Genomic DNA, 71,853 nt, shown 5'->3' with positions numbered 1-71,853 from the left:
TTATTCCTAAGTTTTTGAAAAAAAAAACTAAAAGCTATTTTAAATTCGAAATTATGCTTGCGAGTTCAACATTGATGTTTTGGAAAAAATATAAACAATATTAAGAAGTTTGAAGTCCTATGCAAATCAAGATGCAAATACTATGTTTGAAGAAATAATGATAAATTGAAATTGTTTTATAATAAATTTATTTGTGAGCAGAGTATTTAAATGTTAAAATCTTTTGAAAGTTCGGGAACCTAGACATTGGACTTTTAAACAATCAGTTGATTTATGCCTTATTACCTCGACATTTCTTCACTGTATGAAGAGAATAAATACTAAAATTGACTTTTCATTCGAACTCGGTTAAGGCTTTATAATAAACAATAATTTAAGCCGACTGTCAATCAATTTAAGTAAACATATCGAAATTTATTAATTCAATTTATTCATTTGGAAGTTCGGGAGAGATTCTCATTTTCTCACTTTTGTTACTGGCTAGCAATAAAGTTTGGAGGTAGTATCATCACATCATGCACTCAAAAAAATGAGTTCGCGTAAACGTGAACAGAGTTCATGTCAACGGGAACCAGGAAGAAAACTGTTCACTTTCATGGTGCAATGCACTATAAAAGTTGAACAGTTTTCTTCCTGGTTCCCGTTGACATGAACTCTGTTCACGTTTACGCGAACTCATTTTTTTGAGTGTGAGTGAGATATTGATAGTTATTACTTTGAAATTATTTACCAATAATTATAAATAAAATCAATTAAAAATAATTTCAGACTATTTAACTAAAAGTATAAATATCAATCAAGATTCAATAAATAAATAAAAAACAGAACTAAGTGGCTAAGAGATACAGTAAGATATTTGTTATAGTATTAAGGATGCTCCTTTATAAAAATGTTAAAAGTGTTCGAATGATCAAATACAGTTACTCAAAAAGAATTCAAATTTTCATTGTTATCATCATCAGACTCGACCATAACCATTAATGACATACCTTTAAACAATAACTTTTTTCACGCCGGCTTTTACAATAATTAAAGGACGAGTATTATCTATCCCACAACATCAGCTCACATCGTTAGAAAGCGTCAAGCCATTTTGCACCGTCACACGTTGAGGTTGAATTTGGTGTCAAAATGCCACTTCAAGTGCACGAAATTCAAATGTTGCGTGCGTTTTGAGCATTTTACGGCGAAGACCACTCACTGGTTGATTGATGAGCTGATAGTATCATTTTATGTAAATTTTATTACTACACATTAGCGAGGTACTCTTTTAAGTTCAGTTCATTTCAGGAGTTATATTAAGATTTGGGTTGGGTTCATTTAAAGTTGCCTCACTTTTGAAAAACTTTCAAAGGAATCGATAATTTGTTAGTCGGCAAATCTCTCCTAATATGGGATAATTGACTCTCTTACCTAACCACACACTCCATCAGGAATCTGGACTCGGGCCAACAACCGACCCCGACAGTCCATCAGATTTAATTCGTAAATAATTAATCGAGTGATATGAATCCCAAATGAAGTGCAGAGGGCAGCAAAACCAACGCCGACTCCTTCATCATCCCGAAAGGAACGGGCTTCCCTCTTCACCCCTCTCTTCAAGTCTATTTATCTTTCCCGGGAAAACTGTACCAACTCCAGCCTCCCCCATCCCCTCCTCATCATAATCATAACTTTGGTCCAACTCTCGGGGTTGCGATGTTTGCCCTTCCACTTCAGAACCGCGAGCGCACTTTCATTAATCTCACACGGAGTTTTCGCCAAACATATAATGAAACCCCTCCAGCTTCCTACACTCTTCTAGACTACACTCACTCATGAGCGGAGGAAAGTGTAATGATAAATTATGAAATAAATTATATGGCACTGGTTAGTTGGAGAGTTTTCGGGCCGAAATTTGTACGCATATCACAGTTTTTGGGCAACGTGCGTATACGGAATGGAAGGTCGTGGGTGGAGGGAAAAGTTTTTCCGCGAAGGAAAAACTAACTTTCTTGCGGCTTGTGGTTAACAAGTTTGAGCGAAACGTGAAACTAAGACCAGTGGAATCGTTTGCTTGATCAAGTCGAGGAGTATGAAGTATGAAGATCTGTGTTTCGGTAATTTTCTGGACCTTTTCTTTTGAAATACAACTTTTTATATAATAAAAAAACAATATTTAAATCCAAATAAACCGAGGAACTTGTTAGCTATTGTAATAGAATTTAAATCCAGGAGTCAAATTTTCAATACTGATTAGTAAATATCGATAGAAATTCTGTAAGCAAATTCGGTAAATTTATGATGTCAAATTTGTTAACATGGATCTAATTTCAAAATTGTCAGCATTTGTCGATTTTGAAAACATTTACAACGAAATCGAATAAAAAATGTTGACGATTTTGGAAACATTTTATTGTTTACAAATTTGACAACATAGAATTACCGGATTGGTTTAAAGGATTTCTATCGGTGTAGTAACATGAAATACAATTAAAAGTAATTGGTTTAAAATTAGTCAACTTTTTTTTAAATGAATAAAAATCTCTGCACATTGGGAGAAAATATGATAAAAAAATACATTGGAACGAATTTCCAATCAAAAATTTTGACAATAAATGCAGGGAAAGGCATTTGTTTTCAGTTGATTGCACTTCAATTTCCACTTTATAATTCAAAGTATTTAGAAATAATATTGTTTTATCTGAAAAAATTGAAAAAAAAAATCAAAATATCAATAAAACCTTCAAAAAACCTGATGTGCTACGGGTATTTCTAATCTGTGGTTCCAAGACTTCTAATTTGAGAAAAGCTTAATAGTTCCAATTAAAATAGCATAAAAACACAAAAGCAATGTTTACAATTGTAATCATTCATTGAAAATATATATTTTTAGCGGACTTTTTTTTAACGGTTTTCAATTGAAAACTTCAAACTTATACTTAAAACGTTTGTGGATAAAATATGCTAAATTTGTTTAATTAGGCATTAATTTCCAAATTACCTTGAAAATCAAGGGGATTTCGCGGAAATTGTGGAATTTTACGCTATCCGTGAAATCATGAAAATTCACTAACCCTACAAATATCAGAAGAAAATTATTTGAAATTTGTTGAAGTTTTAATGCATTTACTTAGAATTGAAGTTATTATTTTTCAAAGAATATGAATAAAATTCAGGTTTTTAATGAAAAGTGTAAGTAAGGTTGGCATACAGAAAAATCATCTTATTTCCAAACTATTTTTTTTAATTTTAAGGGTAAAATTTCGCCAGAATGCTTTTTTTTACTTAAAGCAAATTCATCATTTGAAAATAAAATCTATTGCAATTTATTTATCGAAAATATATTTTTCCTACATTGTTAAAATGTTTGGTATATTTGAAATAATATTGAAATATTTTGTTAAACATTGAAGTTAAGATGAACTGCACCGCCAAAAAGAGTTTTCGGATAAAAGAATATTGAATCCAAACTAAGTTTTATTAAAACTTATGATTGCAAGACAACAGCAATTATGTTTTTTTTTTTAATTTTTTGGGTACGACAGACAAAAACATTACTAATTTAATTTTTTCAATGAAAAACATAAATTTAAATAAACAGTGATTCCGTTGACACTAAAACTATTAGAACAATAGAAGGTTTCCTCTACTTCCCTTTCCTAAAACCAAAATGTATGAATTTCAACAGTTATTTTTTGCCATTATTTCTAAAGCATTGTGAACTCAGGAATAATATTCAAACTTGAAATTACAAATAAATAAAAGAAAATCTACTTTTTGTACCATTTTTTAGTGGACAAAAAGTACAACCTTTGAAGAAATGTCTAGCAACTTTATAACATATTTACATCTGCTACTCTATTTTTTTGAAAAGATGATTTTTGAAGAACATCCAATTTTAAGAAAAATATTTAAAACGGGTTTATTACGAAAAAATATCCTCGTTTTGAAATATAAGTCTTGAATCGATAAGAAATTCCACATTCATGACACAGATTTACGAAAATTTTCAGATTATTTTGATTAACTGTCTGTTCGTACGAAGATTTAAGTTTAAAGGTCTTTTTTCGTCACAAGTTTAAGCCAAAACGATGAAATACAAAAAGGAATCTTTGTTAAAAAGTGTCCGCAAACTTCTTATTAGGTGTCTAAAAATATTTTAATTCAAAGACATTTTAATAATATTTCTATGCAAATTCTGCTTCTTTCAAATACCTATATTTGAACAGTTTGTCCGTTGTGAAGTCGCCCTTCTTCAACAAATGCTGATTTGCTACATGATTCCACAGTTGACTGATCGAAAATTGTGATTTCTTCTTTATGTGTTTTGCATTAAATAATAAAAGGAAAACAGAAATAGTCATTTGGCAAAAGACAAGTTTAGTTAAACCAAATTGTACACCTAAATAAATATTTAACTGTTCATATTCCTAATCTCCTTAAAGTCAAACCATATCCTTGATTTAGCCTCAGAATTTCATATATTCATAAACTGGTATGAAAAACTTCTATAATTAAGTTAGCTCGATATCTTGCTTGCTCTTGCGGTAGCAATCCCACTCTTCAAACATCTCCCTACTTGGCCAGATCGAGGTGAAACAACTAATTGAATAAGCTTGTTGCCCGGAGAGCACACGCAGAAAAAAGAGTTCCCAAAGTCGTGAACAAGCGTTCATGAAAATGGGAACCACGAACAAAGTGTTCAAATTTCATGGTACGTTTTTCAAAATCGTACCATGGGATTTGAACACTTTGTTCGAGGTTCCCATTTTCATGAACGCTTGTTCACGATTTTGGGAACTCTTTTTTCTCCGTGCACACATAAACTTCTCCCAACTCTCCTGGACCAACAAGATATTTGTGCAAAAGTGGCGCTACGGCTATTTAAGTTTTCGGTATGGTCTTCCTCACCCTTCCTCCTGTTTGCGGGGTCATAACGGATGGTCTAATCTTGCCGGTTTCCCGAATGTACACGTGTGTTTGTGGGGAGTATATGGTGATTATTAGGGAGAACATGATACCGGTTTCAATTTTCCATCTTGTTTGCAAGTTTTGGGCTAGTTTTCGGGTGGTGAACTTCAGGATATTTTTATTTTCAAATCCGACGGAACAATAAAAAATACTGAAAAAATATTTTTCTAAAAAGCCAATTAATAAACTGATATTTGGGAAAAAATGCTTTTGAACTGCTTTTAAGATTCTTATCATGAAATATCACAGTCAAAAAGAAGAAAGCTACAAAACCAGTCTGATAAGCTAATGAGTCCATTTACGAATCTAATGACCGCTGGAAAAAGTTTCAAAGTATACGCAACGATAAAAACTGAAAAACTTGCCATCTCCATTTGTTGCACAAGATAGCAACCCCCTTCGTTCAACCCTGGCGGAGGAAAAACATGTTCTCGTTGGACCAATAAACGGCCAATCTTACCCAACACACCACATATGGCCTCAGTTTGGAGTGGGCAACCCCTTAACATTAAATATATTTTAAAACAAAACAACATATTCCACTTCCCATCACACGTGGAAGAATTTTTCCAACCCCCTTCTTCCACCAACCCTGAAAATGGTCCACTGGTCGTCGTCGGTCCCTGCTCATATGGACACATAAAAGTAATAAGGATAATAAATAATTTTATATCCTTTTTTGGCCCACCACCACCAGCCGCCGCAGTCGCCAACGGGGTAAAAGGGGACACCCCATAAATCTTAATTTACTGAATCCGTTTATAGATCCACAAACTCACTCCTGGAGATGTAAATACACTCTGCCAGTCGTCGTAAGTGTCCAGGCCATTTTCGGCTCCGAAAAAACTCTTTTGGTCCGGCCCCGGGGGAACGACCCACCCGAAATAGGCCTTCGAGTTTTTTATTTTCGATTCGACACGGAAGGTCAACCATATCATTCCTCGGTTCTTACGGAACCTATTTGAGGCCGGCCGCCGCCAACGCCGTCGTCAGTCAGAGATGAAATTAACTTGTTTGTCTATTTGCAGATCCTGCCGGACCTATTCTCGGGCTGGCTGACCACTTCCCAGCATCCCAAACCTGGTCAGGGAATGTTTATTATAAATTATATTTTCGGAAACATTTCACTCACATTGCTACTCACTCACTGAGTTGGATGGAAGGATTGCATGTCCAAAGGTCATGCTAAATGGGTTTTCCGCCACCAAACCGAATGACAAGTCTATTCCTGGAGAGTCCAGTCCAGGGTTTGTTGAGAAAGCAATCCTGGGGGGATTTCCCTGGAATCGGTTTAAGGAACTGGCATAGTCCAGAGAGGCAATTCTCGACGTGGAAGTAAATTGCAATCAACTCAAACCGCAGTCGCAGTTTTTAGATTTCAAGCTAACTCAGTGCAAAATTAGGTTCATTTCGTAGGAAAGAGTGATGTTTGTCCAGGGATTGTTAGTTTTGCTAATGACAATTTTATTTAAATTGGATGAGAAATTTACTCAAAGTTCACTCTGGCATAGAAAACAATTTTAAATGGCATTTTAATTTTATCTGTCAAATTTGTATAAGTTTACTCTATAAAATATTTACAATAGATATTTAGAAAAAAATGTTTTAACAGAACTTCTCAGAATGAGTCTTTGTCTTCGGCAAAGTTGAGGACTAATCAGAAAAATCAGAAGTATGGACCAACATTTTTCCGACGATGATTTTTTAAACAGGGATCTCTGTAAAAAAAAATAAAATCTTGTACTTAACATTTTTTTACCTCATTTTTTTGTGAAATCGAATTTGCAATCGAAAAGCACTCCACATTTTCTTTTATTAACCGTTTTCAAAATATAGCCATACAAAGTTAAATTTTGTCCGAAAAAATCCTGTTCTATTACTTTTTAAAATAGTGTCCATAATTGTCCATTCCAGAAAATATTTAAAAATATTTTTTTCGAAAAGATCGAAATATTTCACGAATGTTTCATTTTTTAACATTGAAAATCGGACCATTAGTTTTCGACATTCGAAATTGGAAAGTTGTTTAGGTGAGACATTAAAAACTTCAATTTTCTTGTTTTTTTTAAGCCGCTGTATTTCAGCAACCAGAGGTCCAATATTCAATGTCTCTTAGACATTTTTAATAGCAAATTTTCTGAACTTTAAAAATATTTTCAAGAATGGACACAATTTTAAAAATATAAAAAACGGAATTTTTCGTACAAAATTTAACTTTGAATTTCTATATTTAAAAAACGGTGCACTTTTCTAAAAAATGGTAAAGTACTTTTCGATTGCAAATTCGATTTTACATAAAAAATGAGGTCAGAAAATGTTAAGTACAAGACTTCAATTTTTTACAAAGATCACTATTTAAAAAAAATCATCGTCGGAAAAATTTTGGTCCATACTTCTGAATGGATTATAAGATGCGGGGTTTTGTCCCCTAAAACATATAAAAAAATAAAAAATAAAAAATACGGATTTTGCAAGATAGATTTTTTGCAAAAAATAGTTATTAAAAAAATATTTCTTTTTTCATTTTTTTTTTCTTTGTACCTATTTTTTCTGAATAGTCCTCATCAATAACTTTGCCGAAGAAACCCAATCAATCAAAAAACCTTGAAAATTTACATTTTTGTATGAACAGCTGCCAGAATTGTATGGAGATTTGTATGGGTGAACCCATGGACACAAAATGGCTTTTTTGGTGGTAGGAAAGGTCCCCACCCAAGTAACATTTTAAGCTTTATCAAAGCTGTCGCAACCGCTATAAAACCTATCAGCCAAAACCAACATTAAAACCACCAAGTCGTAACAGCCTCCCCAGAACCCCGATAAACCTCACTTAAAACCCAAAAGGACCTCCGCAAAAGGTTGTTACGGCCTATTTATAAAACCCACATAGGAGTTCAAGGCTTTACAACGAAATCCTAACAACCTCCTTAAAGCCTTGATAAAGCCTTTGTTAAAACCTTGTTAGGAGTTAGGGAAAATGACATTTCATACGTCTTCATGCGTCTTATGACAAACAGATTTTATTCTGGCAAAAAATAAGTCTTGCTAAATGAAATTATGGAGATGGTTGTCAAAAATGGTGAAGATGGTATGATAGATATTGGAGGTAATTGAAATAATTTCAAACCTTATTTCTCGAAATTGGTGGCTCAAATTTAGCTGCGGTTAAAATTTTATTGATGATTGTAGGGGAGATAGAGCCAAAAAAATCAACTCGCTTCATCAAAAATCATTATTTTGTAATCATAGTTTTTAATGTTAAAAAATATTGTGTTGCAAATCTTTGCAAAAAATGTTCAAATTTTGTTTGAACTTCTGTGGCTATGCTAACGATGTCACAAATTCATCATAATTGTGTGTTTTCATCAAATTTATGATTTTTCATTTTTTTTCTGCCAAGATGGCGGTCAATCATATTCAATCAGAGCACGCGTTTAGCGCCATATTTATGCACTGCTTTTTGGCCGCGATAAATGCTCTATTAGGAGCTTATGGTTTTAAGTGAGCTTTTTGCATGCCTAATGGCACTTGACAGCTACAACACCCTTGGTTTTAACAAAGCATGCGATAAAACCGTTTGGCATGGCATTGCCAAACGGTTTTCAAGCCTCTATTAAAACTTTCATAAAACCTTATTGAAAGCCAGTCGGCTTTTATTTTCACCCGGTTTTATGTCCGAGGCATAAAACCTTGTTAGAACCTATTAATTAGCTCTTGCTTGTTGGTTGCGGTGAATGCCCAAATAAAACTATTAAGCAATCAAGATGCTACAATAAAACCTTAATAAAACTTGGTGGTGGCTAGTTGGTTTAAAAATGTTACTTGGGCACAAAGTTGGAGTCAAATAAAAAAATACAAAAAATAAAAAAGAGTTGAAATCGGCTGATTTAGAAGAGAATTGCTCTAAGCATTTGTACAATAAAAATGAATTAAAAAAAATACGGTGAAAAAAATTACGGTTCACCAGGATCTTGTTGATGTGCACCGTTAAACGAATGCAATTTTCAAGGGAAATAAAAAAAATATTATTCTTGATTTTTTTTTAAATACTGCTCGTTATGACGCGTAAAATGCAAAAAGACTCAGAAAAAATGCATAAATCTTGAAGATTTTCTTAAAGAACTGAAAATTCATAAAAATTGATAAAATTATTGATCTCAAAAACCATGACCATAAAAATTTAGATTCGGAATAAGCCGTTATAAGTTGTCCCGCCCGTGTGGATCAATCGGACCGCGCACTGGACTCACAATCCAGAGGTCGCCGGTTCGAATCCTGCGGCGGGCGCTTTAAAATTCTTTGTGTAAATATGGGTATTCGGCGCCGTCGCTCCGTGCCATACTTTCATACACTTAGGAGCCCAGGGCGGCGAAGTCCTTGTAGATAAAAAGGAAGACACTAGTGGTTGGTACTAGCAATGGTGGCCGACAGCTATAAAGTCAACTTCGTTTTTATAAGCCGTAAGAAATCCATCAGATTAGATAAGATCTTATTTTTTCTGATCAGATGATTGATTGAGGGTTTTGTAATAAAATACAAAAATATCTTTGTCAAGGAATATTATGGTGTCTTATCTTCTTCTATATATATAAAAAATTTCGACGGTTTTGTTCGAACGCGAATCAGTTCAATACGGAGCGTTGGATTGAGATGCTCTTTGTTGCGTTGGGTTCGTAAAAGTCCAAGGAAGGTTCTTACGCCAAAAAGTGACAACTTTGGCCACTCTGGAACCGATTCCGGAAAATGTGCAGATTGTATGGGAAAAGCTGCGTAAAATAAAATTTTGATCACAGGAGGCTGAATAAGCAAACAAGTTAAAAACGTCAAGAAACCAAAAAGGGCAGGACGAAGTTTGCCGGGAAAAGCTTGTTTTCTATAATTAAAGAGGAGGAAAACGGTTAGGAAACTTAAGCAGTCAAAAAATCGATAAAAGGGTTGAAAAAAAGATTATATTTTCCATTTGATTTGATGGCAAACAGGAATGTGTTCAAAGACCCCATAATACCCCCATTCCGGTTCTCAGACCTTTGTTGGCAAACATAATTTTCTCCAGCTCATCATTCGTCATGACGGAAATGCGAATCCACATTCCGCATGGTTCAACCTCATCAATCCCGGGTAATGTTGATGGAAAATTGTAATGAAAATGATACCTCACTGCCGACCACAACCAACGTCGTCCTTCATTCCGTCCTCCATTGCCGTTCGGCCCAAACCAAGACTCCTCGAAGGCCTTTCCGCTCATCACCAGTCGAGTCGAGGTCGGAAGGTGGTTCCCGGTGGACCAACTTATCATAAAAACCAAGAATTTTCCTCACACGCACGCACACACACACGTGGTCGTACAAGGTGGCATAAACAAACACATTCGTTGGTACATTTTATGGTTTTTCCGCGCGAGAACCCTCTTCGTCCCTGGATTTTACAAGACGCACCAACCTGCTGGAAGGACTGCTTTCCATCAACAGTCACCGCTTGCTGGCCCGAGGGGTTGGAAAAACAGCTTCCCCTTATGTTCATCGACAAAGCAAACCTTGACTTAATCAACCAAACAGGTCAAGTGAGACTTCACATAATTTTTCATCGCTTCGAGGCATGCCATGACTTTTTCTCATGTGAGGACGCGTTTTCTTGAAAATTGTAACAGCCTCCTTGGACGCATTCCTGAATCCAGTTGTAACAAAACGCCATCTTTTCTTTCGCTCGGATTGGATTAAACGATCGTTATGGACATCAATTTATCAACTTTAACTTTTGGACGTGCCGCAGTAGTTAGGGGGAAAGGTCCATTATTGCTTCGCGCAGTTCGGATGTGGTGGAGTGCGGGGCAATTTTGGTTTTGAAGTTCCGGGTTCGAAAGAAACTGACAGCGGAGTCTGGACAGGTTTTAAATTTAAAGGACGTCCCATAAATTGGTCCCCTGTCAATTAGGGGTTCGTCCTTACGTGCGAGAAAGACGAAGATTGGGATGTGAGGTTGTCTGGGTAGTTTGTTACCGGAATTAAATGCTGTCAGTTATAATAAATCAACTGGGATGTGTTATCGTATGAAGTTGTTGAAGTTTGAAGCGATAAAATGTAGTAAATTAAATTTTCTTTCTTACTTTCAGGCAATTCGTTTTTTTACATTTTTTTCTTTTCCATCCTAAATGAATCAATCAAATAAAGCTACCTCTAAAAAAATATCAGCATTGTCTATACTTTTACTTGAAAATAAATTCGCATTATAAAGATAACTTTGTTCTGACCCAGATTATGTTCTTTCTACGAAATTTGCTTCAATTTAAAAGCTAATAATTTCATTTCATTGAAAAAGATTACACTTGCATAAATAAAAACAAATGTATTTAAAATATTCTAAAGCCAAACTTAAAACAACAATTTAACAAGATAAATGATATGAAAATACAGAATAAAATAAATAAATGAAATTACATATTTCAATAGGGTAAAAGTTACCTATATTCAAATTATCAGAAAAAAAGAAAATAACAAAGTTTAAAGTTTAGAAAGGTACATGGTTCAAAAAAGATCATTTAAAAGCGGAATGCAAATTTTTTAAAAAGATCAATTTTAATAGTATTGATAAGCTGCTTTTTAACACATTCGTTAAAATTAATCGAGTCGAAAATTGAACTTTTGTTTCATCCCAATTTAGCGAATTGACAATAAGTGATTTTACCGAACACACAAAAAACAGAGAAAACATTGTTCGGTATTTGCATTTATCAGTCTTCCTCTAAAAATTCTTAAATATTGTAAATAAACATTTTTTATAGGGCAGTCTGAATATTTTTGCATTTGTGTCTCATAGTCCATGACCAATAAAGAAATAATGCTCCTAGGAGATCTGACGTTTCTCTGCATTTCCCATCTAACCGCCGCCATCTTTGATCCAGCAGGAACTTCCTACAACCCCCACAGTAGCCATTGTATTTTGGTGATTATTTTAAATTGTTCATCGGCCTGCTTCGACCAAACCGGAGAAAGTCCTCCTTTGCGACACATTTTTAATGCATAACTAATGATTATACGAGCTGGAAGTGGCAGATTGTTTGCCAGGTCATAAAATTCAAGTGGCCGGCCCCGCACTCCTCCGTGAACCACCACAATCTGTCGCCTTTTTATTTCGAAACCCGGGGAAAAAGTTTGTAATTTGACGCTTGCCGCTTCCCGCCTTAAGAAGCGGGGGAAAACTCTTAAGGGGAGGCGTCTTACGCGCGCGGGAAAAATGTTGCGACTAAATAAATACAAAAATTAACCTCGGCTCGGTTTCGGCGAAGAAAAGAGCAAGTCGGGGCGCGCGTTGAAACGTGTCTCCTGTGGGCGATTGTAATTAAAATTTTAATTTTATGACACTTTTGCTGATTAAAAGCTAATTAATGTGATGAGCGCCACCGTTCATTAAGGGGGTCGCGTCACCGCATCAGCCTAGGTGCGAAAGTGGCATCGGTTACGGGATTTCTTGAAGGTTTTTAACGTCACGATCTGAGTTTGTCCCCTTCGGAAAGCTTAAATAAAGAATTTAATCAAGACAATAAATAACCCCAGGTTTTTGAGGGAAAACTCTCTCACAGCGGCAAATAAAACGAAGGAAGAAAACTCACAAGTTGAAATTAATTTTTCCTCGTTTTGGAACTCGTAAAAAAGCAATACATCTCAGGAAAACAAAAAAAAATCGCACGCCACTTCAAGTTGGACTTAAGTTTTTTTTTCGCTCCTTGTTTGCAGAGTTATGAAATAAAACAATATTTCATCCTCGCGTGGACAGAGGAGAATTGTTTTTGAACAGCAAGCAGAATGAAACAATGGTCAAGTGTTTGATAGAACGTCCCGGCTAGTTAATAAATCATTGCGGCGAACGTCTTGGGCTACGTGAACGAAATAATATTAGGGGTTATATCATATATATCATAAGAAATATTTTCTTGAATTTTGGCAGCAAAAAATATTATTTAAGGTTGAAAAATGTTGAATTTAACCTTTTTTAAATTATTGATTGATATTGCTATTAAAAATGTTAAATAATAAATCTGGGCTTTCTGTAGGAGCAATAAAAAATAGTATGGATTTTTCGAAAAAAAATTAGGAATTTTTGGAGCATCGATGTCTTCAGAAAAGTTTTTGCAAAAAGGAGGGGCAACTTTTGAATTGTTTGAAACTTAGGGTGGTTCACGATTAGGGTGACATTGAAAATCTTACTTTGTTTTTCTTTTCTAGATTTGTTTTTCTTTTTTAGAAAGTTGTTGAGATTCCCAATACAAGCAACTTTGGTCGTGATCTCAACATTTTATCTCGCAATCTACGTCTACTACGACTAATTTTGTCAGTTGTATTAGAGAAAACCATCAAATATCGGTTTTTATTACATAGCAATTCAGGATTTAGGGAAAAGTGTTATCCTGATCACTTTCAAAGCTATATATAACCATTTTCGTTTTTGAATATTAATGTGGGACTTTAGTGTCAAAAGTTACAATAATTTTAAGGTTAAAACATGCAATTTTAAAATTCAAATATCTCCAAAAAGCGCAAGCCACATTTTATGCACTAGTTTGCAATAAATACGGTAGATCTAGCACTACAAACGCTTAAAAATCTCATAAATTCAATTCAATTCAATTAGTTTTTATTAGTAAATAATCAATTCACAATTTCGTAATTCTTATAACCTAATAGAGTTTTGGAGTACCTTTCAACTATGATTTGTACTATAGGGTACGTTATCCATTAGTGGACCCCTTTCCTATAGTGGACCCTCTGAAGGGTTTTTGATGAAAAAATCAATAAAATCACAATTTCAAGCGTGTTTTTGTCTACAAATCTTTTATTTGGCATGTTCAGCATAATTTAAAACAATGTTGGCTGACATTGACGTGTCCTTTTAGCCAAAATAAGTGTTTTGAGTTCGACATCTGAAATCAGCCATGGCCACTAGCATTTTCACAACAAAACTGCATTTATGTTTTATGATTGAATTAACTATCCAATCATTTTTTGACTGATTATTCAACTTCAGCAGGTCGAAATAATGTAAGTTTAAGGAACTTTACCATTATAAAGCAAAGAACTGCTCATTTTCGAGCAAAAATTAGGGGGTCCAATATAGGACAACGAAAATCCAAACTTTTCCAAAAGTGGACCCCTGTTAATTTAACTTACAAAAATAAAGAAAACTGTGTATTTAAGCAAAAGTTTCTCTTAAACATACAATGAATGCTTGTTGTAATCAACCTAAACTAATATTTTTTTCAATTATTGGTATAAATATAGCAGTTTTCATGTTAAAAGTACCAAATATACTGAAGCCGAAAGAATTTATAATTAATCAAAACTTTAGTTAATGGTACTTAACTGAAGCATCATAGTTGCAGTTTGAAATGATATTTTATAATAATAAATCAATAACAAACATTATTTTTAAATAAACATGCGTGGTTTTATCAGCAACTGTAAACAAATCTATTGTTTAGTTTCGGTCAATCATTTATGTAATTAATATGGAAAAATGCATCAAAATTACTTTTTAAAATTATTTGTATGTTTACAGTGGTTTTTGAAACGTTTTCTCTGATCTTTTTCGGAAATAAATGTGTTTAAATGTCTGTTAGGTTTTTTTGTTGTTTAAAGCCAAATTTGTTAACAAAACATATTTGTTCATGATGAAAAGTGAGCAAAATCCATCTTTAATTCATTATATCTATCATTAGACCTACACCATGCATCAAAACATCAAATATCGGTTAAATTTGGTATAAAAATAACAGTTTACCTATAGTGGACCCGGGTCCACAATCGGATTATGGACCCGGGTCCACTATAGGAAAAGGGGGTCCATAACAGGAAAAAAAACTTTTTTCTCAAATGGCTATTTTTCTGCTCAAAAACAAATAAACTGATGAAACAAATAGTCACAATTGTCCAAAAGACTTCAGTTTTCATTTTTTTGTACAAAGGGTTATGAAAAAGTGCTTAAAATATTGAAAATTTGTGAAAAATGTGCTTCGGCTCTACTAGGGGGTCCACTAATGGTTAAAATACCCTAGTTCATTTTGATGTAATTGGATATTCTAACAATGCATTGCCAACAGAAGGAAAAATTATTTTAAAAAAACCTTCTAAATTTGCTAAGGAAAAGGATAGAGATAGAAAAGCTTAAAACTAGATCACAGTTTGTTTTGTCTTTTGACGTCGAAAAACTTCGCTGCACAAGGCAGCTTATCCGTTGTAGATATACTTCATCATAAGCTCACTCAGAGCTTGGAATTGTTCTGCCTTGTTCCGGCAGGCACGAAAGCGCGTGAGCATCTCTCCAGCAAGAGCGAAAAACTCGGGAAGCGTGAAGAGATCATCTCCGGTAACGTCTGCTTGTCCCGGTGAAGTACCGCTCCCAGAAGCGGCTACTCTAGCGTAAGAACCTCCCCAACCGGGAGGGAACGCTGGGTTGGTCGATGGAACCGCTCCGCCGCCAGCTGCTGCAGCGTTCGTGCTCGAAGTCTTTGGAGGTTGGCGGGACGCTGGCGCTTTCTTCTTCTTGTCCTGCTCCTCGAGGTACTTTTTCCGCGCGGCACAGCCACGGAAATTCGCCGTGTGGTTTCCACCACAGTTCGCGCACTTGACGCGCGCTTTGTGCTGCTGGGCGTTTTCCCAAAGCTGGTCTTTCCGCGGAAGATTGCACCTTTCGGTGAAGTGGGTCTCACCGCACTTTACGCACCGGGGTGGAAGATTGCAATTTCTGGAACCGTGTCCGAATTTCTGACAGCGGTGGCATTGGGCTGCGTCGGCCGGATTCTTCGTATAGAATCGCCACGTCACAAAGAAGCCGTCCAGCGCTTTGATCCGCCGTAGGTCCTGGATTTTGACGGACCCGCGATCGAAGTACAGGAGGTACAAGGTGTACGTACCTGTCACCGTAGTCGATTTTGAGAGCACCTTTATCTCTCGAGGCTTTACCTTGATGCCCGACAGGTGTTCTTCCAGGTCGGAGATCGGGCGGTCCGGATATCCCTGAAGGACGATCTTCACTGGGACCTTCTCTGCAGGATCAAATGTAAAGAATTTGAAGTTTCGCAACTTCAACTTCTTCACCACCAAGTCGAAATGCAGCTTCTTGTGAGTAATCACTGGCACAGAAGTTTTGCTGATTTTGAGACAATATTGGAGTCCCTCAAGCAACTCGTCAATATCGTCCGCCAACGTATCCAAAACAAAAATTGGAGGTGGTCGTCGTTCCTTCGGAGAGTTACACTTTTTCTGCTTTCCTTGCTTGCGCGCAAGTTCATCATCATCATCGTCGTCACCAGTACTGCTGCTGTCACTGGCGGTGTTGTTTTCTTCTCCACTCAGCATCTCAAATTCGTTGCTGGTGGGAACGTTGGAAGTGGTTGTTGTCGTAGTGCTGGTGGACTGCTGCTGCTGCTGCTGCTGGCCGGAAGTGCTTCCGGATGCCCGGGTCGATTGTCTCGTCCGTACTGGGGACTCACGTGGACGGTATGACACGTGTAAAAACGATGGATCGGTGACGTCACTGGGCACGCTCCCGTGCGCGATGGCGGTCGATGCGGCGTTGGTGTGTTTACCTTTCTGCACTCTGCCGGTAGATGAACTTCGCGGGTTTTTCGAGGCCGCACTCGAATTGCCACGGCCACGGCCGGCCCTTGGCATGCTGGAGCAGCAAACTCGCGGGTAAACACTGTTAATTACGGCGAAAAAATCGAATAGTTTGAGGAGCTCCGAACAGTTCCGTAGTAACAGTTCAATAGGGCGAATCTGCGATTGTGAAATCTCATAAATATTTTTCTTTAAACCCGATATAACTTCATTTGAAAGGTGTGAGAGACCACCTTGAAGAAATTCCAAAATTGACCAACTATATTTTTCCGTGTAATTTTGCCCACTGAATTTGAATCTGCCCTCAGAATTAGTGAAAAAAATTAAAAACTTTTCTTTCGAAAAACCATTAGTGTATAATCGAAACCGGCTTTAAAAATCCGACCCCCGCCAGAGCCGAAGGACAAAAACTTAGAAAAATATTTACATCGGCCTAATCCATACAAATATGGTTAAAATGTTATCTTACCTTGTCTCACATTTAACCCAGCTCAAATTGCTCAACAAAACGACGATACAATCCGCAAGATAAATGTAAACATTATAGTAAATAAACAGATTCAAACACATAAAATTTATTGTTTTATTACAGGCCAATAAAAGTTCCTCGATTCTTGTTCTATCATTCAACCACCTTGCAGAAAGGCAAGAAGGATTCGCATGTGCCAAAAACTGCCAACCCTGCAGCATATCTCTGCGAGCCGACCGTAAACATCAACATAACCTCCAATCGTCTTGTGCAAATATATGCTTTTCGGTACAATTTCACCCCCTTCCACCTCCCTTGCCTCATCATGGTTTGTGTTCGACCAGAAGTCAATATTCGATCCAATGATTTGCTCGTATGTTTGCTAAATGCCCTAACCAAGGCACTGCGAACGGAGGTTAGAACGAGTATTGTTCCCCAGGGGTGGGAAAACGCGAACCGGTCTCTAACAAGGGTTGCTTCTGTTTGTTCAGTCTTTCATTCTTCGACAAAGCCTACTGTGTAAATGGTAATTAACACCTTGGCAGGGTTTCTTCCGTAGCCGTTGTGTAGATTTGATGCGGAAAATTTTCTGATTTTTTTTTCAGGGTTGCGCAATCAAATTAGATTACTTCAAGCAAACCGAAAGCAATTCAATCTACTCTCCACTGGCCATAGCCAGGGTGAGAATGAATACTGATTATTTTTATTTTCAATTCCACCATCCCACCGCAAAGTTTTTTCTCACTTTTCCCTCCAATCCAGTGCAAAATGTAGAAAATTTAGACATCACCTCACGGTACAATACGCCACTTGGAAATTCATGAATTTGGTACGGTTTCGGAAAAAAATGAGCACTGAGAAAAACTTCATGAATAATAAAATAAATTTTAAATTGTCTTCCCCGGGTATGGTAGCTTTTCCCCCGGGAGGTGAGAAAAACCTCCCGGCGAGCAAGACAGAGCGTTCCACACCTTCTTGGTGAACGCGAGGACTTTTTTTTCTCGTGGTATCAAGTTTACCGCGAAATTTTTCACAGTTTTTTTTTATTGAGGTTAGAGAATTTGTCACGGATCAGTTGGAAGTCAAATTTGGTCGGCATGGCGGTGGCTAAATGAAGTCATCAAATTTTCAGAGGTGGTTCGGAGCTGGAAGCATGAAGTGTCAACTAATTCGATTAAATTGTGTGTGTGTTGTTAGGTACCGACCTGTTTTGGCAAAATAAAAATACGTCAGAAGTCAATCAAAGTGTCAAAGGTTTCCGGTTTGTTTGGTTTGACCGATTTGATCTGAATGCTGCAGATAGGTAATATTTTTAGGGCTTGATTTTTTAAATATAATTCATTCAAAAATTATTATACATTAATGTTAATAACAAATAATAACATATAATTTGTTCATTGATAAAAGCAATTATCATAATTAATTGTTTTTTTTAATTTTTTATTTATTGTAATCTTTTTATAAATTACAATAATGACAGCATGAAAAACTCAAAAGAAATTTAAATCCACTTAAAATTTTGCGTAGTTTTTGTTCAAGTTTGAATAAATTCAGTTTTATATTTAAAAACATACGTCGTTGTCGTTATTCAAATTAATTGAAGAATTAAAAACAAAAACCACTAAAAATTTAGCATAGTTTGATCACATATTACAATATAGAAATACTCAAGTATTTAATACAATGGCATGCACACAAAAATTCTGATAAAATGAACTCCATTAAAAAAAATCAGTACTGCAATTCAATTTGAAATATAACACCAAATATTAGTCAGATTTTTTTTTTAAATTTAGTGTAAATCAAAACCCATGTCTCAATTTATAGTATTTGAGCAGTTCACTACGGCATGAGCCTTTTTTAAATTAGGATTTATGTATTTATTAAAATTGCTGAACAATTTTGGGTACCTTCTTTATGCTTATTTTCCATACAAATATAAAAAAATAGCACGAGAATATTGAGTAATTCTCACTGAAAGTGGACCACTATTTACACAAGGTGCTCAAAAATCAAAAGCAGTGTACTTTTCCAATAGCCCCCACCAAGTTATGAACGAAACCATGTTTGGTTGGTTGAATTGGACCTCACCTCGGCGCCTAGAAGCTAAAACATTTTTTTAAATTGTTAAATTTTTGACTTAGGTGCGTCTACAAAATTGGATATAACTTTGCAAAACTTTAACAAACCCTTGATGTTTAGGGGTGTTTTGGAAAGGAAATGAGCAGAGCTTTCGAATGAACTTGTCAGAAAAATACCGTTCCATACATTTTTCAGCCACAAAACACCAATGTATTTTTAAAAGTCATTTTTGAAGGCCGGCGCCCCGCTTTATCGAAAAACTGACAAATCCATTCGAAAGCTGAGACGATTTCACATAAAGGACCAATAAATCTAAGGTGTATGTTACTCCTATCTTTTTTAATCTAATTTTGATTCTGCGAGCGCAGCACTCAGTTCGCATTTCGGGCGCCCAAAATGTTGCAATTTGCTTGCCCCATTTTAAGGTTTTGTCAAAAAATATAGGTGCTCACTTTTTAAATGATAGTTTATTGTCCAAGGATCAAAATGCACTTTCGATAATTGACCAATATTTATGTTTTTGGGTTCTTCTAGGCAATTTAAAGTCGAAAAATTGTTTTTTTTTTAATTTTTTTTTGTAAATTGCTTACTTACAATTGTGTGGACTTTCTTTCAGCAGAACTAATGAATGTAGCATGTAGGAAATTTCACAACAAATTTTTTGCTCTAAGAGAAAACGCCATTTCGATACTCCAGCGCCAAGATATTTGAATTTTAGTGAGAAAAAAAGTGGCAATTTTTAAAAATTTCTCAGAATTAACAAGCTCGGCCTATTATTTACATGCGGCATATGTTTTGTAGGCCAGAGTATGGTTTCTTATAGTTATTTTGGTCGCTCAATTCGGATCTGGAATCAAAATTTAGATAAGCAGTGAACAGTGATATTTTAGCCACGCTCAAATATTATTTGCATGTATTCCCCATAGCCTCTTAGGGATCGGCAGCCGAAGCCGCTAACCACCGCGCCACGAGGCCTCTCAAAACAATCAGAAGTTGAAAAAAACAATCTCCATAAAATAATCCGTAATTAAAATATCAATTAAAGGTGAGCGAAAGATGAAATATGACCGAATTCACTAGCGATTAAAACTACAGCATATTACCGCAAATAACTTTTGGGCGGGGCTCCAAATTTAACTGTTAATCTGAAATTTGATTCCAGATCCGAATTGAGCGACCAAAATAACTATAAGAAACCATACTCTGGCCTACAAAACATATGCCGCATGTAAATAATAGGCCGAGCTTGTTAATTCTGAGAAATTTTTAAAAATTGCCACTTTTTTTCTCACTAAAATTCAAATATCTTGGCGCTGGAGTATCGAAATGGCGTTTTCTCTTAGAGCAAAAAATTTGTTGTGAAATTTCCTACATGCTACATTCATTAGTTCTGCTGAAAGAAAGTCCACACAATTGTAAGTAAGCATTTTACAAAAAAAAATTTAAAAAAAAAACAATTTTTCGACTTTAAATTGCCTAGAAGAACCCAAAAACATATTGGTCAATATCGGTCAATATTGGTCAATTATCGAAAGTGCATTTTGATCCTTGGACAATAAACTATCATTTAAAAAGTGAGCACCTATATTTTTTGACAAAACCTTAAAATGGGGCAAGCAAATTGCAACATTTTGGGCGCCCGAAATGCGAACTGAGTGCTGTGCTCGCTGAATCAAAATTAGATTAAAAAAGATAGGAGGAACATACACCTTAGATTTATTGGTCCTTTATGTGAAATCGTCTCAGCTTTCGAATGGATTTGTCAGTTTTTCGATAAAGCGGGGCGCCGGCCTTCAAAATGACTTTTAAAAATACATTGGTGTTTTGTGGCTAAAAAATGTATGGAACGGTATTTTTCTGACAAGTGCATTCGAAAGCTCTGCTCATTTCCTTTCCAAAACACCCCTAAACATCAAGGGTTTGTTAAAGTTTTGCAAAGTTATATCCAATTTTGTAGACGCGCCTAAGTCAAAAATTTACCAATTTAAAAAAATGTTTTAGCTTCTAGGCGCCGAAAAATCACGCAATTTTTCATTTTTAGTATTTCTCATGTTGGTCCATCTGTACATAAAATCTAGTATTATATGAATGCAAATTTGATTAAAATTATTTAAAAATAATAAATAAAAAAATTAGAAAAATCTCTTTATTTTCTTGGTCACAGATTTTCTGTTCTTTCTGAAATTTTATGTGCCAATTTTAAGTGACAGAATGTGATTTAATTTTTTTTATTTTTAATAGTTTAGATTCAATTGTTTAAGATTGTCAATATTTTTTTTAGAAATAATTGTTTTTTTATCCCTGCATATTGGGGGAACTTTTGAAAAGGGAGGGCGTTTCCAGAATTGTAATTTTAACAAACAAATCCAAATTTCAGTATGGTTTTAAATCTACCACTCGTGAGTGACAAGATTCCGACTAAACTTCTAGGGGCGGAAACTATAGTGTGATGGTAACGACCGAGGGAAAGTGGCATTCACTCTTGATTTGAATTTTCCGCCTTTTCCACAATGCACTGGTACAATCAGTCTGTGTGGCTGGGCTAGAGAGACCGAGGAACCGCAATAATTGAATCATTTCGCGAATTGGATTAACCCCGGCACTTGATGAGCGTGATTTCCCGCAACGTTTGCGGTTTCGAGACTAGATTTGGAACTAACCAACCATCACTGGGCTGGAGTTTCTAGGGGTTCCGTTATTTGCTTCATTTAGTGCGCTGGAATTCGGAAGAATGCGAAATTTTTTTTTAAATTGGGTTGGGAATTGAGCGGTAGATGTTTTGGTGATGTCTTGATTTGCTTGAATGTTGAAATTTAATTGTGCAACATGCAAAAATAACTCTTTAATATTGCGACAATCTCTTGTTCCCTCAATCGCGCCAACAATTGGATCGATTAGTGGACAACATTTGTTCACGTCAATTACGATGTCAACTGTCAATAGAGTTGTCACGGCGTGGGTGATATATTCCACAAGCTCGGGAGCCGATTATTGCATTACCAAGGGCATAAATTATTCGCCACTTTTGGTGCAAGATTTAAAACACACACAACCACACATCATTATGTGGCAATGCAAATGCAAACCGATTCGACTCACCCTTCCCCAGCAGGTCATTTCAGCATCATTGCATTTCGTGTGGCGCAGGAGAAAGGGTTGTCATTAGGGGTTGGTTCAGGGGTAGTTTAAATTTATTAACATCAAGCCAACCAAACTCCACTTGCTTTGTGTGGTTTCTACTCTGGTCACAAAACCAGAATAGATGGACCCGACTCGGATGTGTTGTTGGTGGATGTTGGAACAAGTCAGTCTTAATTACTGCGTGCATTGTAAGGCTCTGTCATCCGTGGCTAGCCGATGTGTGTTTGGGCTTTGGGCTTGTGATTCGATCGGATATTGGTTTGTATTTGCAGCTTTGGGAAGGCTGACCAGTGTGACTTGACTGTTGAATGCTTACCTAACTTGTGGTTGGAGAAGTGGTTGTCCTTTTGGTTGAGGTGGGTTTAGTAGATTTTGAATTTGATACATTCTGTTACAGTTTAGAGAGTAAAATGGCTTCGGATTTGTCTAAGAGATTCTGGCAGTTTGGTTCAAAAATAATCACATTTTTTTTCTTTCTGATATAACTTGGTTTATTTTAGTTTGAAGTTTTCATTGATTTCTATGTAAAATTATCCGGGAAACACGATGTTGATAAAATGAAAATTTATTTTTTACATTTTGAAACTATAAGCGTAAACTAAATAAATTGGTGTGCATTAAGGGGTTAATTTTTTTTTCTTATAGCACTATTCTCCACTGCTTTTTGAAGATTCAAAATTGATTAAACAACTATAGGATTTTTAGCGATTTTCTAGATCGACACCCATCTATAGGCAGGGTTGGGTCTTGGAGGATTAAATGCAAGAAAAATAGAGTAAAGATCAATTGACAATGAGGCATCAATATTCCAACTTCAAACTGTTAATGGAAATTCAAGTGCAATCAGCTGAAATCAATTTAAAATGCATTCCCCTGCGTTATGAACATATTTAACATAATTAGGTTTATTCAAAAATCTTCAGAATTTTTTAAACTTTTTGAATTTCAGTATCGCAAAAAGTGTTTCTTTCGCTATTTTTTTTTTGTTTTCGACAAATCTTTAATTTTTTAAACTGATGAACAACTGAACTAGTGTAAAATGCATTTTAAAACACTTAATTTCATTCATATGTCGAGCCTAAGGCTTGTTATTTATTTTTATTTTTTTGAGCCGAGGGACAAAAACTTTGAAAAATATTTGCATCAGCCTAATTTAAAAAAAAATAACTGATGGTGGCCTTAAATCCTTTTCAAAAAGCTGAAAAAAGTAATTTCTCTATTAAACAAAAATCTTCGGCCTTATTAAGCATATTTTTTCATTTTTATCATCATGTACTGTGAAGCAAAAGATGTAAATGTGTGTCCTTTAAACAAATTAAAATAAGGAAAATCACAAAATTTTGTGTGGAAATTAAAACTATAGTAGAGTAATTCTTTGCCAACTCAGACGAAATCGGAAGAAGTTGCCCGATCCCTGTGATTTTCATTTTGTTTCCATAATTTGCAGATCGAAATGGTGATGAGTTGGAATTTTGGTGCCAAAGAAACTTTCATTTTTAAGAGAACGTCGATGTTGTTTTTTGTGAAATTTAATGTAATTTTTAAATCTGTATAACCCAGATGGTATTTTTTCAATTTTGTTTCATGATTTTTTAATATTTTAAAAATTTCCAATTTTTTATAAGTTTGCTCGTAAAAATGGCAATTTACAAAAGGTAACAAAGTGCAATTAGAAATGATGGAAAACATTTTCCGTTAACTATTTAATTTAACTCGAAATACTTTGCTTTCAATTTATATTGTAATAATCAAACATAGAGCAATTCCATGCCAAATAGGGAATCGGTTGTACCCGACCCTCTCCGATTTCAATGAAACTTTGTAGACATGTTATCCTAGGCATATATAAGCCATTTTTGTGTATATGGAGCCAGTTCCACTCGATAATGACATTTGAGAAGGGCGTAAGTGTTTTAAATATTTTTGTATTTCGTAATTTAAATATTGCTGTATCTCGAAGCCGTTGCATCGTATCAAAAAGTGGTCAAAGACAAACTTGTAGGAAATTGGACGGGCTTTCCGAAAAAAATACACTGAAAGAAAAAAACACTCTACTTTAACGAGATTTTTCGATTTTTAAGTTTAAAAGTCAAATTTGAGGGGGAGCCCACGATTTTTTTTCGTTCAAAATTTTTGTGAAGATAGCCAGGCTGTTACAAAAAGGCTCAAGAAAAATTCAGGATGGAGCAACTCACCCAAAAAAATACAAAAATCATTTACTGAAACTGTTTTTTTGAAAAGTGCTCTAAACGTCAAAATTTTCAAAAACCGATAGTGAGAATCGACTCTCCAGACAATTGTACATAAAAGTCTCCATATTAACTACTGTCCTAAGTCCAATCCTTGCAATGTTACAGCGGTTTTAAAAATAAAAATGTTGAAAAAATAGGTTTTTTGATGGTTTTTTGCAATTTCTATGTGACAGACTTGATTTTTCAGTCTCGTAAATATTTTTACCGAAAAGTTCGTCCAATTTCCCATTGAATCGATTCTCACTATCGGTTTTTGAAAATTTTTTTGTTCAATTTTTTTGTTCAAATATCCAAATCTTTTCCTAAACCAATCAACCACTCAACGCACCCGTCCAGAAATTTGCAAGCATGTAACCGATAATCGTCTGCGGAAGGTTGACTTTCAATCGGCCTGAACTCAATTGAACGGAAAATTGCACCACTTCCAAATTATGGGGACGGCAAACGAACCTGTGACAAAGTGCAACCTTCATCTCAACAGAATTTATATCTACGCGAGCATTATTTATTCAGTGCATATTCCGTGGACCTGCCGTCAGTGCCGTTCCAAGGGCTTGTCTCAGCAGCAGCATTAGCAAACCGTTACACGAACTTCGTCAATGTCTTCTTCGGCGCTCGGAAAATGTTCGCATTTGAATATTAATTCAATTATTCGAATCGAACCGCCCGGTCGTTTTGCGATATTGAGCAAAATATGAACTCGAGGTCGAGGGTTCCCCCTGCTTTGCTTCTTTTGGCGGCAATTATGCTCTTACCCACCAACGACACCGCCGGAATCATCTCTACAAATGATGAAAATTGCACGGTTTACCAATGTTGTTTGCTGATTAATAATTGACAACGGGGACGAGGTATTGTCAATTTCGGTGATTAAATTACACATTTCATGCCTGATTGTTATTGCTGCTGTTGCGGGGGATGGAGGGTTTTGTTGAATTTGGGTCATTTGTGCGAATAATCGATAATTTGCATAACTTTTGTGCGCGGAAAGAGGTGTTTGAACCAAATGATCCTTTGTGTATTTTTTACAACGGCTTAAACAGCCAAAAAAAAATCTGCAATCTTCCAAACTAACCCCCAGACCGTCCCTACTTTGATTTTCCCGCTGGGAGTTGATAATTTTCCGCCTTCCTCAAACGTAAAAGAAGCTCATTTTATTTTATTTTTATTTACTTTCCTTTCACCACTATCTTGCCCTCGGAAAGACTTTTCCCCTTTTTTGGCCGCCCCGGAAGGTCCTGAAGAAAGAAATCACAGTTGTTTGGATTGGACCATATAAGTAAAACACGGGACACCAGAAGAAAGGAGCAAAGAAAGGAAGTTGCTCTGATAGTGAGTGAGTCCTGCCATTACTTCTCACATCATTACAATTGCGCTTTTCCCCCGGACTAATGGTTATGTCGGATGGTTTCATCTTGTCTTGTGTAATCACTGTCGTACAACCCTTGTTTTATTTCGCACCATCATCATACGAGGATCGTGTTTCTGCTAATTACGGGGGTTGTGATTGCGATTCTTGCTTTCTTGAGACCGGATGGAGCGATGTGTTTGCTAACGAATCGTTTGGTTTGGAACGTGACCGGAATGAAGGGAGACATGCTTAGTAGAATATTTCCGTTAAAAAGCGTTGAAGGAATAAGATTCATTTAGGTTACAAATTTATCAGGTTTTCATAATCGTAGAAAATATAAATCAACCGATCAATTCTGCAGTAAATTTTCAAAACAGCTTATGTGCTATTAGTTTTTTTTATGCAGATAGGACCTTTTGAAAATTAATTTTAGAATTATAAGTATAAATAGCATTTTGGTATTTTTTATTTCTAAAATTATTGATTTGATCACTGCAAACCCATTCTTTATTATCATACAAGCCATTTTTAAATTTATTTAACAACAAATCTAACAAAAAAGCTAATTTGGCCTAACTAAAAAAACGAAACTATTGGCACTACGCCCCCCGGGGCATGGCCTTCCTCTAACGTGGGATTTCTGCTCCAGCGCCTCTGACGAGACAGGAGAAACCGGGACCGACGTTTTACTTCACCATCCGATAGAAGCTCAGTGGATAAGGCGGGAATCGAACCCGCGTCTCATAGCATCATCGGGATCGGCAGCCGAAGCCGCTACCCTTGCGCCACGAGACCCACCTGGCCTAACTAATAAATGCCTAATAAACTCTTTAATTGAATAACTTATCCACTTAAAAAATATGGAAAGAGACAAGAATCGAAAGGTTGTCTCCTACTTTATCAAATTGTTTATCATGACTTCTTTGTTAAAAACATCATAAAGTTTATTTAAAATTAGGGTCTATTGTAAATATGTATCAATTTTTCTCACTGAAACTTAGATTTAATCCAAAATATTTTTTCGAATTTATGCATTGCTAGTTTGTTTGAAAAGCACTAAAATTTGTATGAGGAATTGAACCAAAAAAACAATTAAAAAATCACGATTTCATTTTTGCGAAAGAACAGCTCATAAAATTTGCTCTTCAAAAACAACAATTTAAAAAAAAAACGAAAAACTGCAAATATTTTGCTAAAATCAAACTTTTGGTGGCTTTATCTTGAAAACGGAGCTCTTTATAAAAAAATCTGTAAAGTACTTTTCGGTTGCAAATCAAATTTTACATTAAAATTTTGTATAAAATTTCGAATTTTTTCAAAAATCACAATTTTTTCGAAATTGTATAACTCGGCGGCAGATTTTTTGACCATACTTCTCTATGGCTCAAAAGTTGCGGATTTTTTTCCCCTAAAACATATAAAAATATCTCGAAAATCAAAAAAATATTTTGGGAAATTGAGTTTTTGTGAAAAAAAAATTATAAAAAATCGGCATTTTTTTCCGTGTACCCATTTTTTCTCAAAAGTCCTTAACAATTCCTACAACTTTGCCGAAAACACCAAGTTGATCAGAAAATTCACTCAAAAGTTACAGCTATTTGAATATTAACGTACTATTTTGGATGGATTGCAGCCAAAATTGTATGGAGCATTGTATGGGTGAACCAGTGACACAAAATAGCTTCTTTGGTCATAGGGAAGGCTCCCACAAAGTTTAAGCCAAATCAAAAAAATACAAATATTTTGAATTGTTTATAAAAAATAATTATAACCTTATTTGGCAATAACACCGAAACCAAAAATAATAATGAAAATAATTTTATTCTTTTGTTAGGTATAGCTATTCACAATAAAAATATGATTTTGTTTTATTAATATGAACCTATGTCGATCGTTATCATTTGTAATAAAAAAATAAGCCTTTTTGCATAATTTATTTCTCCCATACAAATTGTGGAGGCTGCCCATTGATATTTTTGATTTCAGAAGATATGGAAAAAAATTGTAAAAAAATGATTGTTGCAACCAACTTGACGATCCATTCCGCTTCAAATATTTCATTTAAGTGAACTATATTCAAAAGATATTGATTTCTCTTTTAAAAATATAGAAGAAATTAAACCATGGCATGATCCCTCAGACTTTCTGTACAATTCCATTAAAATCATCAATAATTCCGTCACTACTCCCATTAATCAAACCCGACATCTCGCATGATTAGCATCGTCTCCTCCTTCGTCATTCGCAAATTTTTCTGACCGTCCTTCACAGGAAAATTGGTTTCCTTCTGGTGCCATCGTCTTCCATTTTTCCACCAGTCAATCCCACCCTGCCAAAATGATAAGTTTGATTACCGCAATCCAATCCGGTCCCGAACCCTTTGCTCGCAGAAAACCTTAGGGCCAAAGTAAATGCAATTTGGTTTTATTTTATTCCACCCGACTCTGGCTCCCTCAACACCACCAAGTTCGACAGCATCATCATCATCATCATCCCGGAGTCGTTTAATTTCTTTGCGGTCAGGCCCAGCTTTCCACACCTTCGCACAATTCCATCAAATCTCGAAGCTGAACGAAATTCCGGTGGGAAATTTCTTTGCAATTTGCTTTCCTCCGCGCCGCCATTTTCCGGGGGGTGGTGGTTTTGTGAATGAGAGTCGACTTCATTTTTCTCACTCAATGTGATACTTTCCCTGCGCCGCACCCTTCCAATCATCCCTTCGAACGGGTACGTGATTGTAATTAAAGCGAACGAGATCGGGCTGAACAAATAGGTGACATAGATAAATGGATCTGAAGAGCTACTGTAAGAACACTAAATTTCAAATTTTGTAGATTTTTTTATTCGCAAATTTCCGTTTTCTGTAACTACAAATAATGAAAATTTATGCCACGAACTTGCTTTTCCGAAGTGTAAATGAGCTGTGAAAACAGCCCCGAAGGCACAACACCAAACAAACCACATGTTTATCCACTCGAAAGGGTTTTGGGCACACCTATTTCCACATGACTATACACTGGCACTGTTGGTTGTAGGCAAATGTGGTCTCTTTAAGGGTCCCGGGAAAATTCTCACCAGGAGGATAATTTATATTAATGATGTCAGCCGGTGAAGATTGCCACTCTGTATTTGCCAAAGGCCACACGCACATTAAATTATTAACCCCGAAAAGCCATTTTCTTGCATATATACGAGATATTTATTAAGAAGATGATTATCTTCTCATATGGCGGTCGTCGTCGTCGCCGACGGATTTTTTGGTCGTTTTGAATATATATGCCAGAGCGAATCCTGAAAGTTAACATTAATTACGGAACGAAAGGGTTGTTCTCTGTCTGTTCTGAAAGAGTAGAACAGTGGGTAATTAAAACACATTTTTATTGCCGTGCTGCTAATGACTGTTTTCTCTAAATAAGATTTATCTCGCCGTTTCAGTGATTTATGCAGACCCAACGCGTGAGTTATGCTTGTAGTTGTGGGATTTTAAACATTTTTGGGGTAATGTATCTTTTCTTTACGTGGTTTAAACCACTGCTGAATAATAAGTTGTTGTAAAACATGTAAATTGTATTTCTTCGGATCATGTATTTTTGAAGAAACTAAAATGTGTGAATCAGAAATCTGGTTGATGTGCACCGTTAAACACATTGTGATTTTGACTGTCACATTAAACAAGTCAAACTTTCCACCCAATAATTTTCTTAATTTGAAATGTTTTTCTATTCAATACTTTTCAAAAATCTTAAAATTAGCTGAAAATTGTGTTGTTCTACACAGTAAAAAATCATGGTAACATTATATCTGGGAATGTCAGAAAAAAAATGTGTACCCTTTACCTCTAAAATTGTGTAAATTTACTACTTTTCTGATGTAATGCCACATTCATAGTCTCAACTGAGGTAAAATTTTATCATAAAAGAGGTATAATTCAACCATCCAATTTACACCTTTAGAATTTACACATTTTTTAATGTGTACGAGAAATATCTGTACATTTTTAGCTTTTTTTTTTATTGAATTCTGGTTCAATAACACTAAAAACTCGTAACTTAGAAGTTAATTTTAAGCGTTCTTAGCGTAAAATTTACAAAAAAAATCGATAATGCTGTCCATTTTATATTAAATTTTTTTTTGATTGAGAAAAACATGACACTTTGAGAGTATTCACATGATACTATTTTCAATGATATCCTGATTATTGTTAACTGCCTATGCAAACTTTTTAAATTATGTTAAAAACTACTTCTTAAGGTTCTTCTCTACAAAGCCAGTAGAGTTTCATACCATTCCGTTCGTGTTTTTTGTTTTGCAAAAAAATCTTCAACCTATCAATGTCACCCCAATATATGGTACCTTCCTCTAAATCAGGGGTGACCAAAGTATGGCCCGCGGGCCAAACGAGGCCCGCGAGATGATTTTTTGTGGCCCACGAACCCATTTTGAAAGATCATGCAAATTGGCCCTTGTTGTCTGTAAATTGATTTCATTTTTCAAAAAAAGTATAGTTTAGTTTCAGCCTTTTTAACCTTTTTTATATTTTGTTAAAATAAAAGAATTGGTTTATTCATTCCAAAAGTGAAAATGTAATTGAAAATTGTTTTTTGTCCGAAATTTCATCAAAGATTTTTTTATTTGAGCGATAAAGCATTCAAATTTGATTAAAGTAGGAAACTGTAAAAATAGCTAAAAATATTGGAATTCCATATTATTTTCAAAGTTTTTATCCCAAACTTGTTTTGCATTTACCTCGAGAACCGAACTCATGAAATTGGGATTATGAATCTAATTGCCAAATATCTGATTCAGGCAGACAAAAGTTGCTAACTTGAAGTTGGTGTCACCCCTTTTTAAAATATTATTTTTAATTATAATTTAAAATTCAATGAAAATACCTTTTTTCATTTTCATTACATTTGTTAAATTACGATTTTGTTCAGCAATGGCATTTAAACATCTTGAGCAATTAGATTTTGTTGATTTTTAATAAATTTGAACCAATTGAAACAAAGCTTTTTAGAACAAAACTGTGGGTATAATTTAATTTTTTGTTCTCAAATATTTCAATGACAAAATTAAAAAAAAAATACGTGAAATAAAAAAAACATCAGGTGATAAATGAAATCCTCAGTTTTATGATTGTAAAAATCTAATTTAATTTTTCAAATATTTTTTTGTTGCACATTTGGCCAGCAAGCTCATGTGAGCTTTAAATTAGGCCCGTCATTTTAAAATTTTGAGCACCCCTGCTCTAAATAAAATATTCAAGAAATAACTTAATGTTGCCATATAATATGCCAATGCCAAAAAAAAACAAAAAAAAACGTTTAAAATAACTTCAAATTATCATTAGGAACTTTTAGATCAATCAAAGCGTTAATAAAATGAAGTTTGCACCGTTTTAACAATATTTTTTGGTTAAAAGCGTTACTTTTTTTTCTGTAGAATTCATGACTTAGCTTCACTGTCTCTGAGAATTTGTTTTTTTTTTTCATAAAGATCGGATAGATTCTTACAAATTTGCTTTAAAATATATTCAAGCAAGGATAGTTTCAAATCAGCCCTATTATTTGATATGGTTAGTGTTTTGGGGCCTTCAGGGTTGATTTGAAAATTTTGAAAATGTTTTTTTTTAAGGAAACGGTACATGATATTAAATTTTATGTAAATTACTTTTAGTCAAAAACGTATTTTAACTTTTTCCACTATTTACAAAAAAATATGATTTTTTTCTAAAAATTTACTTCCAAATTTATGTAGATCAACTTGTGTCGCAGATCAAAGGATTTTTTTGATTTTAAACATATCCAAAGGCGAGATTTTTCAAAAATAGATATTTTGCGCATCGCGAGTATTTTGGTGATATGGTATTTTTTTTAGAGTGTAACTATTTTATTCCGAGACATTCTAAGCAATATCTAGAACATTGCCAAAGAAATCAAATTGATCAGAAATTTCTTTCTCAAGACACATATTTTTGAATATTTTAATAGCCTTTTTGTATGGACAGCTGCCTAAACTGCATGAAGACTTGTATGGACAAACTAATGATGCAAAATTTCTTCTTTGTCATACAGTTTCATAAAAAAAATAAAAAAAATACATTGGAAAAATTTTTGCTTTTCTTCTGAGAAATTGCCTTGTAAGTGAAAATGCCTTGAATTTGAATCAGTGCCAAAGTGGCACTTTCCAGGCATCTTTACGCTTCTGTGTGACATGTTCGGGTTTTCGCAACAATGTCAACTTCCCCACTGCACATTTCCAGCAGAGAAAGGGGTTCGATTGTAAAAATATTTATTCAAGATTTCCTCTCGCTTCAGCTTCCCACCCACATACCTGAAGACTTCCTTAAGAAAACCTATTCCGTGATTCGGGGAGAAGGGTCCGGAGAAGCTGCTGATGGGTGATCGGAAAATGCGAAAATACCCTTAAGTGCAGGAACCTGTTGAGATTTGAAAATCCCACAACGATCCCTTCAACGAACCATCGCCGGCGTCGTCGTCGTCATCATCATCGTCCTCATCATACTATACTATGGGAGAGAGTGTTGGGTTGAGGCGACGGTCGTCGGTGTGTCGTCTTGGAAGATATTTTCGGGTTGTTCCATCTTTGTGGTTATGTATATTTGCGTACATATTCAAAGTAGCACACTCATATGCTGATTTGGTAGTTTCTTGGAAGCAATGGGGTGGGGTTTCTTCATCCGGAAGTGAATATTTATGTGGGTTTTCCTTTGGTATTGAGATGAACGTGTTACCGCATTAGAGGTTTATGGAAATGCATTGCCTTTTTGACGTAATTCGGTTTTCAGATTTTGAATATATGTGAAAAGTCTATAAATTTAAACTCAAAAAAAGAAACAATTACACGCAGAGGTGTGAAATACTGCTCACCAAAAATTAATTAACTTATTACGTGGGTAGGCCTAGCACGAGTCATCAAAGTGGAATAAATTAGCGCCTCGTCCAAGGCCGGAAGGTGTGACTAAACGATACCGGCGATGCTCGTAGACCGCTCATTTGCATATCTATCCCACCCACGGTGTCCTTTACGACGTCGACCAAAACAAAAAAAAAACCCTCGATGCTTATCAAACAACTGTCCCATCGCCCACAAAATTGGCGTCCCCTAATTTTGGCCCGGATGAGTAATTAACAGGCATGACGCACTCAATTACCATTCATCAAACCGTGGGGCCTCTCGATAACCCTTTGGAAAGTGGATTAACGTTAAGATAGTCCCCGAAAATTAATATATAAAAATGCTGACTGTTGGAATAGTTGCGGTATTTCAGCTGTGGAGTTGGAACTCTTCGGACCGGAAATGGACGAGTCGGACACGAAAAGCGATGCTGCAAAACGGGTCGTAACTCAGGAGAATGGTGTAGATCATTTGAATCTTGAAGAAGACGATGTAGTTACGGAACAGAAGGAGAGCTTTTTCCGGGAATATCTAAGGAATACATCGTTCTTTGGCATCAAATATGTGTTCAGCAGTGAGCTTAAGCTGATCGAACGATTGTTCTGGTTGACGATCCTCGTAACGGGCAGTGTGTTTTGTGTATTCTTTCTGATGATTTGTTGGAAACGGATTTCGTATCAGCTGGCAATTAAAGTCCCGAACGAAGAACCTTCGCCGATTTGGAGCATTCCCTTTCCGGCTGTGACCATCTGTGGTCAGTTGAGCAGCGGCTTGCGGGAGGATCAACGAGCACAGTGCTTGTCCCGGATTGTGGCGCTGGACCGGTTCTGCGAACAAGTGTGTTGGCATCACCAGTGCGACATCTGCAAGTCGCTGTTCACGGAGACTCGAACTGAGAATGGAGTGTGCTACAGCTTTAACAACGTGGCGGCTGATGAATTGTTCAACCGGGATGTGTTAGTATTAAAAGTTGCTCTTGAAATGCGAAATATATAGTTCAAAATCTCTCTACAGCATTGCTCCAGACTTGATCCTTTCGAACGCCACAAAGTCAAAGGAGAACTGGAGTCTCCAAAGTGGTTACGCCAATTACGGAGTGTTTCTGAAGTATTATCCTCGACCTGCGGTCGACCTCTCAGGAAGATACCACCTCAAGCTGAAGCTGAAGTTCAACGAGACTTTCCAGGATGACGAATGCGGCGATTCTGCTCAAGTTACGATATTCTTGCATAATCCTGCGGATTTCCCAGGAAAAGGCAAGAATGGTGTACAAGTCAGATCCTCAGAAGTCGTGGACGTTACCATCAAACCCACTGCATTGAATGCATGCCCTTATATGAGTTACTATCCGTCGAAAAGGTAAGACACTAACATTCCCGACTAACCCTCGTAACGACCCCCTTCTTGCAGCACCAAGTGTTATTTCGAGGGCAAACGTTACCTGCGATTCTTCCGGACCTACACCAAAGACAACTGTGAGCTAGAATGTCGGACCAACTTCTTTCTGCAGAAGAAAAAGTGCGTTCTGGCGTACATGCCAAGGGATTCCAACGCCAAACTGTGCAACAACAGCTACCAGTCGGATGATCAACTTGATAAAGAAGCTATAATCCTAGCTCGGACGGAGCAATTTCCGCTGTCGCAGTACTTTGTGAAAACCTGTAATTGCTTGCCGGCGTGTAATTATGTGAGTTATGGTAGTGAAGTGACTAGGAAGGAGATGTTGGATGGAGGGAATTTTACCGATGTAACGATAAGATATGGAGAGGATCACTTTTACGCGACAACCAGAACGATTCGGTACGGGTTGATTGATTTTGTATCACATTCCGGGGGATTGCTGGCGTTGTTCTTGGGTGTGACCGCGATAAGTGTCGTGGAGATGATCTATTACTGTACGCTGAGACCTTTGATTAATTAAATAAATACAGTTCTGTAGATGTAACAGTTATCTTTTATGAAAGAACCTCCTTATCAAATTTTCAGAATTCCTGAGTTAATAAATATATTTAATATATTTTCCTAAAATGTTTATGTAATTGCCAAAATAAGCAAGAGAAATATGCTGAATTCCCAAATATAAATAGAAGACTTGTTTTTTTTAACAAATTCATAAAAAAAGTATGCTGAAACTAACCTGCAGCTCGAAACTGTCCCCAAGTTTGCCGTTAGTGAAAAATGAATTGCTTTATTCGCTGCACAAACTTTCTTATTCACGTTGATTACCCCATGAAAAAGAAAATCACGCCGCTCCCTTCCGGGCACGAAGTGGCCACTTCAGGCAAAACTCTTTCACTACCCTCAGCATAATCCTGCACCAGGGCGGAATATTAAATTCATAAAACGCGACTTTTATTAGCGTTTAACTAGCGGACAAGGAGAGTCTTCAAACTTGCGTTAAGGCAAATCCCCGAGCAGCAAGTTTGTCTTGTGAATGTCCTAAAGAAAACCCCTTTTCTTCCTTCGTCAGAACTTGGAACACGCTGTAAACGCGGAAAACCTTTTTCCCCCCGTTTTTCTTTGGACAGTTGTTTTTTTTGTCCCCTCTTGTTTCGTCTTGGTCGTCTCGCGTGAGAAAGGGGTGTGAACTTTGGCGAGGAAAAATCTCTATTTAATTAGAGGAAGCCACTCGTCAAAAGGTAATTTTCGGCGCTAATTCGAACTGACAGCGCGAACAACCGGAAGCTCCCTCGAGGGGTTCCGAAGGGTGTCCTGCCTGCGGGTGGAGTGGACTCTGGGGAAGGGTTAACTTTTTTTTCTTTGCGTGGACTAATCGTAACTTTAGCTTGGCTTTTCTTCTAAAGGGTGGTGGGACGGACTATCAATTGCCACTTGTCGTAAAGTTTTGTAAGCCTTTCACAGGAAAATAAAAAAATGTTTTGTGGGGACACTGATTTGAGGACTTGTTCTTTGATGAATTATTTATATTTTTTCCTTCATTTGATATCATCTTATCGGCCTAATTGACGAACAAGAGAATTATTTAAAGCACCAGTAAAATCTTCCTCAACTCCTCAATCAAATAAACTAAAAATAATGCATCCAAACATAACTTTTAAAAAAGATTTGACTTTCAAAATGGTGGTCAAAATTTGATTTCAAAGAAGCCATTTTGCATATATAATTTTCCATACAAATTTGGCAGCTGTCCATACAAAAATGACATATGAAAATTCGAAAATCTGTATCTTTGGAAGGAATTTATTGATCGATTTGGTGTCTTCGACAAAGTTTTAGGTATGGATAAAGACTACGCTGAAAAAGTATGATACACGGTAAATTTTTTTTGTGATTTTTAATTTAACTTTTTGTCACCAAAACTTGATTTTCAGAATACACTATTTTTAATTTTTATTTTTTGATGTGTTTTAAGGGACATAAAATGCCAACTTTCCAGAAATTTCTGGAATGGCCAAAAAATCTTTGACCGAGTAATGAATTTTTGAACAATAAAGATTTAAAAAAAAAATCTAAATATTGGTCTTGAATGAAAAATAAATAATTTTTTTTTTCGAAACGGTCAGATAATTTCACAAATGTTTTATATTTTAACATTGAAAATCGGAACATTAGTTGCTGAGATATCAACATTTCTTAAATTAAAATTTCTTAAATCAATTAAATATGTTTTTTTCTCCATTTTAATATTATTTTTTATATCCTTAATGAATAACTCGATATTGTCTAGTAGATTCAAATAACTATTTTTTTTCTATCTGTTGAGTATCGTATGACATATTTTCCTAATGAACTTTTTATTTTATTTTTTTTATGTAAATGTTTAATATGATGCTAGTCTTTTTTCATAAATTTGCGTGCCAATTGTTAGAATCAAAGTACGAAAATGTACACAAAAATATGATTTATACCTATTTGAAATCAATGAACTCCGTAATCAATTAAAATAATTCGTTTTTTAAATTTAAATTTATATCATTAGATGAAATCATCATTAGATCATTAGATGAAATTTTGAAAAAAAAAGTTTTCTATATTTCCTTTAATAAATACAAACTTTTATAGATCATAGTTTTATAGGACTATTAAAACATTGATATTTATTTAATAAATAATTATTTATTTTAAATAAATCATTGAAAAAAAGCAAACATTCTGTCTAGTTTTTTAGACAGTTAATTTTTTCTTTTATCCTGAGAAATGAAAATATCAAAAAAAAAAAAAAAAAATGCAATAGTCAGGTCAGATTGAAAAACATTGGAATTTGATATAAAAACTTTCAGGGAAGATTCCTTTTGACCTCGGAAAAACGGGAAAAAAAGAAAATTTAAATATTGAGATCTGGGCCAACTTGCTCTAAGATCCAACTCAACCTGTAGGCTGACATCGATCTAAAAATTCATCAGAAATCCATTTATAATCAATTTCTGTAATCCTTAAAATAATGTGAAGAAGAACTTTTAACTGTTCTGAAAACCATCAGCTTTGATGATTTTACTAACTTCATATGACTTTGAAAATGTTTTGAAAAAACATATTTTTCTGGGTTCATCTTTGGCCCTGTTTTAATCAATATCTCCTACTTTTTATGTAAAAAGGGAAATGCACAATTGTTTTGATGTCCCAGATGCACACTTTGCTGCGAAATATTTTGAAAATTACTTATAAAATCAATATACTTATAAAGACACTGAAAAAATGGATATGTAAATTCTTGCTAAAAATTATCCCCTGAACACGGGAAAAGCATAACCTTTCAACAATGAATTTCTGTAGTTAGGGGTTATGAATCATACACAATGCTTCGAAAAGTGTATAAAAGTCAGACAACTCCTTTAATTAAAATCTTTATGAAATTTAAAAAAAAAACAACTGAATCTTGTTCCAACACACTCTAAACATTTTGACCCATCGAACTCATATTATGCAAATTAAATATTTTATTCCTGCTACTTTATGACACACCTCACTCCCCGAGGAACTCTCAACCCGTTCCCCAAACTAAAACCCAGGGGTGTGTTTGATGGGCTTGAGCTAGGTAGATGCGCATTTGGCTGAGGGCGCCTACAGTGCATACATTAACTTTAGGGCGCTGACAGTCACTAACTGGTATGTGAGGCGCTTATAGTGGAAACGTATTTTTAAACTTTCAAAATAAAACAAAATCCTAAAGTACCTAAGCATACACATGGTTCTTGATGGTTAAACAAAGCGTAGATTAAATTAAAAATAAAATATGGTAAATTTACCTATTTTAACAAAGTAGTACTTATATAACGTAAGTTTAATTTTGAGGATTAAAGATTACTATTTTTGCATAAATTTTATTTTTGGTACGATTTCTGCTGATATTTTTTCTGTGATTTTGAATCAATATTATTAGAAATTAAAAAAGTCTTGTCGCAAAAGAACGATACACGCCTGTGAACCCGTTGCCGAAACTGCAAGGTTTAAGAGGGCTAGATTATAAGGTGTTACGTCGATTCCGCATTATCAGAAATAAAAGTTATTTTATGTTTTTGATTTTTTTGCATTCAAAATGTACGCACCTTCCCGCAAAGGAGAATGGGCAAATTTGTATGGGAGCTGGTCCAAGGATGTACACGAACGGGACCAACTTTTTCCGAAAGATCTCGCCGAGTCATGAAAAAAGTCTTCCGGACCAACTCTCTAAACCCCGGGTTCAAAAGTTACATGATGTTGAAGTTTGAGCATTTTGGGTAAAATGTACAAAAATCGTATTTTGCTATTTCTAAAATCATTTATAAAATCTCCATTTTATTATGGATTTTGCTCATCTTGACTTCATTCGACGCGTATCAGCAAAAACTATGAGTTCTAATATGTCTTAGCATGATTGAAACATGATTTCTCTTGTTTTTATACGTTTGAACCGTTTGTACAAGAGGCATCCCATAGAAAAAAAGTCGAAACTTCAAGGTATTGAAACCGGATCCGACCCAGACTGCTTCAGTGAGTATGGAAGGCTTCAGTGCAATGTTGTAATAACTTATTGGGATGGTCTGAGTCATCCGAGAACTCCTTGGAGTTAAGACCGGCGAGTCTACCGCCGTAACAAGCAAGATGTCGGCGGTTTTTGACCACTGATCATACCCGCATGGCTTCAGTGAGTATGGTAGACTACTATGCTGATGTATTGGAGTGTCCTGGGTTCTCCTAGGACTCCCTGGAGTTAAGATCTGTGGGTCTACTACCGTAACAAGCAAAATGTCGACCGGTTTTGACAACGGAACATACCCGCATAGCTTCAGTGAGTGTGGTAGACTACTTTGCTAATATGTTAGGATGTCCTGGGTCATCCAAGGACTCCCTGGAGTTATGATCTGTGGAGCTACAGTCGTAACAAGCAAGAGGTCGACGGTGTTTGACCCCGGAACATACCCGCATAGCTTCAGTCAGTATGGTAGACTGCTTCCTTAATGTGTTAAGATGTCTTTGGTCATCCTAGGACTCCCTGGAGTTAAGATATTTTTTTTGAACCGCGCATCATAACCGCAAAGATTCCGTGAGTATGGCAGACTATATTGCTGTTATGTTGGGATGTTCTGGACCATTCCAGGGAGTCCTTGTAACAGCCGTAGACCTACAGATCATAACTCCAGGGAGTCCTAGGATGACCAAAGACATCCCAACACATTAACAAAGCAGTCTACCATACTGACTGAAGCTATGCGGGTATGTTACGGGGTCAAAAACCGTCGACCTCTTGCTTGTTACGGCGGTAGACTCACCGGTCTTAACTCCAAGAAGTTCTCGGATGACTCAGACCATCCCAATAAGTTATTACAACATTTCACTGAAGCCTTTCATACTCACTGAAGAAGTTTGGGTCGGATCCGTTTTCAAAACCTTGAAGTTTCGACTTGTTTCTATCGGATGCCTCTTGCAAAAACGGTTCAAACGGATAAAAACAAGTGAAATTATGTTTAATCATGCTAAGATATATCAGAATTCATAGTTTTTGCTGATACGCATCGAATGAAGTCAAGAAAATCGAAATCCATAATGAAACAGAGATTTTATAAATGATTTTAGAAATAGCAAAAATCCGATTTTTTGTATATTTTTACTCAAAATGCTCAAACTTCAACAGCATGTAACTTTTGAACCCCAGGGTTTAGAGAGTTGGTCCAGAAGACTTTTTTTCATGTCTCGGCGAGATCTTTCGAAAAAAGTTGGTTCCGTTCGTGTACATTCTTGGACCAAATTCGCCCATTCTCCTTTATTTTAGGAAAATTTCAAAATTCTTTAACGGTTAGTAAGGTAATTCGCTTGGCTAAACACTTGCTAGAAAGTGTCAAAGATTTCAAGAACCTATAGGTTTGAAAACATTATTTAGTAAACAAACAGTGACTTTTGCCCTTAACTTACACAAACTTAATTTTTGAAAATTCATAAAATTGACTCTAAACCTAGTCGTAAACCCTTTCTTTGTCCCGTCGTACTCGATAATGAAAATGACCATCCCCCAACGTGGACAAATAAAAATGTTATCATAAAAAGATAACTCTATCTACACATAATTAAATTTGATCCATTTTGGAATTGATAATAAAAACTGTCTCTCGCGTATTCAATCCAGAAGTCAGAATTATATATTAACAGGGTATCCAGATCCACGGTAAGTTTCGGAGAACAAATCTAAGATAAAAGTCTAAGATAAAAGTGAATATTTTTTATCGATTTTAATGTATATATCTATGGAAAAATCACATGAAATTGATAGAAACACGTACATTCATATTTATCAAATTTGTCATGAACATGCCTTGAATGACTTGAACGGGACCATCCATAAACCACGTGGTCACTTTAGGAGGGTATGGTGATTGTCCTCGATCCATACAAAAAAGTTTTTTTTTTTGTATGGACAATTGTCCACAAGAGGGGGGGGGGAGGGTGGTGGAGGTAACAGATTCCCAAAAAAGTGCCCACGTGGTTTATGGATGGTCCCAACTTGAAAATAACATATAAAAAAATCCTTATTCAGTTATCCGAAAAACACAATTACTTAATAAGGAAAGGAGGCAGAATTCCTAAAATAAAGGAATTTCGTCCTTTTTTTTATTTCAGTGTATGGCTTTTGAACTTTATCTTTGCAATCAAATAGGAGAAAACAGATTGACTAGCTCTCAATAACATAATCTGATGCGATTTAGTATTACCTAAAGCGTCCAATTTCCCAGGGTTACAAAATTCCCGGAAACGGTAAATTTTAAATTTATCCAAAATTGTTCTTATATTGGTTCTGGTTAATATTCTTCAACAAAATTGTATAAAATAGCAACTTAAATGATCAAATTAAGTGCGAGGGTCAAATAATGCCTTAACTGCTTGAAAAACATTTTCAAGAAAATATATTGATATTCTAAATTTATAGACTATTTCTAAATTTACTAGTATTTTTTTTGCAGTGATATTTTGTCCAATCACAGTCTTTTGACGGCGAGTAAAATGAATCCATGCTTCAAAACCATAACATTGCTATTGAATATGGCTCTGTGAACAGTTTGAGAGAATATGATAAAGAATAATATTGAGACGACGTTAAAATGAAATACAAAATAATGCAGAAAATATGGATTTGTTGGCAAATCGTTTTTCTTGAACAAATCTTACTTCTTTGAGCTCATGAATAAATAGATAAGCATTGAATTCACCTTAAAAATCAGCTTTTTCACCTAAAATATCATTTTCATAAAATCACCTTCTACATAATACGAAGTAGTTTTTATGATTCAGCTTAATAAATGATTTCGTCTAAAAGAATTTTCATAGCAATAAAAGTAGTTCAGTTCATATTAAACCTCTTACGCCCTTGTTAGCTCAAGTTTTTTTCTTGATATTAAACTGTTAACACTTTTTAACAAATTTACCAATTTTTTTTGAATAACCCTCTCTGAGACATCAATTGATATTTTTTTCAATTTTCATCCAATTTGGCCATGGTAAACAAAACCGTAAAAAAATATAATTTGATTTTGGCAGAACAGGATACCTAAGTTTTAAATGATATAACAACCAGAATTATAATAGTTAATTTTCATTTCATAATATCGTAATTTTTGTTGCTCAACGAATAAACAAGATCCCAGTTGTGAAAGCTTCAGAAACTAATATTTTTTGAAATATTTATACTTTGATATAAAATTTTCAGGCGAACTGAATGGTTATAAGAACAATAAATTGAAATGAATAAAATAAAATTGAGTTTTTCATTACTATTTTTTGAAAATTTAAAAAATGTGCCAAAAAGTTAAGAAAATTATGAAACTATATTATGCGCAATTATCGTTACTTTTAACGGCATTGCTTTATTGAGACAAGAAATTGATATCAAAATTTTATTTAATATCTTTAAAAAATAAATATGAGCATTCAAAATGTCTCAGTTAACGCTTCCTATTGTGTAACTAAGCGAAATTCGCATATTTCAGCTAGTAACGAACAAATAATGATATTTTATTATGAGAACTTGTTCCGAAAATTGTTCTTAGAGATCTAATTGATAAAGTCTAGATTATACAAAGTGGAATCAAATTAGATAATTTAGAAGAATATGTGCAATTTGCATAGATTATGTATATGTATTAGGATGTAACAAAAATTACATTTTGGCGGGCATTCAGAGGTTTGTTCCGGTGGTCATACTGAGCTCAAATCCCAAATATGAGGTTGATTGGATGTAACAGGAGCTGGCGCTTTGCATTTGAATTTTAAATGGGATTTAACCCGTAAAAGATTTTTTCAAAATGTAACTTTTAAGGCACTTTGGCCACTGAAGCGCTTATTTTCAACATCACTGGCGTGTAGGCCCGATTCTTGCACATCTTTTGGTATATATAACATTGATATTTGGAGCACCCCGGAGCTCGGTACAGACCTTCAAAGTTTGGCATTTTTTTCGAAAAATCGATCCCAGCATAATCAAATGGTGTCTCGGACGCCGCGAGATGCGACGTAAATCTTTTTTTACGATTCAGTAGCCAAAGTGCTTAAAAATATAATAAGCATATTAGACTTTCTTACAAGGTGCAAAATATCAGACCTACCTTATTTATCTAGGAGAACTCTAAATAATCACACCGTGTACATTGTACACTGTATGACTTAATTAAAATCAAACTATGTTTCATTTCCCATATTGATTCTCGATCTATAAAGCAAACGAAATCACTTAGTAAAGTCCTCTACTAGAATAAAGTTGCCACATAGAGCGATTTGTTCTGAGTCCCTATCACTTCGAAAAAAAGCCTTAACCAGAAGCGAAGATCTCTTTCATCAAAAAATAAAACAGCAATTAAAAAAATAATATTAATGGTACTGATTTCAAAAGTATTCTTTTTTCAAAGCTTCGGGGTAAATGTTCTGAAAAACTCTACCCGTCAAAAATCATCCTCTGTTAGAGTATAAAAAAGAGTAAGTCAGCCTACACAAGTCATCTGTTGGAAACATGTTAACAAAGCGATGCATAAGGTTTGCATGCCCTGTGAGGCTGTTGCTGCGAAGTGGTTGTTCAAGAATGCTACACCGTTAAATACTGTAAGCACAGAGATAAAGGATGAATTGCACGTATTTACAATATGAAAGATGATAGTGTTCTCATAAACATTGATGATCGTGCCAAAAAAAATAAAACGCATTACGCAAATGAATGACGAATTAGATTTTGCGCACTACCAAACAAATAAAAAATAAAACAATGCGATTGTGCTTTTAAAACGAGCTCCAACATTTTTACCAATTCGGAGTATCGATTCACCTGAAGGGTAGGCTCCTACTCCTTCAATATCAGAAAGTCATTTGAAATCATTGGACCAAATTTGATACATTTTGGTGAGCGAGTTGGCTTCTCTCGCTCTTGGGGAAACATATAGTTGCGTGAGCACAACAACCAAAAATCATTTAGTTAAATAAAAAAAAACTTATGCATCGCAAGAGTGACAAAGCTAAATTTAAATAAAACAAACAACAAACCATCGCGCAGCGATCGCGCATCGACTTAGCGACTTTGCGACAGCACTACCTTGAAACACTGAAATGTTTGGTTGACTTTCCAGAAAGAGTGCATATGACTTGAAAAAAAGAAAAGGGCGCTTCAAAATTGAGCCAAGAAATTGGTGAAACCAAGGGGCTGGAAACTCTTGGAGCTATAATTATTATGTTAACCAGTATATCAAAATATATGTTAGTATACTTATTATTTCCTTCACATATCGCCAGTATACTTACCAATATACTGAGAGTATCTTAATATACTGACAGTTTATTGCTTTTCGGTTAGTATACTAATAAGTATACTGGAATATCGTTAGTATACTCAGTATTCTTAAGTAATATTAGAGTTTCCAGCCCCTTGGGTGAAACTTGGTGCAAGCCCTTTTATGGTCAAAAATATCGTTTAACTTGAATATTTTTCCTTAAAAAATAAATAAATTTAAGCAAACAGCTAAGTAGATGTCATCTACTCAAATCTACCCATAAGCACACCCCTGCTAAAACCTGGGAACAATAAATGATAAATTGCACACCTCCATCATGGTTCGAACGGCAGCGTGACAACCACCCATCCAGTAGTGTCCATCATGACCTGCAAGCAACCGGACGACGACTCCGAACCCGCGGCCTCGACCGCGGTTGAAGTCAGCGATGTGTCCGTGACTCCACCAACTGAGATAAAGAGTCCTGTTGGGGTGCGCAACTTTGGAAATGGACTCATCAGACGACTTGGAAATAACAAGCACTTGAAGCAGATTCACTCGCTGGAAGACTCGTTGGTTGATTTTTGTGGAAGTAGCTCGATTCATGGCGTGAGGTATATTGGCTGTAGGAGTAGTTCTTACATTGAGAAGCTTGTTTGGACTATCATCTTCGCGACGACGCTGTACTTTGCTGGGACTAACATTGTGGAGGCTTGGATCAAGTGGGAGAAGAATCCGGTCAAGATTGTGTCCGCGGAACATGTGACCTATAGCTGGGAGGTGCCGTTTCCAGCCGTCACCATATGTCCGCAAACCAAGTCCAAAAAGTCACTGTTTGATATCGGAAAGAGTTACCGGGAAACGGAGGGAAATCCGGCGAAGTTTGATGATCATCTGAAGGGACTGTTGCAGCTGTGTGACGCTCCGTGCCCGTACAATGTAAACTTCTCGAGTCCGGCGAATCCAAGGATTGTCAGAGCGATGCGTGAGGTATCGTTGTCGTTGGACGACATCTGCGAGAGCGTGACCTGGGATATGGACAAGCAGAGCTGCGCAGGTATGTTTCACCGGGTGTTGACGGAGGACGGCATTTGCTACAGCTTCAACGGGCTTGCCGGTAAAGAGTTGTTTCGAGGTGATCGACTGCATCGGCATTACAATCATAGCGAAGGGACGGCGGTGATTCAGAACTGGAATCCGGAGGTCGGGTATGGTTCGGCGGAGGCAGAGATTGAGTACCCGAGGAGGTCATTCTTGGACGATAAGAAGATCGATTTGGTGATTAACTTGCGGCTGGATCGGGGCGACTTTGACTACAGCTGCCGAGCGGAGCAGGGCTTTATGGTGTACGTGCATTCGCCGGCGGACTTCCCGCAGGCCCGACTTGGGGCCATTTATGCTCCTATGGGCAAGAGTACGTACGTTACGGTGAAGGTGCGGGACACCCAGCTATCGAGCAAGCTCGTAGATTTTCCTCCGGAGAAGTAGGTATCGAGTTGAGTTATTTGGAGAAGTTACTTGAAGAGTCGATCATTACAGGAGAAAGTGCTACATGGTTGGCGAGAAGGAGCTGGAGTACTTCCGAGTCTACACGCAGAAGAACTGTGAGCTGGAATGCCGCGCCAGGGAACAACTCTTCACCGAGGGTTGCGTCAACTTTGCGCTACCTCATGACGAAGAGGATAAGTTGTGCAACGTGCAGAAGCAACACTGCGGTACAGTTGACAGTCATCTCCGAAGTCGCGAGAAGAAGATCCGACCCCGGCGGAACTCGGACGCCAAGAGTTGTCACTGTCTGCCGACGTGCACCTATGTAAAGTACGAAACGGAAATGCTACAGACGGACCTGGACTACCGGAGCATCCGCAAGGAACGAAAGGAGTCTTCCAAGTGAGAACTTTTACATCGGTAAAAATTACGATTCTCCAGAACAAACCTTCTTTCCTTCCAGCATTTCCTACACCCAGATCAGCGTGCACTACAACAAGGAAAAGTTCCCGACCTTCGAGAGGACGGACTCGTACACGATAACCGAACTGCTCGGAACGTTCGGCGGTTTGCTGGGCCTGTTCATGGGAGTGTCACTGCTGAGCTTCGTGGAGATTCTCTACTTCTGCACGCTGCGACCGTTTTGCGTGTGGCGCCGAATGAACCGGAAGTTGAAACTCCAGCAGCAGCAGGGAGCCTCCACCTAATATCCAACGGCATGCAACATTGTCCAATATCGATGGTTCTCACCGGACCCAGAGCGGCATAAAATATTCAAAAGGCGGAGATTTCCCGCCAACCCCCCTCTGCTCTGTTGCACGGTACATAACACTATGTTTTTGCAGCTTTTCTCTCCTCAGATTTGGGAACATGCGCAAAGCTGCCCGCCGGAGCTTTCACCTACTTTTTTATGGTCATTTACTCTCCGCGTCCGGATTTTTAGTACAAGCATTAGGAGACAAAGATGTCCCCCCAACCCTGGAGTTGGACGCGAGGGCGGATCCTACCAAGTTGCCGTAAAAATAAAGTCATAATAAAAATTTCAATATCTCCCCATAACGCTGTAATGAATGTAGAAATAAAAATTTTCAACAAGGAAAGGGACATTTTTGGACGGTGTCATAAATTCAATTACTTCGCCCCTCTCTTCGTTGACTCTGATTTACATCAAAAGGCTTCTAACGAAGGCTGTGGATCTAGATATGGGAGTGAAGTGTGAAATAGAGAATCGGAAATCGAATCTTGCTGGATGCTGATTTGTCATTCGATATCAATTATTATCGGGACAGAATGGCACTGCAACGAGCTTCAATGAACCTGCAGGAATAGAATTACTCAAGAGGAGGAAATCTGCGTCAATTCTAGAGGACAAGAAATTGTTATTATACCAATAGGTCTAATGTTGTTTGACTGTTAATTTGCTCCTATCATTTCAATATTAACATCGTTGATGGTGCTTTTATTCTTGGAACAATGAATGTCAATAATAGTTCTTGTATAGTTTCTGAAATAGTAAAAAAATATGAATTTTAAAGCATGTATAAACCATTTTTTGTTTACTATCAATAGGCATGGATGTCATATAACTTCTGTAAAAGGTGGAGCGGCAGTGGAAATAAAACCGCGTGTACGTTTGTCAAAGTTATATTCGAGAGTGGTTACAGCAGAGTGAAAATATCTGACAGGAGTTGAGCTACACGCTAAAGGGCGTTTACTCATTTCTTCTTGTTTACTAATCTACCACAGACAAGTGGACAGCTTAAATCTCCAACACACCTCCTTAAGCTGATCCGCTGATCCCCATCGCTGATCGGTTGCGCTCCAGCTTGACCCGTTCCAGAGACTTTGTCAGGCCGTCCGCCGTCTGCTCGTCCGTGCTGACGTAGGTCAGCTTCACGATCTTCTTGTCGAGGGCGTCACGGATATAATGGTGACGAATGTCGATATGCTTGGTACGCGGCGTGCAACCTCCATTCTTGGCGATGCAGATGGCGCTCTGGTTATCGCAGCGTAGCTCGATCGGTTGCTTTCGTCCCAGTTGAGCCAACAATCCGTGCCACCACGAAGCTTCCTGAACAGTGGCAGCCAGAGCCATATACTCGGCTTCACAGGTTGACAGCGCGACAGTCGGCTGTCGCTTGCAGCTCCAAGCAACTGCACCTCCTTGTAGCATGAAGATGTAGCCACTTGTTGACTTCCGGTCGTCCAAATCCGATGCCCAGCTTGCGTCGGCGTACCCGACTAGCTCTGTGTTGCCGTGCTTCCTGTAACGCAGCTTAAACCCGCACGTGCCTCGTAGGTACCGGAACAGGTGTTTGACTGCTTCCCAGTGCTTCGGCCCAGGATTTGCGTTGAAACGACTCAGTTGGTTCACTGCGTGCATGATGTCCGGCCGGGTACAGGTGGCCAGGTACATCAGACTTCCTACGGCTTCGGGGTAGGGAACTCGTTTCATCTTCTCCGCCTCGTCCGCCGTTTTCGGCGCCATCTCCTTGATCAGCTTCACGCACGGGTTCGATGGTGTCGACACGGGCTTGGCGTTCTGCATGTTGAACCGGGTGAGCATCGATTCAATGTATGCTTGCTGGTCTAGCGCGACACAAGCTTGTCCGTGGGTGACGCGGATGCCCAGGCAGCTGCTGACAGGTCCCAAGTCCTTCATCCGGAATGTGCTGCTCAGCTTGGCCTTGATCTCGTTCTTCACCCCTTCGTCATTGGAAACGATCACGACGTCGTCGACGTAGATTGCGACGAACAGTATCTTTCCGTCGGCGATCCGGTTGTACAGGCACGGGTCGTACTTCGAGGAATGCAGACCAAAACGTTTCAGTGCGGCGTCCAACTTTCCGTTCCACACTCGACTTGACTGCTTCAATCCGTAGAGCGCTTTGTTCAAGCGGCAGACCAGGTTGCGTCTGGTCGGGTCCTCGAAACAGGGTGGCTGCTCCATGAAAATTTCCTCTTCCAACTCGCTCTGCAGGAAGGCGGTTGTGGCGTCCATCTGGTCCATCGACAAGTCATATCTGGCGGAGAGCGCGAACAGATATCGCAGGGAACTGTGACGTACGACTGGCGAGTAGGTTTCGTCATAGTCTTCCCCCTTTCGCTGCGAAAATCCTTTCACAACCAACCGCGCCTTGTGCCGATCTACATTGCCACTCGCGTCGTGCTTGGTCTTGAAGACCCACCGACACTTGATGGCCTTTCTGCCCTTCGGTAGTTCCGTCAGCGTCCAGGTATCGTTCGCCATCAGCGCCTCGTACTCGTCGAACATGGCCTTCTTCCAGCTTGCAGAGTCCTCTCGAGACAGCGCATCCTTGTGGGACAAGGGATCGCCGTCGACTGCCAGACTCCTGGCTGTGGCCACCACGCAGCTCGTGTCGCGACTCGGCGGGACCGGGTCATCGGATTCCTCCGACGAGTTGTCCTCGCTGGCGTCGTCGTCGCTGGTATCGGTTGGTTCGACCTCCTGTAAGGGATTGGGATGCGGCAAACCTCTGAGCGAAACATGGAAATCATCGTACTTGCCTGGAAGTTTGTGCTCCCGACCGCTGCGCCTCAACTCCGGTGACAACGGAGGATTTGAAGATGATTGCGGTGGGAGCACGGAGGTCACGTCGGTCACTGAGCCAGCTGTTTCCTCGAACCCGAGAAACTCGTCCTCGCTGTTGTCGACATCCGGGACACGGTCCGTGTCGGGATTCTCCAGCTCGTTCTCGGCGGCGTCGTCGATTTCCACGAAGCGATTCGGCGAACCACTTGCTGTCGGCGGCACATACGGTTCGATGTCCAGCCGCACCACTTGCTCTTGACGTCGATCCTCCTGCTTCTCCAGTACGCCTTCGTTGATGAAGCGGACCTCGCGGCTGCTGAAGACTTTCCGTGACTGCGGGTCGTAGAACCGATACCCTTTCACGTGTTCGTCGTAGCCGACAAAAATGCACTCGTGCGACTTCGGGTCCAGCTTCCGTCGCTTCTGTTTGGGGATTTGGACCATCGCTTTGGTGCCGAAGATTCTCAGGTGCGACAAATCCGGCTTCTTGCGTGTCCAAACCTCTTCCGGCGTCGATTCGTGACCTTGCGTGGGAGACCGGTTGAGGAGGTAAACAGCTGTGCCCACGGCCTCCGCCCAGAACTTCTTCTCCAGTCCAGCTCCGAACAGTAGACATCGAGCGCGCTCAACAATTGAGCGGTTTCCGCGCTCGGAAATGCCGTTTTGTTCTGGAGTGTAGGGGTTCGTCGTCTGGTGCACGATGCCGTGCTGTTTCAGGTAGCTTCTCATACCGTTGTTCACGTACTCCTTCCCGTTGTCACTTCGCAGCACCTTCAGCTTGCGCTCCGACTGGCGTTCGACCATCAGGTGGAACTCCTTGAAGGTTCTCAAGACTTCCTCCTCCGACTTCGTCTTCAGGAAGAACACCCACATCTTCCGGGAACGGTCGTCCACGAACAGGATGTAGTATCTGCTTCCAGCCATAGATGGTACTTCGAACGGTCCGCAGATGTCGGTGTGAACCACATCGAGCATCCCGGTAGCGCGCGAACCCTTCTTGTTGAACGGCTGTCGTGTGTGCTTCCCCATCGGGCACACCTTGCAGTCCTCCTTGTCGGCTCCGACGATCTTGATCCCGTTGGCGAGTCCACTGGCTAGCTTTCGAACGCTCGGCAAATTCAGGTGTCCCAGGCGCTGGTGCCAGACCTCGAGACCAACCGCAGACGAGCAAGCGAGTGCGCTCTTCGTTTCCTGCGATCGCAGATCGAGCTTGAACAGTTCCCGGTAACGAGTTCCAGTTGCCATGACGTCACCGTCCGAGTTCAGCACCTTCACTCCAGCGGAGTTGAAGATTACCGTGCAGCCTCGCTTCACGATCTGGTTGACTGACAGCAGGTTCGATGACAGCTCCGGGATGACTTGCACGTCATTCACGACGATCGGGGAATTCGGGCAACTTTTCGGGGTGAGCTGCATCCGCCCCTTCGCCACGACCTTCATCGCCCCTCTGTTGGCTGCAACCACGGTGCCTCCACACTGCTGAAGATCCTCCAGCATCGCGTCCGACTTCGAAAAATGGTTCGATGCGCCGGAGTCAAAGTACCAGTTGTCATCCTCCTCGTTGAGTGCCGACAACACGGTGCACCTAGCACTTCCGTCCTTCTTCGGCTCCTTCATCTTGCAATCACGAGCGATGTGACCGTAGTTGTGGCAGCGCCGACATTTCGGTCCTTTGGATGTGCTCGGGTGACTGCTGGGTGGATTGCTCTGGTGGCTTTTCGTCGACTTCTTGTGCTGCTTGTTGCTTGCGAACGCGGCTCCCTCCGACGGAACAGACACCTCCTGCAGCAGCTTCGTCTTGATTAGATCCCCTGTGATTGCTTGGCCGCAATTTTCCAAGGCCATAATCATTGGACGATACGATGCTGGCAATCCGTTGAGCAGGAACGATCCGACCCACTCATCCGTCACGTCAAAGCCGATTCCGCGCAACTGGTGTGCGGCCTCCAGGATGTCGGACACAAACGCTTGCATCGACTCGCTGTTGTCCAGCCTCGTCGACGTCAGTTTGTTGATTAGCGCCATCCGTCGAGTCAATCCGGAATCCTCGAAGACATTTTCGAGCTTCGTCCAAGCTTCCTTCGCCGTTTGCACCCCCCTGAGGTGGTGGAAGTTCGATTTGTGGACCATGAGGATGATCCGCCCCTTGGCCAACTTGTCCATCACCGGGTCGACCACGGCGCCTGCTGCCGGTTCAACTGCGTCCCAAAGGCCTTCAACCTCCAACATCGTCTGCACAGCGAACTTCCAATCCGGCCAGTTTTCACGGCCCATCAGGAGCTCCATCGGCGGCAGATTCGACAGGGTTTGCTTTGTGGCAGCGCGCCCGGGAGCAGCAGCTCCGTCCCCGCCCGTGGACATTTCGATCGCGAAACTTCCGAAAAACTCGCGGCGAAAACTTTTTAACTCGAACAAACGCGTTCGAACAGGCCCATAACCTGTAAAAGGTGGAGCGGCAGTGGAAATAAAACCGCGTGTACGTTTGTCAAAGTTATATTCGAGAGTGGTTACAGCAGAGTGAAAATATCTGACAGGAGTTGAGCTACACGCTAAAGGGCGTTTACTCATTTCTTCTTGTTTACTAATCTACCACAGACAAGTGGACAGCTTAAATCTCCAACAACTTCTTATCTAATCGCACCACATACCACCTAGCTTCAAATCCGTAATCAGTAATCACAAATAAAGTCCATCGTAAATTTAGAAGAGATTTTTATTGTGACCATCAAGCTTATCACCACATAACGCTCAAAGTCCGCCACAAATCAAGCAAATCACCGTCGGTGCAGACCGCGGGCCTCGCCCTCCTCCAAGATCACGATGATCGAGTCCAGCGTTTCTTCCGAGTTGGGAATGATCTGCTCCGGCGGCAGCACGAATCCGTGCTGGCCCAGATCGCGCAGCTCGTACGTGTACACGATCGGCGTCTGGTAGACGCCCTTGATCCAATCGATGCTACCCCCGGTGGCGATGTCTACATGGGAAGAATTGACGGTTTTATGAGGTTTTTCAGGAACTGAAGTTTGCGATAGCACTTACAGATGGCCTCGGCAATGTTTCCGATCTGGTACTGAGTTCCGTAACGCTCGGCGAGCTTCGCGATCGCCTTGGTACCGATCTCCATCTGGAATTGAACCTGTTATCCAAAAACTCTTGCAAAAAAATAATCTAACTTACGATTTCATGGTAGTTATCCAGCGGTGCAGTGGTATGTCCGTACGGCAGCAGCAACAGCTGCGAGAACGAGTGGAACGACAGGTAGGTGCTGATCGTGCTCTCCACCGACGAGAAGTAGTCCGCCAGCAGGCGAGTTTCCGGCTCGGAGAAGGGTTCTGGTCCGGCGAAGGTATCCGAGCACGGGTTGTTCGAAGCACCTCCCTCTGCGATGATTGGGAACTTTAATATCTAAGTTGATCCGACTGTCACTAGTACTTACGCATGAAGTTGTACGCCCAGTTGCGGTTAGGATCGGCTCCAGTGCACAGGATTCCATGGGGCTGACGAGTCTTCCTCCACATACGGTTGTTCGTGTGCGTGAATTCGTAACCGTCCGGATTCGTCACCGGGAAGAAGTACCAGTCGTAGTTCTCGGCAATGTTACGCACCTGGCTGTTGGTCGAAGTCAGCAGTTCGTTCAGGACCCACGTGACCGTAGCTCCACTGACCCACTCGCGAGCATGGATCGTTCCCTCCATGAACACTCCCGGGTTGCCCGACTTGTACGACACCTTAATACCGCGGATCGGACGACCTTCGAACGAATTTCCGACATTGATTGGCGACAGCACGTTGGGATACTGAGCCAGCAGACCGTCCATCCAGGCGTAGATCTCACCCAGCCGGTAGTAAGCGTTCCATCCAAAAGCTTCCTTCGTTGGTCTTCGCTGCTCTTCATCAAACAACTTCTGCAAATCTTCAACGTTCAGGTTGGCCTTCAGCCCAAAGCGTTCAACCAGCTCATCAAACTCGGCAAACTTGTGCGGAGGCACCACCAAGTCCACATCACCATCAACCTGGGCAGGTTCGGACCAGAAGTTGTATCCCTCGTTGAGTTCTTGAACCGCTTGCAGCACCTCCAGCTGGGCCACGTTCTCAACGCGGATTCGGTACAGCCGGTAGTTGTCAAATCGTGCCTTCTCGGCAAAAGCGGCCGTAGCCAAGAGGGCTACCGCGAATATTAGCTTAAATCCCATCACGAGTTCCACGGCAATTCAAGTGGAATTGACTGAGCGAGGGCTTTGTTTTGAAGTGCTTTTATAGTCCGCGGAGTACGTCCTGAAAGCGTGCAATCTAATCTTCGGGAATACACAGATTGGTTATTGTCTAGATCGGACTCGGTATACTGGAAAGCCCAAACGGTAGCTATTTGTCTAACAGATAGCGGTTATCGAAGGGTTACGTAGAAAACGTCGATGGCCAGTTACAACTGACGCGTTTTGGAGTTACTTTTTGGGATTATCTTTACATCGTGATAATTCGATACTGAAAACTGGGGCTAATGGAACAATGGAATTTTTAATATATTGACTCCTCATGTATCCTTGTAGTTAGACCAAATAACTCTATGAGCTAGAAGAAATCATTTAAACATAACTGAATCTACAGTTTTATTCATAGACTTCTATCCTACTAGAAACTTGGAACAATCTTCAACAAATCTTTTTTGTAACCAAATCAGCAACAACTTTATGAATGAATCTAAATTTCAATACATTGTAACCGTTGGTTACAATTCTTCAACGAACCTTCACTTTTCTACTTGATTCCGTACATACAACATCACACAATACATGGCAGTAGAAGGGTTTTCGTGCCGCTGTAACGAGATAGTCCTTGACAGCGATAGGGCAGGACTACTCGAATTGGGTGGAAAAGAAAATGGAGCTTTTCCCCTCCCGTTTGGAAATCGAGCGGGAAAATGTCTTGTTGGCCCGCCGATGTTTAGCATCGGCCTCTTTGCCATTCAGGCGTCCGTGTGTTAAGTCGTGTCCGTTTGTGCCAGTACCGTCTATTTGTACTGCGCACGTCTTTGCCTTCCGGAAGTGGAAGTGCCCCGAACGGAAGTCGAGTCCGTCGGCGCGACGGCACACGGGAACAGGTGAACCTAGCCTCGTGAGTGCGCAGGAGCCGTTGGCTACGTTTTAACGTCAAGCACCGACCCGAATCTCTGGCGCGCGGCGCCATAACCCGTCAAGGAGATTATCCCCTCTCGGCACGCCCAAATCAGTGGACTCTGGGGCTGCCGAATCCGCCACTGAGGGAAGACGCCTGCCGCAAGTAGGCCCAGCAACGCCCGCTGGCCTACCTCTGCGTTCCAGCCCAACCCAGCAGCAGCTCAAGCCATCCGGAAGCCGACGACCAACCAGCAGCTCAAGAACATCCCCCCCCCCCCCCCCCTCTACGGGATCGCGGCGGCACAGTTGAGGGCGCTCCTGTGACCGGCCTTGGAGCAGGTGAACGCCGAAGGCGTTCGAGAGTTCGTGTGGAGTCCAGCTGCTGAACGGTACGTTGCCCCTGAAGTGCCTTACATTCCCCACACACACCCACACCCTACACTTACCCAGAAAATACACGTTTTGATTAGAAAATTGTGGTTCTTGATTTTTATTTCATCCGTGTCTCACTTGAATCGCTGAGTAGAAATGCCGACCCTGAGTGATGAGTAGTCAGTAGCTTTGGTCTACGACTACCTGTAAGTAGATGGTCTCTGCCCTGAAAAAGGAATGAGCTAGTCCACCTTGATACTGAAAAGTCATTTAGTTACAATTGGCTTCCTAGCGGAAAGCACGAAAAGCGATCAAGTTTGACCGGGTGGTGTAAAAATCTAAGGATTTTTCCTTCGGGAGGTGGCAGGGATCCGTGCTAGCACGGCTTTCTTCACCTGCACACTTTCCCCGCCCCGACCAAAAATCTGTGTTAGTGCCTTAAACGGTCTTAAATCAATTGAGCGTTTTTGCGCTTACTCAACGCTTTGTTTAGCCGTTTTCGGTTTTGAAAAAATCGTGGTTTTGGGCAATTTGTGTTGTTCGGAAACCGATTGAACTCACATGAAACATATTACATAGATTATGAACCCACACATGCATCCCTGTAATCAATAACACCAAACAACAACACACATGAACCCACCACCTAGACCAAATTAAAGATTTACGACTTGCACTGCAGTCGACACATCCCAGATCGAAAGTCCGTAAACCCACGATGTTTTGTAAGGCAACGATGTTTTTCGAAAAGTTCGATGAACTGTATGCTTCGCGTTAGAGTGAAAGAGAAAGCATGCTAAGTATTTTCATCGAAGTTTCGCTCAGCATGCTATCTCGCTCTTTCGTGATTGCGAAAATTTGAAAGAACTGTCAAACTGCCTAACAACCATCTTGCTTTTGGACAAGTTTGATCGATTCGCGTGTTTTTCCAAATTTGGTGATAATTTCAAATTTTCGGTGAGTTAATTCTTCAAATTTTGAGTAAGTTTATTTAATTTAAAGTACTCTTGTTTCAAGCCGTTTCAATCTACGTGCCTGGCCTGGATGTCAAAGTCGAGCGCAGCTGCCGAATCAATCTGCTGGCGACTCGCAGTCCTTGCCGGAAACCCCAAAGAAGATCATTGTATTTGCCAACATGGTAGAGGACTTGCGCCAGAATATGGCCACTGTCGCGAACGCCGCCGGTGGTCAAATGGGTGGAAACGGGCGGAAACTGCAGGACGAACGCCGGTTCCTGCGTCGAACGGGAAGAGCTTCAAGTTTGTGGAGAAGGAGAAGGAGCAACAGCGGGAGGTAATTCAGAGTTCTGCAAAAAGCTAGCTAAAAAAGTTCAAATGTTTATTTCTTAACTTATGGATTTCTTTTTTTTAGGATTTCAACAGCAAAAAAAAGTCTCGAGAGCTGAACCCATGAACCTGCGCTGGTGCTGTTCAGATTGCCGGACCGCAAACTCGTTTTCAGCGACCGCATTGGTTCAGTGGCCAGCATACCAACAAAACACGCCACGAGAATAAATATGACCGGGTGAATCTCCGGAACCGGTCCGCATTCCTAAAACTTTGCACCCAAGTAAGGCAAACAAACTTTGTGGAGGCCCGGTGCAATCCGGAATTGGCACGCAGGACGGAGATGGCTCTGCAAGTGCTTTCGGAACACATTGCTCGGAATAGGTGCGAATGACGGTCACGAACCTGAAGGTGCCCTCGGCCCATTACAGCACAAAAAGTGCCAGGTAATTTTGTTCTGTAGTTTTTGCATCACATAAAAACATTTCTTTGTGTTTTTCTCAATTAGCACTTCAAGTTCCGCCACAGTTGCACCCGCTCTCATCATCGGTGGCCGGATACAGTATCGAATTGCCTACTGGCTGTGGAGGTACGTGTCGATGCCGAAACATATCCATCGTGTGATTCCCGTTCCGGCTGGTTCCGTCTGGTATTGGACTCGAAAATTGCCGGAAATCAGCAGCGGCATCGGCACCAACCGAGTGTTCATGACTGCTTGGCCATCTGGGGCGAGTTCGAAGGGGGTCAGCTGGTGCTACAAGCTCAATGAAGTTGAATCCGTCCGCGAAAATTAATTTGCTCCAGGAATTTCTGCAGTTGCAACCTAAAACTTGACGGACGTTCAGCTAAACGATGCCCACCAAGAACAACTTTATGCCAAAGTGCGTCAAGATGCTGGTGATGAACTGCCTGAAGGGGACGAGCAGCCAAATTTCCAGCACACAGAAAACGACAAAACTATGGAATACTACAGCGACGCGTCCGCTCTGCTGCTCGAGAGTCAGTTCTACCCGGAAGTGCCTGTAGCACCGGTTCCGCAGTTCGTTGGTCGCCCCTTCGCCGAACCTGCTGTAAGAAATGGCCCTAGCCACGGATTACGACGAAAAGTTTTTCGCCGAACGTTACCAACCCTGGGAAAATAAGAACTACAAGTGTGGCATTTGCCTGGTGGAATTCTATTACAAGCGTTCCGACCGAACGCAAGCTCTTCTCATACACGACCCGTCGAAACTGTTTGAGTGCGACGTGTGTTTCATCTCGCTCGCGACGGAACTGCGGCTGATTCGCCACAAGGCCTTGGGATACAGCATCCAAGTGATCAAATGTGACCAGTTTCCGGCGCCACGGTCTACACGTGCTCGGGAAAAGATTTAAACAACGTGCCCTTTGACGTAAATCTATCGACGAGGACATTTATCTCGGACTAGGAAAAAAGAGCAACTGGACGCGATTCCCGAGACGAAAGATACGGTACGGTCCGGAAAAGGACATCCATCGTTCTCGTGTCGAGAAGAATGGAATCTGCCTCGCCGAATGCTTACATTAGACAGTACAGACGGACAGACAGCACCGGCCGCCACTCGGCGCATAACCCGCCGCTTCAAATGATGGCGGTCTACTCGAAATCGAACCACTAGTTTTGACCGGATGCACCGCAAAGTTGAACGAGGTGATACCAATACGAGCCAGAAGGTGCCACGAGGTTCGGTGTCCGGAAGCGTGTAGAAGCTGCTAACGAGCGTGAACTTTTATAAACCGACCAGGCTGAGCCCCGGCTAGATGAATCTTCTGCAGAAGTTCCTGACGGCGGATAGGTCTCGAAGCACGACACGAAATGCTTCACGGCCACTTTCATCGTGACGTACCTGAAATGACCTGGCGCTGAATGAGGCCTCGCTCCATCTTGAAACAACGGGTGAGATGCTGCACGAACACGTCCTGGTGCAGACAAACCGGAATCGGTCCACTTCCCTGGAACTGGCTCGATAGTAGCCTTGCGAGCGTCATCTTAACGATGCCTTGGACGACTGAACAACAACAATTTCCATCAGATAGTAGGAACTGGCCTAGTAGCGAAGAAACCGGAGAACAGTTTAATACTGGTGAGTTAGCAGCTATTAATTAAAAACATAAATAAACTTGATTAATTTCCACAGCGCTTCAACACCGGTCTGCGCACCGGCTCCCTGGCAACCTCCGGCAGGAAACGCCCCTTGATAGAAGCATATCCCTGGCTATTCAGGGATCAGCACGGCGGAACTCCCGCTCTTCATGATCCGGTCCCTAACTATCAAGCCGAAAAGCCACCATGATTGCAACCCAGTACATCCTGTCAGAAGTGCACCTACTCGTCCGCCTAAGAACTTCTAAACTACTCTACCACCGAGGTTCCAGAAGCGTAGGCTAGCGTCCACCGGCCCAGTCGCAGCAGGGTGATGGCAAGAGCGGTAGGATCCGCGGTTCATCCACACCGAGCAAAGGGCAAGGGTCAACCAGCGGGCCAGCAGCAGCGTCGGGGAATGGATTGTGACGAACGGGACGATCGTGGCCGCAGTGACATGGTCCCACGGGAGACCATGAAGCGTTGCATTGACTTCAGTCCTTTCCAATATTCTGCTTCCGACTAGGTACTGGCTAGTCTGATCCGCGGGGAAATCGGTCGGATTATGACGACGAAGAGAACTAACATAAGCAACCGCTAGCAGCAGAACCGGTGGTAATGGAGCACAGGTACAAACAGTAATTTCTGAAACGTCTCTACCCAATCTAAATATCCCCTCTTTCAGGTCAAATAACTCGAACGTCACCACCAGGAAGCACGGAAACGGAAGCCAGTTTTGGAGTTACGCCCCCACCGTTGCGCCACGCGGAGCGACGCAGATCGATCGACCAAACAACTTCCATCGACCGCAGCGTCCACCAAAATTGAGCACAGGGAATGTAGAAGCTGCCTAGCTGAGTGGTTCCGGTGAACTTGCCGAACGCAGCGGCCTCTTGGCTTGCCGGATACGCAGGCCGCTTAAGAAGTTCCCTCGAGATACGCAGCAAGGAGAAGCCACAACCGATTGTCACCACCCTGCAAGTTCAATACAAACGAGACAGCTCGGAACACGCTGGCCGGATGGCCATCGCCCTACAAGTTTCCTCAGAACGGTGGATTAAGTCAAGATCAACCGAAACCGGTTCATGTTCCTGGCTCGAGGAATGCTGGAAGTTGGAATGGCACTGGACGGAATAGGCTCGCTTGCCGGGCCTGCAGTCAGCACGGAACAGGGTTGCCAGGCGGTCGCCATCCTACATCCGGAATGAACAGGACGGGATAGGCACGATGGATGGTTATGGCCCTACAAGTTCCCTTGGAAAGTCGCTGCATAGATCAGGCTTGGCGGATGGTCGCCGCCCTGCAATTGCCCTCGGAACCTCGGATTAAATACTGTACGAACACGTCCGATCAAGATCAACCTAATCCGGTCCAAGATCTTGGTAATTTATTTGTACATTTGCTTCATGTAGTGACCTAATTGTTTATTTATTTCTATTTAAATAGGTTCTTGCAATCCGGAACGGCTATGGCTCTAGAGTAGGTTCGCCGGGAGTCGCCAGCTTGCAAGTGCCTTCTGAACGACGTTGTACGGAACAAGCTCGATGGACGGTCGTAGCCCTGCAAGCACCATCGGAACGACGCTGGATGGAACAGGATTGCCGGCGGACGATCGCCTCCCTACAATTGCTCTCGGAACCGAATCCGGTCCACGATCCTGATTTTAAAGTTCCGGTATTTTTTTTGGAAAAACAGACTTGCCAAGCGGTCAACAACCTGCAAAAGCCCTCGGAACGACGGATGATCCGGAACCGGTCCACTCGAGCCTAGAACTCGCTCTTGAAGGCTGTCCTACCGGGGAGTTCGTGTTAATGTGATCAAATTTGTGGTATATTAATCAAAACATTAAGGTCGGGGAATAAATCAACTTATTTCTTGTAATTTTATGAAATAAACAAAATTTGCACTTGATGCAAACACGAAAATCACTGTTTTTATAACAACAAATCCAATGACAAATGACAGAAGAAGAAGAAGAAGAAGGCAAAAATAGGTTGACGCGCGTCCGATTTTTCACCATGACGTCGTTCTTACATCGGCCCCGCACGTAGACCTCTCGCGATGTTCGAATAACCTTGACAGGTTGACGTTTCGGGTGCAAAATACCTTGATTCGGGTCTGATGCGTGTCTCAAAATCAGACCCGCATCGGCCCCTGTAGGTCTGATCGTCGTTCTTACGATCAGACCCGATCGGCCCCGTATTTCTTACTGGGTGGTTGAACCTTGCCCTTTGCTGGGTGTGAATGAACCGCGGATAGTAACGCTCTTGCCGTCACCCTGCTGCTGCTTCTGGGCCGGTGAACCATTTTGCTGGCAATGCAATTGTTCTGATCCCGATGCGTTCTATCTTCCACGCGACGCAACTTGAGAGGTAGCTTGGCTGATCAACCGAAGATTTGCAAGTAGGAAATAGCTGCGAAATAAATAGATGGAAAACCATTAAATGTTACGAAAAATTAACCAGTGTGATCATATTATGAAAGATCCTTGAATTTAAAATTCACCAGAATGGATTTGAGAAGATGTTGCTGTTTGGAAGCCGCAGTCACGCCTCGCCGACTCCCAATCATAATCTTCACCCTCATCGTCTTTTCCGCCATTCCGTCATCGGAGAAGTCCCGGCTTGTGCCGATGCAGCTGATTCTGGTCCGAGTAAGACCTTTTCCGCAACTTTTGCGCGCTTCCGGACACCGACTTCAGTGGCTGCTGCTGGCCACCGCCGCTTCGCTTAGTGTCGCCGGATTGCGGCTGGGAGGTGAATTTCCAGGAACGTGAAACGGTCCCTGTTGCTTTAGACGAGGGTACCGACCGTCTGTCGGGCCTGGTCCATGCAGCGACTTTATGAGGAAACTTGTAGAGTTATGATCCTCCCGCTTGCCGGTTCCGGACGGCATCAGCCTAATAAATGAGAAAAAAACTGAGATAAGTAAATGTAATGTTTTGCTTCAAAAACCAACTCACCCGTTGAAAATGTTGTTCGTGGGCACGATTAGGTAAATTAAACTGTTCCGCGTTCCGATTGCCCACCAGAAATTTAGACAGCGCTAGGTTTGGATCTCCTGTAGCAGATTCATCTTCGTGGACGGATTCAAGTTCATTGAGCTCGTTGCACCTGTTGTTTTCCTTTAACGTCACCGATTCCGCTGCGAACTTCCGAAGTTTTGGTGGTGGTCCCGTTATCGCTCTTGGACTCACGACCCAAACGAATGAGCACCGTTCTCTGAAGGTTGGCCACGCCGGAACATTTTGCAGCCGGAAAATTCACCCATGGCTTACTAAAAGGGCATGTTTAGTTGGAACTGATGGCAGCTGCCGGAACAGGAACCGTCCAATGGGGATGTTATGGTGGTTAGCTCTGTCACTGATTAACGTGAACATTTCGACCAGGTCCGGTGCGGCTCGTAGGGCTGGTTCATGTCTTCCCCGTTTTGTTCTGGGGTCGTGATTGCTGGGCCCATGTCCACCCGGGAGTCACAACTTGCCGGCAGGTTCCGGTCAACGATGCAGGGACGGACTTGTCTGCTTTAGCAGGAGATTGGCACGGCTTGAAGCAGAAGAACTTAAATTAAACAAACAAACTAAGAAATAAAATAATTACCTAGCTCACCAAACTGAAATCATTACGAAATTTGCCAACAGCACGCAACTTGAAAAAACTTTTCCAAAAACAAGATGGTTGTTTGGCAGTTTGACAGTTCTTCCGAAATTTTCGCAATCGCGAAAGAGCGAGATAGCCTGCTCAGCGAAACTTCGATGAAAATCAAAATCATGCCTTCTCTTTTACTCTACCGCGCAGCATACAGTTCATCGAAATTTTTGAAAAACATCGTTGCCTTACAAAACATCGTGGGTCTACGGACTTTCGATCTGGGTTTTGTTGCGCAACATAGATATAGAGTTGTCTACCCCAATTACGGGATGATTTTAATTTAATTTTTAATTTGTTTCTGCATGTTTTATGTTAATTTATTAATTGAATTCTTGTAGTTTGTGCATGTTTTGTTTATTTTATTTATTATTTGAGTTGTTTTGTGGAGGTTCATAATCTCGCGCGTTGTAGAGTAGTTGTACCTGAGAATTGTAGGTTTCTTTGTCCACACCCACGAATCCAGTAAAGGCCGACGATGGTTGAATAAAGCGTTGTTGTAAAAAAATGCAAAACCTCGTTGAGCTTTCACATTTTTTTCACCGGGGTGGTGGATAGTGTAACCGTTGGTTACAATTCTTCAACGAACCTTCACTTTTCTACTTGATTCCGTACATACAACATCACACAATACATGGCAGTAGAAGGGTTTTCGTGCCGCTGTAACGAGATAGTCCTTGACAGCGATAGGGCAGGACTACTCGAATTGGGTGGAAAAGAAAATGGAGCTTTTCCCCTCCCGTTTGGAAATCGAGCGGGAAAATGTCTTGTTGGCCCGCCGATGTTTAGCATCGGCCTCTTTTGCCATTCAGGCGTCCGTGTGTTAAGTCGTGTCCGTTTGTGCCAGTACCGTCTATTTGTACTGCGCACGTCTTTGCCTTCCGGAAGTGGAAGTGCCCCGAACGGAAGTCGAGTCCGTCGGCGCGACGGCACACGGGAACAGGTGAACCTAGCCTCGTGAGTGCGCAGGAGCCGTTGGCTACGTTTTAACGTCAAGCACCGACCCGAATCTCTGGCGCGCGGCGCCATAACCCGTCAAGGAGATTATCCTCTCGGCACGCCCAAATCAGTGGACTCTGGGGCTGCCGAATCCGCCACTGAGGGAAGACGCCTGCCGCAAGTAGGCCCAGCAACGCCCGCTGGCCTACCTCTGCGTTCCAGCCCAACCCAGCAGCAGCTCAAGCCATCCGGAAGCCGACGACCAACCAGCAGCTCAAGAACATCCCCCCCCCCCCCCCCCTCTACGGGATCGCGGCGGCACAGTTGAGGGCGCTCCTGTGACCGGCCTTGGAGCAGGTGAACGCCGAAGGCGTTCGAGAGTTCGTGTGGAGTCCAGCTGCTGAACGGTACGTTGCCCCTGAAGTGCCTTACATTCCCCACACACACCCACACCCTACACTTACCCAGAAAATACACGTTTTGATTAGAAAATTGTGGTTCTTGATTTTTATTTCATCCGTGTCTCACTTGAATCGCTGAGTAGAAATGCCGACCCTGAGTGATGAGTAGTCAGTAGCTTTGGTCTACGACTACCTGTAAGTAGATGGTCTCTGCCCTGAAAAAGGAATGAGCTAGTCCACCTTGATACTGAAAAGTCATTTAGTTACAACATTGATAAGAACCACGCTTAGATTATTACGGTAGGTCAGGCACCCGATTCAATTTTTGGGCTTCGCTATCACCTGTGATTGATTACGCAGCGTGTCATCAGCAAGTGACGAATCGGCAGATAACGATATCTCAAAACGATTGTTTCATACGTACAATGACTATAAAAAGCCCTTGTCGTGGCCATTGTCCGGCTTAGTTCCGATTCCGATCGCGATGAAGTTGGTGATACCGCTGTTTGCAGTGCTTTTGGTGGCGACTTCGGTCGCCCTAGCGGAGAAAGCGCGCTTTGACAACTACCGGTTGTACCGGATACAGATTGACAGTGTGCAAGATTTGGAAGTGCTTCAAGCGATCGAGCAACTTAGAGAGGGATACACGTTCTGGGCGGAACCAGTGCAGCTGAACAGTCACGCGGATTTGGTTGTCCCACCGCACAAGTTTGCCGAGTTTGGAGAATTGGTCGAACGGCATGGACTACGAGCGGAGCTGACCGTGACGGACTTGCAGAAGCTGTTCAATGATGAGCAAAGAAAGTCTAAGCGAGAAGGCTTCGGCTGGGATGCGTATCACCATTTGGAAGAGATCTACGCGTGGCTCGACGAATTGCTGGGTCAATACCCGGATGTTCTAACACCAATCACCGCAGGAAACTCCTACGAAGGTCGTCCAATCCGCGGCGTCAAGGTGTCCTACAAGGCCGGCAATGCTGGTGTCATCATGGAGGGAACGATTCACTCGCGGGAATGGATCAGCTGTGCTACGGTCACGTGGATCCTGAACCAACTGCTGACTTCCACCGATATGCAAATCCGCAACATTGCCGAAAACTACGACTGGCACTTCTTCCCCGTGGCCAATCCGGATGGCTACGTGTACACGCACACGACGAACCGCGCCTGGAGAAAGACCCGTAAGCCGCACAACATTCTGTGCGTTGGCGCCGATCCTAACCGGAACTGGGACTACAAGTTCATGCGTGAGTGGGTCAACTTGCTTTTCTGTCTTTTGATTAAATTCTACCTCAATTTTCAGAGGGCGGAGCTTCGAGCAATCCCTGCACGGATACCTTCGCTGGACCGGAACCGTTCTCCGAGGACGAAACTCGGGGTCTTTCGCAGTACATCACTTCGGTGGCCTCGACCGTCAGCACCTATCTGGACTTCCACGCTTACTCGCAGCTGTTGATGCTTCCGTACGGTCACACTCCAGAACACCTTGACAATTATGATGAAATGGTAATTTGGGGTATTGACCGTTGAATATTGATGGTACAATAATCGATTTTCTTATCTAGCTGGAAGTGGCCAAAAAGGCAGCTGATAAGCTGAAGGAACGCTACGGAACGGAGTACAAAGTGGGCAACATTGCCGAAATCATTTGTAAGAAGCGATTAACCTATTTAGAAGTTACAGTGATTAAAGTTTCAACCTTACAGATATCGCGTCCGGTAGCAGTTTGGATTGGGTGAAGGGAAATTACCAAACTCCGATTGCATTTGCTTACGAGTTGCGTGATACTGGACGGTACGGATTTGTGCTGCCACCGGAACAGATCGTGCCTACTGCGGAAGAAACCCTGGACTCGGTTATCGTTATCCTGGAGGAAGGTGAACGACTGGGACTGCACCAGCCGTTTGCGGAAGCTGCTGCCAAGCAAGTGGCTAATCGGTTGGAGTGATTAGACCTGCTACAATATTTTTTTAGAAGTTTAAAATTTTAGTTGCAATATCAAATAAGTTTCTTTAAAAATATATTCTTGATGATACTTGTGTTTTTAAAACTATACAAGATATTCGAGATCAATGAAGGGTCCTGATTGTCGGTTTAATGAGCACTGATCACTCACTCACTCACTGCTGATCAAATCATCAAAGTGGTCAGCTTGGAAAAGATCAGGAGTAAAAACGATTTCAAAGCCATGAGCGACCCACTACTCATGAATCTTGATTTGTTTGTGGTTTATTAGCGCAAATGTGATCAGCACCATTGACACTTAAAACTGAAATGAAAAAAAAAACACTGCAGAAATTATGTTTTTCATGGCAAATATTTTTTTCCAGAACAAGTCTGGTTTCAGCTCATGAATGAAAAGAAAATCATTTCATTTTCCTTAAAAATCTAATTCTTCTTGCACAAATACGTTTAAATATACTTGATTTTGATTTTAGCCGGAAGGGCTGATATAACAACAGTTTTCGTAAAAAAAGGTTACCCAAATCAAAATAGTTTATTTTTATTCCATAATAGTGTAATTTTTGTTGCCCAAAAAATAAGCAAGATCTATGCAGAGTTGTGAATGCTTTCGAAACTATTTTTATCTGCAATAAACCTTGACATGAAATTTCGGCAGAGCTGATTAGTTCAATATAAACAGTAAATTGAAATGAATTAATCAAATTAAGTTTTCCCATTATTATTATTTTTTGCTGTTAATTTGCAAAGTATTTATTGATGCCATAAAATTATTACGCTCATTTGAAATGCTAGTCTTGATTTAAAAAAATTCAAAATATTTTTTTCGAAAGAATCGGAAAATTTCACGAACGTTTCATGTTTTAACATTGAAAATCGGACCATTAGTTGCTGAGATATCGACATTAGAAAATTGTGGCTTGTTTTGGTGTAGTGCGTCCATCCCGGGAATTCCCGAGACAAAATTCCCGGGATTTTTCTAAAACCTGGAATTCCCGAATCCCGGGATTTTTCATAGTTTGTCCCGGGAATTCCCGAAATTAAAAAAAATCGAATTATGGTCTGCAAATTTAGATTTGGTTGAGGAAATAGATGAACAGTTAAATACCGTCATCAGGGGTGACATTGGGTCTGGGGGGTGAAATTGGGTCATACAAAAATGCTGAAATTTGTATGACCCAATCTCACCCCCCAGACCCAATGTCACCCCTGATGACGGTACTTAGTAATCGATAAGAATTTTAAAGCATTTAAATTTGTTTGCGGCATATATTAGCATTAATTTAGCTTATTTAGGAAAATTGTTAAAAATTTGTCTACAGATCCGCAAAATGTCTAGTGCATAAAATATTAATTTTATTTATTTTTTAAAAAGATTATATTTACGTATATTTATGATTTCAAACATAAAAATATCATATTTAATTATTTTTTATCAAATACCGGCATCTGGAGCAAATAAGGACAACAGTAACAAATTAGGACAGCTGTTTAGGCCAATGTTTTTTTTTTTTTTTATTTCGCACAAAGCACAAAGATTGAAGTGTAGATTATCAACAATTACTAGTATTGAGGTCATTCTATTATTTTTATGCTTGAAAACATAACAACTATAATAAAAAACAAAGATTTCATGACTGTTTTAAAAATTTCCCGAGATCCCGGGAATTCCCGGGATTCAAAAAAATATTTTTCCCGTTTCCCGGGAATTTCAAAACCCGGGAAAATTGGACGCCCTATTTGGGTGAGAAGATTTCAAGAATTCATAACTCGGCAGCAGATTTTTTGACCATGTTTCTCTATGGCTCAAAAGTTGCGGATTTTTGTCCCCTAAAACATATCAAAAAATCTCGAAAATCAAAAAATAAGTATTTCGGGAAATTGAGTTTTAGTGAAAAAAAAAGATGATTAAAAAATCTGCAATTTTTTCCGTGTACCTATTTTTTCTCAATGTCACTCAAAAGTTATAGCTGTTTGAATATTTACAAACCATTTTTGTATGGAATGAAGTTGACTTTATAGCTGTCGGCCACCATTGCTAGTACCAACCACTAGTGTCTTCCTTTTTATCTACAAGGACTTCGCCGCCCTGGGCTCCTAAGTGTATGAAAGTATGGCACGGAGCGACGGCGCCGAATACCCATATTTACACAAAGAATTTTAGAGCGCCCGCCGCGGGATTCGAACCGGCGACCTCTGGATTGTGAGTCCAGTGCGCGGTCCGATTGATCCACACGGGCGGTATGGACAGCAGCCAAAATTGTATGGAGACTTGTATGGGTGAACCAATAACACAAAATAGCTTATTTGGTCATAGGGAAGGCCCCCACAAAGTTTGAGCCAAATCAAAAAATGCAAAAAATAAAAATGGTCGAAATCGGCCGATTTCGTAGAGAGTTGCTCAACAAGGGGAAATTCTCGTATGTTTGGCAGGTTAAGCACTGGCTCCTAACTCCATCCAAGTTGCTGATTTTCACTATTCAAACAACTAATTTCGCAAAACTTTTGATAGAAACTTGCTTGCTCACTCCTTATTGAACTATTTATCTCTCGATTTCAGTCGAAAGCGCTTTTAATGAGTCAAAGTCAAAGTGCTGATATGACAACATTAGAGGTACGCTGGAATTAGATGATGTTTCCCTAGGTTGTCTCTACATGATTCGATTATCCGAAGATTTGATTATCCATATTAAATTTACTTTCAGGCCCTTCGGATAATTGAGTTTGGACTATATTAGTGTACAAGAGTTAACTCAATCTATAGCCAGGCTAAGATGTTACTTATCTCTGCGATAAAACCATTTAGGCATGGATTGGAAACTCACAATTTTGCCTAAAATGGGGTGGGAAGAAAAGAAGATTGCTCAGCAGGTGACCTTTGGTACTAATCAAAAAGAAGATTTTTGCTAAAGGAATTTTTAACACTGATTAAACACTGATTGATTTTTTATTCGGTAGGATAAGCCACCAAAGCAGTAGCACCAAAATCCTACATCATTTTGATACAATATACAATAAATTTTAGCGTTTACATTTTTTTAAATATCTGGTAAACTCCATTGGTTTCAACCTGTGAAGGAGTTTGGATCCAATTTAATAAAAATGGACTAGTCTGTTTAAGTTCAAAATACTTTTATCACACAAAAAAAAACAAAATTTGTTTACAAATCCTAAAAACCACGCAAAAGATTAGCTAATCCATTCGACCACCGCAGTTTGCTAATCTTCGTTCTTTTTGTTCGTCCCAACCTTCACTCTACCAGCATGTGTGCGTACCGTATAGGGTGGTGTTATGATTAATGTACCCATCGTCAGAGGCGTTTTTGAACCCTACCCAGTCCCTGTGCCTAGCGAGCAAGGGAGTGACATTCGCCAAGGGTCGAGCCGAGCTCTACAGAAGTTAACATATGTGAGGACAGAACTCGCCACGGGCGGTCGTTAACCAGCGAGAGTACGACAAAAAAAAGTTGAATTCTAGGACTTCCGTGGAAAGGGGACATTTTCGAGAGTATTTCGTTACAGGGTTAATTGGGTTTTTTCGTGCTTTCGAGGATCGACTTCCGCACGAAAGGCTAGGTAAGGTTTTTTTTGTGTATGTTTGATAATGTAATTTTTTTTAAAGAGTGGAAAAAAGTTGATTAAGGAACGGATAATTGTACCAGCCTGGAAAATTTATTGCCACAATTACTAATAATTTTGCTTTGTGAGAGCTCTTCAAATGACGTTGAAGTGCGGAGTTCATTTGCATATGAATAAAAGCAATTCTGACTTGTTTTTTTACCAGAAGAATATTTTAAACAAAAAAAAGTGTGATGAGCCCCAGAATCGTCCCCGATTGTTCCCGCCGAAATCGATCCAGCTAATTATCCGGGGCCAATTTGCACTCCGCACCTGTCAGTGCTCCGAAATGCCACACCCCCGGGCGCTGTCAAACTTTTATCTTCAAACTGTTGATTACCCATTGTCTTTATCGCGGATGATTTTTTTTCTGTCCTCTCACACCCCCTTTGATGACTCGTTTTTCCGCCAATTTCCGCACTCGGTGCGAATATTTCAGCACATTTTCACCACGGTTGGAATGTCCTCGTGGGAATTTAGAGAGACGGGTGCGCACCAAAAAAAAGCAAACTTTCCGCCCCGCGAAATCTGAAATATTGACAAGCATCATTATCGCGAATGAAAAAAATCCGCAAATTTTCCCTCTCCATTTTGAGCGTTTTTTGGGTGAGATTTTCGCGTGGGGTTGGAAACAAGTCATAAAGCGATTACGAAATTGGCGAATTTATTCTCATTTGAATAGAAAACACATTTCGCGTAATCACTTTTAATGTGTTGCGGAGTGCATACCTCGCAGGCGTGATTTCTGCCTCGTAGATCCACATTAATTTGATAAAGCTATTGTTTATCAATTTCGGGGGAAACCCTCCAGGAAAAAAATAAGGAGAAAGATATTGCCAAGCGAATGAAAATTTAAAATATCCCTTGGAGGGAACAAATTTATTATACGGCTCTTTAAACAATTTTGAGTTCGTAAAAAAATATGAACCATAGGGCCTTCGCTGCCGCTGTCTATCTTCCAGGCGGATGATGTCTTTTCCCCAGGTTGACAATCATTCCCTTAACTTGACACTGCAACAGCAGTAGAAAAAAAGTCGCGTTCTTATCTAATAAATTTTTAATGCTTTCCCTTTGCCGTGGAAGATGAACTTAACGAGGTGCGGCATTGCCGCGCATTTTCGCATTTGAATTGCAGCTATAAAAATAAATTCTTAAATACAGCAGCAGCAGTGGCGATATTTGCAAAGGGGCAACGTTGTCGCCCCTTTATGCGAGCTATACCTCTGGTCAGGGGCGTCTGATGATTTTTTTTCTTGTTAGACGTCTCACAAAATTATTTCCGAAACTGAGTGTTCATCAAAAAAAAAAATGGATTATTTATTTAAAAAAACAGTGACATAATTCATGTACTAAAATTTATTCTAGAGTTTACAGTTTTTATAAAAAAAAAACAATATACCATTTAAAATGAAACTATTGGTTTAGATAGAGGGCGACGAGCGGGAATTCCTGGGAAAAAATCCCGAGAAATCGACAATTTTTGGACCTCTTGATTCCCGGAAAATACTTAGCAGTAACACCCCAGAAATGAATTCTAAAGTTTTTTTTAATATTATTTTTATTTATTATTTCCAAGAGGGAAAAGCTTTATGAAAGTTCAATTTTCAAATCCTCTGTGATGCATAACAATCCTCATGATCTTTTTTTTATTCCTTAAGTCCTTAAGTTAATTTTGCTGTATCATTTTGTGTTTAACGTCAACCTCAATATTCAATTATATTTAAGAAAAAAAAATCTTTGTAAGGTTAAAGTCCACCAATTGTGAACATTTTGGGTTTTCCTGATAACTGTAAATATTTCTTCAATGAATATTTTCAGTTGACCATAAAAAGGAAAAAAAACAAGTTTAAATTGTTGTTTTGAATCGTTATTTATCATACCGTCAGTGGGGGTGACATTGGGTCTGGGGGTGAGATTAGGTCAAAGTGATTTTTTACGGATTTTACCATTTCTCAGGTTCTTCTCAATGAAAATGAATTCTTTTGAAAGGGTTGTGTAGGGGACATCTTAGGATGACTTCGCTGAAAAAATCTCGTTCCTAGAACAAATCCTGTTATTTTGGCAGATGTCTAAAGTTGGGGTACGTTTTTGGCCAAAAATTACCTCTCGAAAAAATCATTTTTTCTAATATTTTTGTAAGAATTGCTCGAAAACTACCCAAATGTTTGAAAATCTCCACTTCAAACATTGTAGCGTGTCAATACGATTCCCTCGAACAAGAAACGCTGTTAGATAACTTGTTTTTACCATATCTTTGTATTTGAGCATCATTTTAGTTTCATTTGACCCAATGACACCCCCTCTAAGGGGTGAGATTGGATCAATTTTCAAACTATTGGCATTTAAGGTAGTGTTCATAAAAATCCACCGTATTTTGGGAAAATTTTAGTAAACTATCTAAGAACAAATCTACGTTGAAAGATTTTCAATGTTATTTAAATTGTTTTTGTTATTAAGAAAATACGAGAGGTGTATCGTTTTTTGACCCATAGTCACCCCCACTGACGGTATTCCAAAAATCCCGATACTGGGAAATTATATATTAGCTATTCTTTTACTTCACAAAAATCTAATAAGAAGTTCATGCAACAAGTTTGTGAAAAATCACTCAGTGCAAATTATGATTCGTAAAATTTTAAACTACAATATTGAGTCCCAAAAAGCTCAAGAAACAATGTTGTATTTGCAAATTAAGAAAAATAATCAAAAAGTAGGTATAGTTCCTTAAAATAATGAAGATACTTAAATTCACGTTTCATATAATAAGTATGAATCAATTGTAACTTAATTCATTGAAAAGAAACAAAATTACTACTTTTCCTTTAAATTATTGCCACTATTGGCATAGTGAAACAAACTCCTGGGAATTCCCGGGAAAAAGGCCAAATTAAACTCTCGATTCCCGGGAAAATGTAAATCTCGAGTCGTTTAGAATGACAAAGATAAAATAAAAATAAATCATTTTCAAGTGGTTGATTTTTACGAATAAAATCAAAATAAGCTAATTTTGTTACAACCATTCTTAAACAAAATTCAATTGTTGAATAATGTTAAATCAATTTGGTGTCTTGAATCCACAATCCCCATGGATTTTCATGGTCTTTACCAAAAACCAAACTCTAAAGGAAAATACACCTTTCATTTTGAAAGAAATCTTTAGTAAATAAAACTTCAACAAGGTTCTGAAATGTCGGCCCGAAAAATTTATGGAATTTTTTTCAAACTTCAAATTTTAATGAAAATAGAAATCGAATCAACAAAAGTCAATTTGAAATGCATTTTTCTACGTTGATATAAAAAGCTTTTTTGTTGCAAAATTCCAATGTACAGTACCAAAATTTCTTCCAAAAATTTGTTTGCAATTCCTCGATATTTTGAAAACAAATGATTGCAATTGGCTTATATTTTCAATTTTAT

At 39.7% G+C, this 71,853-nt stretch overlaps 4 protein-coding genes across 4 annotated transcripts; 3 read left to right on the top strand and 1 right to left on the bottom strand.

Moving 5' to 3' along the window:
* Positions 1-33,177: 33,177 nt before the first annotated feature.
* LOC6042367 (pickpocket protein 28) lies at positions 33,178-42,209 on the top strand. Its single transcript, XM_038257070.1, has 4 exons — positions 33,178-33,731; positions 33,790-34,134; positions 34,186-34,462; positions 42,192-42,209. The coding sequence occupies exons 1-4, from the start codon at positions 33,178-33,180 to the stop codon at positions 42,207-42,209; spliced, it is 1,194 nt and encodes a 397-aa protein (XP_038112998.1).
* A 2,130-nt stretch (positions 42,210-44,339) lies between these two features.
* On the top strand, positions 44,340-46,150 carry LOC6042368 (pickpocket protein 28). Its single transcript, XM_001851442.2, has 3 exons — positions 44,340-45,439; positions 45,495-45,845; positions 45,907-46,150. The coding sequence occupies exons 1-3, from the start codon at positions 44,340-44,342 to the stop codon at positions 46,148-46,150; spliced, it is 1,695 nt and encodes a 564-aa protein (XP_001851494.2).
* A 5,541-nt stretch (positions 46,151-51,691) lies between these two features.
* On the bottom strand, positions 51,692-53,243 carry LOC6042369 (zinc carboxypeptidase). The gene is made up of 4 exons (XM_001851443.2): positions 52,433-53,243; positions 52,174-52,376; positions 52,036-52,120; positions 51,692-51,970 (listed from the first exon to the last, which is right to left on the bottom strand). Exons 1-4 carry the CDS (start codon positions 53,187-53,189, stop codon positions 51,771-51,773), a joined length of 1,245 nt encoding a protein of 414 aa, XP_001851495.2. The 5' UTR covers positions 53,190-53,243; the 3' UTR covers positions 51,692-51,770.
* Positions 53,244-63,323: 10,080 nt separating this feature from the next.
* On the top strand, positions 63,324-64,808 carry LOC6042370 (zinc carboxypeptidase). The gene is made up of 4 exons (XM_001851444.2): positions 63,324-64,103; positions 64,160-64,362; positions 64,422-64,506; positions 64,563-64,808. Exons 1-4 carry the CDS (start codon positions 63,341-63,343, stop codon positions 64,802-64,804), a joined length of 1,293 nt encoding a protein of 430 aa, XP_001851496.2. The 5' UTR covers positions 63,324-63,340; the 3' UTR covers positions 64,805-64,808.
* Positions 64,809-71,853: the final 7,045 nt, after the last annotated feature.

This window comes from Culex quinquefasciatus, chromosome 2, assembly GCF_015732765.1.
Source record: "Culex quinquefasciatus strain JHB chromosome 2, VPISU_Cqui_1.0_pri_paternal, whole genome shotgun sequence".
Classification (NCBI taxonomy): domain Eukaryota; kingdom Metazoa; phylum Arthropoda; class Insecta; order Diptera; family Culicidae; genus Culex; species Culex quinquefasciatus.
This window is presented reverse-complemented; position numbering and strand designations above follow the sequence as displayed.

Bases quoted from the DNA above. Each gene is read 5' to 3' on its own strand.
- LOC6042367 (XM_038257070.1), top strand. From the start codon at position 33,178: ATGGACGAGTCGGACACGAAAAGCGATGCTGCAAAACGGGTCGTAACT. The intron at 33,732-33,789 runs GTTAGTATTAAA...ATCTCTCTACAG, and splicing joins GAATTGTTCAACCGGGATGT to CATTGCTCCAGACTTGATCC. The intron at 34,135-34,185 runs GTAAGACACTAA...CCCTTCTTGCAG, and splicing joins AGTTACTATCCGTCGAAAAG to CACCAAGTGTTATTTCGAGG.
- LOC6042368 (XM_001851442.2), top strand. From the start codon at position 44,340: ATGACCTGCAAGCAACCGGACGACGACTCCGAACCCGCGGCCTCGACC. The intron at 45,440-45,494 runs GTAGGTATCGAG...CGATCATTACAG, and splicing joins GTAGATTTTCCTCCGGAGAA to GAGAAAGTGCTACATGGTTG. The intron at 45,846-45,906 runs GTGAGAACTTTT...CTTTCCTTCCAG, and splicing joins GAACGAAAGGAGTCTTCCAA to CATTTCCTACACCCAGATCA.
- LOC6042369 (XM_001851443.2), bottom strand. From the start codon at position 53,189: ATGGGATTTAAGCTAATATTCGCGGTAGCCCTCTTGGCTACGGCCGCT. The intron at 52,377-52,432 runs GTAAGTACTAGT...CAATCATCGCAG, and splicing joins CTGGGCGTACAACTTCATGC to AGGGAGGTGCTTCGAACAAC. The intron at 52,121-52,173 runs GTAAGTTAGATT...GTTCAATTCCAG, and splicing joins TGGATAACTACCATGAAATC to ATGGAGATCGGTACCAAGGC.
- LOC6042370 (XM_001851444.2), top strand. From the start codon at position 63,341: ATGAAGTTGGTGATACCGCTGTTTGCAGTGCTTTTGGTGGCGACTTCG. The intron at 64,363-64,421 runs GTAATTTGGGGT...TTTCTTATCTAG, and splicing joins TTGACAATTATGATGAAATG to CTGGAAGTGGCCAAAAAGGC. The intron at 64,507-64,562 runs GTAAGAAGCGAT...TCAACCTTACAG, and splicing joins CAACATTGCCGAAATCATTT to ATATCGCGTCCGGTAGCAGT.